Here is a 58408-nt window from a genome sequence, read left to right as displayed (position 1 = left end):
ACTGAAGTGGTTTGAAGATGGCGCTCACATAAAAAAACGATGCAAGGAACCGTAAAATGTGCAAAATTGGACAAGTGTGCTTATATATATATATATATATATATATATATATATATTATATATATATATATATATATATGTAGACTCACTGAGCTTCCAGCAGGATGGATCACACTGGAGACAAGGTGGAGACCATAACACAGACTCCAACCTCTCTCTGGCACTGATCAGTCGCACCACCAGTTAGGCACTTCAGTTTCTCCCAGTGTTGCCGTCAGTCAATCTTATTATCCACTTCTCACACTCTCTCTCTCTCTCTCCCCCTGTGTTCCCCGCGTCATGGAAAATAGACATGTTCTGCAACTATACCCCCTATGTTAGTTCCATTAATGGCAAAACAACGTCTATAGGAAATACCACAAGAAGTCCCAATCAAATCAAATTACAAACAAGAAAGACAATAGCGTTTGAGTCGATGTGCGATGATGTTATAGCTGAGATGAGAAACAGTAATACCTGCCTCCCAGAGAGAGGCAGATCCATGCTCCCCAACAGCAGATACCAAGATGGCTCTGAACAGGGTATAGTAACACGTACACATGTATTTATACATCAGTGTAAAGGCTAGTCTTTTTCTGTTCTTTTTTACTTAAATAAAAAAAAAAACACCAAGTGTTCACTAGATGTTTATTTTTACAAAGAATGCGTTGAACAATCCCCCTTCCTCTTGGACTCACAAATGCGAGGTGTCATATTATTAGGTAGCCTATCAGCAACATCAGCGAATCAATCTTGCTATTTTGACTGTGCGCCATTTGGTGAGTATTCTTTGTGATGGTGGTAATGAATTAAAAAAAAGAAAATCCCCGATCGCCCGAAGAAACAAACGTTCTTCAGCCTCTCTCCCTATAGCAAAGCAGAGTTTTTAAAAGTGGAAGGGCCATGCCCCCTCACTTTTTGAGGAAAGAAACATGTGCACAGCCGAAGAAAGGTGCTTGTAGATCACAGTGTTTAGAAAGGTGCTTGTAGATCACAGTGTTTAGAAAGGTGCATGCAGATCACACAGTGTTTAGAAAGGTGCTACAAGTACCTTTCTAAACACTGTGTGATCTGCATGCACCTTTCTAAACACGATGTGATCTACAAGCACCTTTCTAAACACTCACACACAGTAATAAAACCCTGTGCGAGTCTCTTTCGTCTCTCGGCAGACACCCACACAGTAACGGAACACCCCTCTTACAGATTCATACTCTGATGACATTGCATTTGACAGAGATTTAATACAGTTGAACATGTGGCCGGATCTTTGAAAACCCAATCAATCGCATCTAATGGCATTCGTCAAAAGGTGACAATCTTGCAAAAAGACCAGAGATGTGCGGTCTTCTTTCCTACTATCCCGATAGCTAATGCTGCTGAGCGTAGCTTTCCGTGCCTTTGACGGCTGAAAACATACCATCATCCATGACTGAATAGCGTTTAAACCACTTGCTGGCAGGTCCTAACTTTTCATTTACAGAGTTTGTAAGAGATAATGACAACAAATAACTTGCTTTGCCTTTTAGAACAAAAGAGTTTGCCCATCCCAGTTCTTTTGACACTGCCAGTAACCAACGCTGGAGACGAACACTCATATTTAAAACTGGCGTTAATCAAATATGGATCAGCTAAGACTGAATAAGTTGACATGTCAACTAATAGTGTCAGTTGAGTGTGGTAGCAGTAAAACAGTAAAGGGAATTCATTGAACATGCAAAGAACCCCCCCCCCCCCCCCCCCCCCCCAAAAAAAAAAAAAAAACCCAAAAACCTGGTAACAGCCCCAGGCCTTCATCAAACATAATTCGGACCTGATTCAAATTATTTTTTTAGGTAAACAAGCCACTGTGCCACTACTCCCATATGAAAGTACACATACTCATAAAATACTGATACCAAATGTATTTTACTCTTGCCCCTGGAAGAGGGCCCCAAAATCAAAGACAAGTACCCCACCCCCCTCTAAAATCTCTGGTAAACAAGTCGCTCTGTCACTTATTTGCAAAAATCTTTGTGTGTAAATGAGACATGTGAAACATGGTGCAGATTAGTATGCTGTTTGTTTCGTTAGCAATACAGCAAAAACTTTTGTTCGTACAGATATGGTCAAAAGTTTTGCATCACGCTGAATTTGAATGAACATAATTTAGATCTTTTATTTAACATAATGTAATCAAATAAACTACAAAATGATGTTGCAAAAGTCTATCGGTGTAGTGTTATTTTCAGGTACGTGGTAAAAGTGGTACACAGCACACTGCACTTGCTCATAAGAACATAAGCAAGTTTACAAACGAGAAGAGGCCATTCGGCCCATCTTGCTTGTTTGGGTGTCGGCTTCAACAACATTACTGGGGAGTTGGTTCCAGACCCTCACAATTCTCTGTGTAAAAAGTGCCTCCTATTTTCTGTTCTGAATGCGCCTGTATCGAATCTCCATTTGTGACCCCTGGTCCTTGTTTCTTTTTTTCAGGTCGAAAAAGTCCCTTGAGTCGACATTGTCAATACCTTTTAGAATTTTGAATACTTGAATCAGATTGCCGTGTAGTCTTCTTTGTTCAAGACTGAATAGATTCAATTATTTTTGCCTGTCTTCATATGACATGCCTTTTAAACCCAAAATAATTCTGGTCGCTCTTCTTTGCACTCTTTCTAGAGCAGCAATATCCTTTTTGTATTGTGGTGACCAGAACTGAACACAATATTCTAGATGAGAACTAATGCATTGTACAGTTTTAACATTACTTCCCTTGATTTAAATTCAACAAGCATTTTGTTGGCCTTTTTTTTTAATTCCCCACATTGTCTAAATGAAGAAATTTCTGAATCAATATAAACTCCTGGGTCTTTTTCATACATTCCTTCTTTAATTTCAGTATCTCCCGTATGGTATTTGTAATGCATGTTTTTATTCCCTGTGTGCAGTACCTTACACTTTTCTCTATTAAATGTAATTTGCCATGTGTCTGCCTAGTTCTGAATGCTGTCTACATCATTTTGAATTCCCTTTGCTGCTGCAATGGTGTTTGCACTCCTCCTATTTTTGTGTCATCTGCAAATTTAACAAATTTGCTTACTATACCAGAACCGAAGTCATGAATGTAGATTAGAAATAGCAGAGGACCTAATACTGATCCCTGTGGAACACCACTAGTTACCTCGTTTCATATTGAGGCTTCTCCTCTAATCAGTACTTTCTGTTTTCTATGTTAACCACTCCCTTTATGTCCGACCTGTTGTAATTAATACTGGAGTGATCCATGTATCTGTGTTTATGTACCGTAGTCCCTGCTGTGTGTTATTCCCTCCCCACTGCATTCCACCGTTGCTTATTTACTTTTTGTGTCTTTATAAAATAGGTCTTTTAAATGCTCTATCCTGAATGCTCTATCCTGATACAATAGCATATTCCCATGGGTTGAAACTTTTTTCCAAAAAGTTGAGAATCACTTGTACACATCCATACGCCACTAGAATTTTGAAGTAACATTTAATATATCATTTTGAAATATACGGTAGGTATATTTCAATTTGCAATAAAGATGACTGACAAGTGTCACAAGTAATGTTGAATCAGCTAGGCTGGTCAGTAAAACATTGAATTCCTTTGTATGGAGAATCTCAGTAGCTAAGGCTCATGGTTCATCAACTGATTCAGATTCAGTTGTATTGTGTCTGCCAACTGATGATGTGAGGCAGAACAGTAATTGGATACCAGAAAATATGAATAACAGTTAGTTTTGGCCTTCTTCAGTATACTGGATGGAAGGCGTACCTCTCAAAGTGACCTTGTGTGAGCAGAAAGAAATGTATAGTAATAATGTGTTCAGATCCAGAACTATTGTACATGGTGCAGAAGTAACCCTGACACATAAATTAAAACATAATTCTCTTGTTAATTGTGCATGTAATATGTGCCAAAGCAAGTCATCAGTGACTGGGCTCAGACTTTGTCTGGCATGCAGTCATTTGGCTAAACACTGTAGAATCTTGTTTGAATGCAATGATTCTGTAGGAGTTTCTTTCTCTCATTTAAATGTAAACCCAAAAGATATTAAGAGGATTGAATGCATGAGTTGTGAAAGGGTCACTTAGTAAAATGGGCACATCTGGGAAAATTAGAATGTGAGGAAGGTGTCCCTGCTAAGTGTGTACAAGTGTCTGGTAGGTACAAAGTCAAGGCCATGGCGACTCACACCTGTGATGCGAGACGATGGATTCAAGGGTCCATTGTCGTGTTCACTAAGCCAACCCGAGCTGAACCTGAGACCGAAGTGGAGTCCTGCTGGGAGCGAGCTGAAACCCTGGACATGGACTGGATGATTTAAAAATGAAATATATTAATGCAATAATATGTGTTATAACCCTTTGTAGTGTTTGAATAATCTTTAGTCTGTAAAGTTATGTAAGTGTGTAATCAAAAGTAACGCTTAATGCTGGTTTAATCAGTAATTGTGAAAATTATGTATTCTCTCTATATAAAATCATGCAGTAGAAATTAATATAGTTTGATACAAGTGATCAGTTTTTGGGCAGTTTATTTTATCAAGATAGGCTTGATTCCCAGAATTGAATGCTAAATCACTATAGCACCCTTTTAGACTAAGGAAATGTTGCTGTAGGAAATAAGGGTTTATATAATATGTTTGCTTCAAGTAGTATGAATTGCTGTGATAATAAGTATAGCAGCATAAAATACTATAAACAATTTATGTGTGTAAGACCATATGCTTAACACTGCCTGTTACGATAATATGCATGAAATTCTTTCTCATCAAGATAGGTTCACATTTAAATATATTTTCTGAAAAAAGGAGTAAAAGGAGTTAGGAACAGAAAAGATGAATAAAAAGAAATTTTGATGTGCCTACTATGTTGTTGCTGGTAAGAAAAATATAGTTAATAATCATGTTCTATAGGGAGTAAACTGTTTAGTTTGACTCTGAGTTAAAAAGATGATGCAGCATAAAGAGATGTTGTTTGAAATATAAAATAAAAAGATTAAACAAATCATGAAAAAGTAATTTTAAAAGTAGAGGATAGGTTTTGAGAAGGTAAACTTTCTGTGACCTTTCTTCCCGAACTTTCTGTGGGCCTGTTTTTTAAAAAAAAAAAAAAACATGCCTGGTAAGGGAGGAATATTTGGCACGCAGAGCGGGATCCTTTTATCAAAAAGATTATAGGGTCAAGGTTAGAATGTAACGAAGAAAATGATCTTCTCGCCCTAGAAGAAGGGGAAGTTAATTTAGAAATGGACTTAGTCCGTTATCTTTTAGAAAAATTTGTTGCCTGGAAAGAATGAGCTAGTACAGGTGGGGAACATTGCTCATCGCTGGAAATTAGGAAGATTGGTGTGTCACTAGCAAACTGGTTTTAGCTGGCTTGTGTGCCGCTAAAAAAATAGGAGGTCGTCCACTGTTCAGCTGAGTTCATGCTGTTAAGAAACTCATAGGACAGAGACATTATAGTCTTACACTTAAATAAAAAACAAATAGATTATCCATGAAGAGAAACTCTGTATTAGAAAAACATAAGATGGAGGTTCCCTATAATATCTGCTAAGCACACACCTGTAAGGAGAGAAGGAAGCTAATTTGAAAAAAAGGATGATATGAGGGAATATATACTTGGAAACCAGGTACATATAATCAATATAATTATAACTGATAGTATTGTATATATTTTAAACAACACTCATATATTCAAAATAACATTATTCTCTTTGTGCATATAAAATAGAGGGATAGCAAGGGTCTTGTTAACTATGTTTCACCTAACTTTTCAGATAGAGGAGGGGTCGAGAAATGAGTAAGATCACGGTCAAGTGTTTGGAACAGGTGTTATATTTTGGAAAGTTGTTAGCATATGGCTCTAAATTTTTAGGCTGTTGCGTGCCAAAGAAAGATAAGAAGTGTCTAAACAAATCAATGAATGGATTTGATTAAATCTCTCCATGTATTTCAATGGAGACAAAAACTTATAAAGCCTCAAGTCTTTTACAATGAGGCACCACAATCAAGACTCAGCTTGGCAGAGTGAAGTGGTCCATCATTTGCTGATCTCCAAAGACAATTCCGATTCCTTTGTTCACGCTACTTTTCCTTATAATAGGAGGTACAGTGGCTTGCGAAAGTATTGACCCCCCTTGGCATTTTTCCTATTTTGTTGCCTTACAACCTGGAATTAAAATTGATTTTCTGGGGGTTTGTATCATTTGATTTACACAACATGCCTACCGCTTTGAAGATGCAAAATATTTTTTATTGTGAAACAAACAAGAAATAAGACAAAAAAAAAACAGAAAACTTAAGCGTGCATAACTATTCACCCCCCCCAAAGTCAATACTTTGTAGAGCCACCTTTTGCAGGAATTACAGCTGCAAGTCTCTTGGGGGATGTATCTATAAGCTTGGCACATCTAGCCACTGGGATTTTTGCCCATTCTTCAAGGCAAAACTGCTCCAGCTCCTTCAAGTTGGATGGGTTCCGCTGGTGTACAGCAATCTTTAAGTCATACCACAGATTCTCAATTGGATTGAGGTCTGGGATTTGACTAAGCCATTCCAAGATATTTAAATGTTTCCCCTTAAACCACTCGAGTGTTGCTTTAGCAGTATGCTTAGGGTCATTGTCCTGCTGGAAGGTGAACCTCCATCCCAGTCTCAAATCTCTGGAAGACTGAAACAGGTTTACCTCAAGAATTTCCCTGTATTTAGCGCCATCCATCATTCCTTCAATTCTGACCAGTTTCCCAGTCCCTGCCGATGAAAAACATCCCCACAGCATGATGTTGCCACCACCATGCTTCACTGTGGGGATGGTGTTCTCGGGGTGATGAGAGGTGTTGGGTTTGCGCCAGACATAACGTTTTCCTTGATGGCCAAAAAGCTCAATTTTAGTCTCATCTGACCAGCGTACCTTCTTCCATATGTTTGGGGAGTCTCCCACATGCCTTTTTGCGAACACCAAACATGTTTGCTTATTTTTTTCTTTAAGCAATGGCTTTTTTGTGGCCACTCTTCCGTAAAGCCCAGCTCTGTGGAATGTATGGCTTAAAGTGGTCCTATGGACAGATACTCCAATCTCTGCTGTGGAGCTTTGCAGCTCCTTCAGGGTTATCTTTGGTTTCTTTGTTGCCTCTCTGATTAATGCCCTCCTTGCCTGGTCCATGAGTTTTGGTGGGTGGCCCTCTCTTGCCAGGTTTGTTGTGGTGCCATATTCTTTCCATTTTTTTAATAATGGCTTTAATGGTGCTCCGTGGGATGTTCAAAGTTTCGGATATTTTTTTATAACCCAACCCTGATCTGTACTTCTCCACAACTTTGACCCTGACCTGTTTGGAGAGCTCCTTGGTCTTCATGGTGCTGCTTGCTTGGTGGTGCCCCTTGCTTAGTGGTGTTGCAGACTCTGGGGCCTTTCAGAACAGGTGTATATATACTGAGATCACGTGACACTTAGATTGCACACAGGTGGACTTTATTTAACTAATTATGTGACTTCTGAAGGTAATTGGTTGCACCAGATCTTATTTAGAGGCTTAATAGCAAAGGGGGTGAATACATATGCACGCACCACATTTCCGTTATTTATTTTTTAGAATTTTTTTAAACAAGTTATTTTTTTCATTTCACTTCACCAATTTGGACTATTTTGTGTATGTCCATTACATGAAATCCAAATAAAAATCAATTTTAATTCCAGGTTGTAAGGCAACAAAATAGGAAAAATGCCAAAGGGGGTCAACACTTTCGCAAGCCACTGTAAGCATATTATCGACATTATTATATCTCACATGCATTGGTTGTATTGCTATAAGGTATTGAAACTATGTTTTAGTGTTGAGAGAGTGTTATATTGAATGAACTGAAATATAGAAGTGGGTGCTTGTAGACTGCGTGTATAGCTGGCCCGGTGGTTGCACAAATACATATAAATGTATTAGGTCATTGGCGTGTGTATAGCTGGCCCGGTGGCTGCACTGATACACGGAGATGTATTACGCCAATTGAAGTGTTAATGCTGAATTTGTAACTAACTTAGAACCGTTAATTGTTATTGCATGTTTATGGATTTTGGTGGTATGCGCAAACTACCTTTTCGATATTAAAAGCATTTTAATAAAGCGAAGGAGCACTGCTCTGATTCGTAAAACTTCAAATGAGTCTTGAGTGTTTGTCTTGATTATAGGGGTTATATGGACATACATACAGCTCGTCCAGTGCTCGAACATAAACCACTAGGAGTTTATAACATCTCAGTTATAAGACAGCGTGTGCAGAGTGAATAAAAAGAGTACGTAAAAATCTGTGAACGCAGCAGACGTGACACAAGGTATATCAATTTTGATCTTTTGGGAAACCAAACTCGATGAGATTCTGGATGAGTCTGAATCAGACACCACACTAATTCAAGTTGTGAAAAAAAAGTAATATTGCTAGGCATCGAACTTAAGGAAGCACAGCTTCTCAAGATAGAAAAAAAAGGAAAAAAATACACAGAAGTCCACTGCCTGGGCATCGGGTGTCCTTTTTATGCCACAGCATTTCAAAATGCAAACAAGGTAAAAAAATGTCTGCGCGACTGTCCTGCTGCACTTCCAAAGACAACCACAAGGACACCGATGAATCAAACACCGTGTTGCTTGAAATCGCTTGTTGCAGCTCCACCTACTGTTCAGAATGAACATCTAAAAGTTTTAAGGGACTATTTTTTAGGTCAGAGGCAGAAGGATATTTAATAAAAAATACTTAAAAAAAAATTCAAACATGTTTTTAAGTTTTTTTCTTTTGGTTAGTTGAGCCATTTTATAAGCACAATAAAGCACTCAGGGCGTGGGATACACCTTAATATCCACACGCTTCTGGTGGTTAAAGCCATTTATAACACACCCGGGGAGTGTGGATATTAGAACACATCCAACACCCGCCGTGCCTTATTGTGTACATATTCCTGTACCATGTGACCCGGTGTTTGTTTGTCTGCTCTGTTCCCATTGGTTGTTATCTGTGCATCCTCATTAGTTGTTGTTTGCCTGTCTGCCCATTGGTCCCGGTGTGCAGCCGGGACGTGTCCGAAGCCTGGTAATCTATTTGCACAAGGGGGCGGGCTAAGCCTATATTTTGTATGAAAGACTTTTAAAAGTGGAAAAAAAGACAACTGAATTAAACAAAAAAAAAAGCCATTCACATGCCTGTCAAGCATCACAGAATTACCAGTCAAGTAACAAATCAGTCAGTTTCAAGACAGAAACTGTTTTTTATTTACACTTTAAATAAAGAACAGCACATTGCTTGCTCATAGGCCTGGCTAGCTGCCCCCTCTCCTAGTTGAACAGCTTGCTCATAGCCCTGGCTAGTTGGCCCCTCTGCTCCCTCTCTCGCCGCTCCAGGTCTCTCAGTGCCTGCAGGGCCGGTTTGGAGGCTGGTTCCAGCTCCAGGACCCCTCGCAGGTCAGCCCTGGCCTGCTCGAACTCCCCGAGCATGGTGAGGGCCAGCCCCCTGCGGTACAGGGCCTTGGCGCAGCGCGGCTGGATGCCTAGGGCACGTGTGGCGCTCAGCAGGGCGTTGCGTGGCTGGCCCAGGCGGAGCTGGCAGGCCGCCAGGTTGGCGTGGAGCTCAGAGCGGGCTCGCTGGAACTCCGGGTCCTGCTCGGCCGGCACGACCATCTGGAGGGTGACAGCGAGGCGCATGGCCAGGGAGTAGCTGTGCGCCGCACCCCACACGTCTCCCGCTCTGAACCTCGCACCCCCCCTCTGCTTGTGTTTCACGATGGAACCCAACTTCTCATCGAAGCTCAGCTCCCAGGAGTCCCTCCCCGGGGTGAAGCTGTGCAGCTGCAGGGTGAGGCGCAGCTCCTGGGTCTGCAGGCAGGAGGAGCTCTCCAGCCCGCTGATTTCTGCTTCATCGGACTTGACAAGAGGAGTCAGAGTTGAAATCACCACCTAAAAAATACAATATACAGGGATGGCCATAAGAATCCTGTTGCATAGCAATTTAATCCATTCCTGGTTCTACAATAAAACACACCTGAGCTTGTATACACTGTGGCTGACCAGATTCGTACTAAAACCTAGACTGGGTGAAACTGTTATACTAGAGTCGTATTCCCATCCTTGAAATATACAGTGCCTATAGAAAGTCTATCTTGTTCGGTCATCCAGTTTGGAGGGACGGCCTGATCTAGGCAGGGTCTTGGTGGTGCCATACACCTTCCACTTCTTAATAATCGTCTTGACCGTGCTCCAAGGGATATTCAAGGCCTTTGATATTTTTTTACACCCATCCCCTGATCTGTGCCTTTCAACAACTTTGTCCCGGAGTTCATTTGAAAGCGCCTTGGTGCTCATGGTTGAGTCTTTGCTTTGAAATGCACTACCCAGCAGAGGGAACCTACAGGAACTGCTGTATAGGAACTGCTGTATCCTGAAATCATGTGACTCACTACAATTTAACACAGGTGGAGGCCACTTAACTTGGAGTGTGATTTTGAAGGCGACTGGTTGCACCAGAGCTAATTTAGGTTTGCCATTACAAGGGGGGTGGACACTTACCCAACCAAGATATTTTTATTTTTAATTAACTTTCTACAAATTTCAAGAATATTTTTTTCACTTGGAAGTTGTGGGGTAGGATGTGTAGATAAATGAAAAAAAAAAAAACTATTTTAATGCAATTCCAGACTATAAGGCAACAAAAGGTGAACATTTTGAAAGGGGGTAAAGACTTTCTATAGGCACTGTATATCTCTGATACCTTAGGGGGACTTTCCCATTGACTTCAATACATTTTATAGCTCCTCTTTGTTTTTGCTGTTTAGGCTGCATCCCCCTGACTCACCGCGCAACGCTCCCCTGCCCGCATGCCCTCCAGCACCCCCTCGATGATGTCACACTCCCCCTCCCCCATGGTGATCAGGGTGCAGTGGTTGACAGGATAGGGGATGAGCTGGCTGCAGAGGGGGTCTGTTGCATTGCTCTGGATCAGGATTCGACAGACTGATCCCCCTCTGGGGGTCTCATCCCCACTGCCTCTCTCCAGAAAGCGCCGCCTCACCACACTGCACCGCCCCACCGGCACCAGCTCCCAGGTTGTGAGGTCATCGCTACCAGCACTGCCCTCCATCGATTATGACGTCATCACCCTCGGAACCTGCTAGGGAGATTATTTTAAAAGGCGATTACACTGTTTATTCTTTACTATTTATTTTTTAGAATCATCTTTTTCTTGCATGTAGAAAATGACATACAAGGCGTATGTATATAATATGTATTTCAGAAGTTAGTATTGATTATCATGTGAGTCTTGTGACTAGACCCCCACTCCGACAGGCAGTGTCATTTCCAGTAGAGGTGTGTGGCTTGCACTACGCTAAACACAGTAAGGTGTTTTACCATAGAAACCACTTCCGGAGGGTGTATTACAAAATGGTATTTTTGCTGTGACACTGCCTTTGCACATCAGTGGCGGCAAATCCCCCCCCCCCCCCCCCCCAAAAAAAATATATTAACAACCATTATTAACATGCGTCAAAACAACCAGCACTAGTAGTGTGTCTGTATGAGACAAAATGAGTTCAAATGTATTCAAATTATGTTCAATATAATATTACAAATAGTTACGCGTAAATACATGAATACACACATGGATGCATATCTATGTTTTAATTAATACTCTAATATATATATATATATATATATATACACACACATATATATATATATATATATATATATATATATATATATATACACACACACACATATATAACCATGTTTTATTTGTTTTAGTAAAGGTTATACTAGGCCCATATTTGACTCCTGTGCACCCCGAGACCACTTTCAAACAAAATGTCTCGTTTTCAATCACCCACAATTTATGATTTTTCGGCACTTAACAAATCTGTCTCTGAAGATTTACAACCATCCTCCACCAATGGGTGCACCAACCACGCAAGCAGCACAAATAATCTGACAGCACCTAAATCAAATAAAAGAAAGACAAGCCTACTCCACTGAAACACCTTTATCTTAAAAAAAGTTATATCTACCCAGTTTAAATTCACTGTTCCTGAACTAATCAAAAATCATTATATTTCAGATTCTTTAATATTGACTTCATTTACGTTATTGTTATTCATTAAATTCACTTGCAATTTGATGTCTTTTTTTATTACAGATACTAATATCCACGTATTATAAACAATTAAATAAAAATAGGATGGGTTTCAGTGAGTTACAGGAGAATAATTCCATCCTGGGTTTCTGTGACAGTTTAGAAATGACTCGACCTAGCGCTCTTGTAGTTTATGATGTCACAGAAACCCTTGATGGAATTATTCTCCTGTAACTCACTGAAGCCCATCTATTACCCTCTATATCTATATATCTATCATCCTCTATCTATACAGCTATATATAAATGCACACACTGAGCATCATAAGAAACGTATTACTTATATTTAGATAAAATTCACTAGATGTGACTGAAAAATGACAAACTATTTTAGAGCAGGTCCAGTGACTTTTTACTGTGCGGATTAACAGTTGACATCATGAAGATGCTGCAGAATGATCTCTCCATCTTGGGCGGGTGTCATTGACGGAGGGTGTCTGGTTATACGTCTTGCCAGGTTTGAAATTACTGGCTGTGAGCACCCAAGACGGCAGACAGACGTGGCTTTTTTTTTTGGGGGGGGGGGGGGGGGTTCTGTGATTTTCTTTCTGTGATTTTCTTTATTCAAGCTTGCAATTCAACAGCCTAAATCACTCCAGATCCAGTGTCCAATCAACTGTCTCACTAATTAGGTGATTAAGTGGATATGCTTCAATCATAGTCTCTCAAGAGTGTGGTGGTCAAGGATGAATGATCGAGTGATTAAAAAGAAACCAAAAACAATATCAGTATCCATCACTTATATACCTTATAGTTAAAATAGTGAGAAATTTCTTTTGATGCTCAAGATTTAACATAAATGTCTTTTAACATAAAGGAGGGCTTGTTAACGATACAAGCTACAGCGGCGCGTTAGTAAGCTCTCCCAGAACACTCCTGTACTGAGCCGTTTCTATCACTATCATTAGATTTATTACAGTTTAGTTTTTTTATTTGTTTTATTTAATTACCGTTTGTAGTTTCAGACTCACCGTTCCGCCGTGCATCACAAGAGCAAAGCCACTTCCTGTAGTGCCGTCCACTGCCCGCTTCTATTGTCGGTCTCTCCGCGGCGCCACACTGACACCCTGCGGAGACAGCCGGGATAGCACTCAGAGATTCTCCAGTCTTTACGCCGCTTCCCTGTTCCACTCATCGCATGAATGCCGTGGTTAAAGTGAGGTGTATACCGGTAAGAGACAGCTGACATTATGACAGAATACGCGTTTTCGACAGGACGATATGATTCCTTTGTGATGTACAATCAGCTGTGTGTGTTTTTTTTTTAAATGTCTTTGACGTGTTCTTTGATTATCACAAGGGTATTCTATTATTGTGTGCGTTATAGCTCCTCAGTTATTAACTGTATGACTTGCTAATTCGCTCTACAAGGATCAGCTAATTCAGTACTGTAAGAAATAACGCAATCACTCTGCATGTACTCCTTCACAAAATTACTTTGTTTTATATAAAAAAGTTAAGTATTATGTTTACCATGAATGACGTTGTGTACAGGAATAGCGGTTAAAATGACTATTTTAGTTTGACTTGTTATTTTGTAGCTCAAAAAATTCCGTTTTTGATGCCTGTGGATTTCTAGCTTTACCTAATATATACAGCATTGATATTATGTAACATTTCAACGATGGCCACGCAAAATCAATCCGTCTTTATTTTACATAGCGCCTTTTATAGTGGACCACCATCACAAAGCACTTTACTTTATCACAAAGTACTTTAGATGCAGTAACAATAAAATCCATAATACTTTAAATACAGAGAAATGCGTAATACATCATATACAGTAAAAAAAAAAAAAAAAAAGCATAGTACAATACAGTGAAACATGGACATTACATGATATAGTAACAACAGCACAGCAGCTAATAACAGATATCATCTTAAAGAGCATGGAAAACAAGAGAACAGATGGGTCTTGAGAGTTTATTTAAAGTAGGCGATGGTGGAGCGTCACGTACCAAAGCTGGGAGAGAGTTCCAAAGAGTCGGAGCCATGAAGCTAAGCAAATGTTTTCCAAGTGTGGTGCACTTTTGCTTGCGGGCAGGGACATAGCGGGTCAGCAGGTTGAGGAGGTACTCGGGACCTATGTGATGAAGGGCATTGTAGCTGAGTAGGAGTGTTTTGAAAATAATCCTAAACTTTAGAGGTAGCCAGTGCAGCCTGGCAAGACGGGGGGGTGATGTGATCACGTTTTTTTACATCTGGTAAAGATCCTGGCAGCAGCATTCTGAACTAGCTGCAGTCAGTTTACAGTGCGTGTCGACAGACCACCATATAGAGAGCTGCAGTAACCGAGTCGAGAGGAGACAAATGCATGACAAAGTATCTCCGCTTCCGGGAAGGAAAGGTAGGGACGGACTTCGGAGATGTTTTGGAGAAGGAAGATTTGACCACGGAGGAGATGTGGGCATCATAGGAGAGGTTGCTGTCAAGAAGTACACCAAGGCTTCATACTGTGGGGGAAGGCAGCAGCAGACAGTCTACGAGGTTCAGGGCAGCTATGTTGAGATTCTTAAGTTGAGTTTTAGATCCTACTAGATTTAGATTTGCTAGCGTGCAGCTGAAGAAAATTGGCAGACAGTTTTAAATCGTCAATATGCTGTGACCCAGAAGTAAACGTTAATCTTCACGCGTTGAAATTGCACTAACCTCAACGTCACCGTGTACAATACCTTTTATGATGCTTTTTGAAAACGACTGGAAATTCACAGGCGCTGCAGCCTAACTTTTTTGAGCTAAAACCTAATGCACTACTGTAGGGTGCCTGGGGGAATGTATTTCCGTTGTAAACCGACTTCCGTTTTGTTGTGGGCTTTTTGTATTTTTTATTTTTTTTTTAATATATATATCTTTTGTATTTGTATTTCTGTTTTTCAATTTGTATTTTTGTTTTGCACTTTAGGACCACTGCACACGTGCTTTCACTATGCATTTATGAAATGAAATAGACAACTCTTTTGAAAATGTACACCTATAGTGAATATTTACTATAGTGGCTATAGTAAATATTCACCACCATGGATTTTTTCAGTTTGTTTTGTTACACAACCTACTCAACACTTTGAAGAGGGAAGATAATTTTTATTGTGAAACAACAGTTAGTGAAAAATAAAAAAAATACTGAAATGTCTTGCATATATAAGTGTTCACCCCCTCAGTCAATACTGAACCACCTTTGGCAGCAATTACAGCTGTGAGTCTTTTGGGGTAAGTCTCTACCAGGTTTGCACGTCTGGATCGTGCAATATTCGTCCATTCTTCTTGGCAAAATTGTTCAAGCTCTGTCAAGTTGGATGGGGATCATTGGTGGACAGCAATCTTCAAGTCTTGCCACAGATTCTCAATCGGATTCAAGTCCGGGCTTTGACTGGGCCACTCTAGGAGATTCACTTTCTTGTTTTTAAGCCACTCCAGTGTCACTTTGGTTGTGTTCTTGGGGTCATTGTCCTGCTGAAAGGTGAATCTCTGTCCCAGTCTTATGTCTTTTGCAGACTGAAGCAGGTTTTCCTCAAGGATTTGCTTGTATTCTGCTCCATCCATTTTGCCCTCTACCCTGCCAAGCTTCCCAGGTCCTGCCAATGAAAAGCATCCCCATAGCATGATGCTGCCACCACTATGCTTCACAGTAGGGATGGTGTTACCTGGGTGATGTGCTGTGTTGGGTTTGAGCCAAACATAACGCTTTGCATTTAGGCTAAATAGTTCAATTTTTGTTTCACCAGACCACAGAATCTTTTGCCACATCTTTTCAGAGTCTCCCACATGCCTTTTTGCAAATTCGAAGCAGGATTTTACATGAGCTTTTTTCAGAACTGGCTTCCTTCTCGCCACTCTTCCATACAGATTTGTGGAGTACCTGAGCTATTGTTGACACATGGACAGTTTCTCCCATCTCAGCCATGGAACACTGTAGGTCTTTCAGAGTTGTCATTGGCCTCTTGGTGGCTTCTCTGACCAATGCCCTTCTTACCTGGCTGCTCAGTTTGGGAGGACGGCCTGCTCTAAGCAGATTCTGGGTGGTGCTGTAACCTTTCACTTCTTACGACTTGACTGTGCTCCAAGGGATATTCAATGCCTTGAAATCTTTTTATACCCCTCCCCTGATCTGTGCCTTTCCACAACTTAATCCCTGAGTTGTTTGGAAAGCTCCTTGGTCTTCATGGTAGTAACTTTGCTTTGAATGCACTACCCAACTGTGGGACCTTACAGAGACAGGTGTATTTAATCTGAAATCATGTGAACCACTTTTATTGCACACAGATGGACTCCATTTAACTTACTGTGTGAATTCTGAAGGCAATTGGTTGCACCTGAGCTTATTTAGAAGTGTCACAGCAAAGCGGGTGAATACTTATCTAATGAAGACTTTTCAGATTTTTATTTTTAATTGATTTGTTTTTTACCCCCCCCCCCTCCAATTTTCACACATTGAAAGTGTCGAGTAGGTTGTGTAAATCAAAGAAAAAAAATCCAATTTAGATGCATCAATAAACTGAAAACGTCCAAGGGGGGGAATACTTACTGTAGGCACTGTATATGATTATTAAAAAAAAAAAACAATCAATACATGAATTAAGAAAAAACACGCTGAATACATATACAGTTATTTTAAATGACAAGGGAATCGAATTAGATAAGTCAGTTACACTGTGTCTTGAGACAGGCCCCTCCCTGCAGAGGTACCACAGTGACTCGTTGCCATGGCGACCGTATTCTCAAGATCAGGCCCCTTGACTCTGGTCTTATCAGGTTTCTTTTGTTTACCATCAATGATTTTATATGCGGTGCATTTATAGCTAAAATGTTTTCCCTTTATTGTTAATGGAGACCAGCAAAATGTATACTAGTTAACTATAACTTTTATATCCGTAAATATGTACAAGACAATACCCACCATTGGGGGGTGGGGGGTGGGGGGTGGTAGAGATTTCCCCTGATGCCATCTCACGCTGGCTTAGCCATCATTTCTTCTCAGCCTTTATCCGTTGAGATAGTCAATCACATGTGTTTTCATTGGCTGATTAATCCTATGATGTAATGTTACTTCTACAAATTCAGCTCTCCTTTGACAGTATCACTTTCTACAAAAAAATCTCAATTTCCACAGTTTTCTGGCAACATGCAGACTAGTTTCCCTATGGCTTTAGGTAAACTCTAAATGAAATATCGTTCCTACATATAACATTCAAAACACTTAGGCGCTGTGTTGCATTTATGGATGTACTGAAAATACATAAACTTATTTTTATCATAAGATGAGCAGATAATGACAATAAACACAAATACAATTGTAGAAAAGTATTTCCTACCATCTTGGTTTCGTTGTGGTAAAAAAAGGAAATTAAAGGAAGGGGATAACGGCAATTGAACCGTATTCAAGCGAGTTACAGTACATCGTTTTATTAAACCTGAAAGAAACTTAGTTACAAGAGGTTATCTAAACCTTTCTAAACTACTGGCCTGAAAATGATCAAGTTCTGCACTTTATTTTTTGCTGAGTGTGCAAGGCCTTACTTTGTTTTGTTTCTTGCAGTTCATGGTTATACAATTTTAGATTTATGGGCTGCATTTTACAGTTGATCGTTCTGTTTAAGGCGGTCGATTAAATCGCAGTTTACTTCTGCTGTTAACGCATACATTTTTTTTGGAGATTCATTTTTTTAATGCATGTTCATCGCATTGCTGTGTTATGAGCCTTTCGGCACACCATACTTCAATCCTGGCCGCGGACTCATTGGATTGATTGTCTGAGTGCAGTTATTGTTTAAACAAAAACTTAGTTACTGAACTGCGTAATGGAGCAAAGCACTAAAAATGAATGGGAGGCTGTGACAGAGAAAGAATCTCCCTCCTGACCTGTGAGGGCGCTGTGTAAAGGGACTGGATGGTCTGACAATTCATTCCCAGGGGAAAGGTGGAAGTCGGCCATCTAGAAAGGGGGCGGGGCTACAGTACACCAAGTCATCACCCCAGAAGGGAAGCGATATGGCAACCATGAATTGGTTAAGCTGGACCCAGAAAGGAGGACTGTGAAGTGAGTGTTTTGTTTGTTTGTAGAGTCTAATTGTACTGTTCTTGTTAGATGGCTAACACGATCCGGAGCTGTCGCCTAAGGCCATCGCTAATCCCGGACAACACTTCACAACTGTGCAAGAACAAATTGTATTACACCAGGAGCACTTTAGCAGTCACTCTGTACTTGTGATTGTGTGTTCTATATTCTTTTGAGAATGTAACCCGTTGGTTTAGATCAGTTCAATACACATTGCTGTGTATTGACTGGAATTATTTTTGGGGTTGCCAGACTGGGATTATAAATAAACGTATTGTTTTAACCTGTGAACTTGGTTGTCTGTCTTCTGGTTTGTAATCACATTGCCACTACACCTGCACACTGTAAACCACTTTGCCACAGAGGTTTATTTATTTTTTTAAATTTACAGTATAATCGTAAATCTCGAAAAACTACTCGCTTCTAAATCTTTTGTAGTCATTTTTGTATAACTTTAGTATAAGTACATGTTAATTTGGATTCATATGTTTTTTTCTGACTTTATGTGAATGAAAAGACACACATTCGCCTGTTTTCTCATTGGAAATAGTGATATTTTGAAACTTACCTGTCCTGATCACAAAAGCAATGTTTGTGGGGAATAATAGCCATTTTCTATACTTTTGAGGCATAAGCAATTAGGAAATAACACTTACTACCCAGGAACAAAAAAAAAATTAAAAATAAATTGTTACACAGCGTAATGTAACAGTGTGCATGGATTTAATTTTTCTGAAAACGTAGAGCATTTGAGCATAGGCAGTAGTAAGTAGGATGGGAACAGACAGAACTCAGTTCAGTCTGCAGTAAGACTAGGATGGGAACAGACAGGACTTGGTTCTGTCTGCAGTAAGACTGAGGCATGAATTATCAAGGATTTAAAATTTTTATGTTGTATTCCATTGATTATTATCCTGTACATCTCTCTTGTTCTAGTTCCCCAGCGTGTGCAAACTGTCCACTCCTTGCAACAGCTCATCCTTTTGTTTTTTTTAATCAAATATTTTATTTGGGGAACAAACAACGACAGAACAATACAGAAATTCCCCACATATTTACATGTTTATCCCCCCCCCCTCCCCGTGGCAACCTGTAAATACTGTAAATACAGTATAATTGTAAATTATCGAAATTATTAAATCTCGAAAAACTACTCACTTCTAAATCATTTGTAGTCATTTTTATATTACTTTAGTATAAATACATGTTAATTTGGATTCATATGTTTTTTTCTGACTTTATGTGAACGTAAAGACACATATTTGCCCATTTTCTCATTGGAAATAGTGATATTTTGAAATATCACTGTCCTGGTAACAAAAGCAAAGTTTGTGGGGAATAATAGCCATTTTCTATAGTTTTGAGGCATAAGCAATTAGGAAATAACACTTACTAACCAGGAACAAAAAAAATTGTTACACAGTGTTATTAGTAGTTTGGTGCTGTGCGAGTACATCCACCATGTCAACTCGGATTACAGATGTTCACATAAATAATATAACTGCACTTTAGGACGGTACATATATGAAGCCAATCATTTTGTGTGTTTCTCAAATTATACATACACCTTAAAACACCATCTTCAATTAAAATAAGTGTGCGTTTTCTATATTAACAGGTTTAGATATCCCACGTAGACTAGATTACAACGTCAAAAACATTATTCTCTACATGAAGAAAAGTGTTTGTACCCACTTTCCCACTCAATTTATTGAAACTGTTCAAAGTCATCGAACAGTTTACCATGAAGATAATATAACTCTTAAAGTGAGCTTATACAAACACTTATTAAACACTTATTTGCTCACCCCACAGTATATGACATGTCCACGAACAACATTTTTTTAAAGGAAATACACATTTGGCAAGCAGTGATTTTAACTATGCATAGACATAAATTATACCGACAAAGTAATGTTTTTAAAATATATGTTAAAAATAAACTAAAATACAGCGAGCAATTTCCTGATGATAAAATGTATTTATAATACTAATGAAACGTAAATATACACGTAAATGTAAACTTTAAAAAAATACTGTTTGCAATACACTTCGATAATAAGATGACAACATATTTAAACAAAAAATACTGTTGCAATGCAAAACTTGTTTTCGTTTTACAAAACAAAAAATAAATAAATACAAATGCGTCGTGTAATTTTCGATGAACATGGAGAACCTTGCCTTTAAGTTCTAAGATTCGCGCATGCGTAGAAAGACTCAAAAAGGCAAATGCTACCTTACTTCCAGTGACACCGGAACATTTTTCCGGAGCGTTCCGGCTCGAGTACACCACTTGTTTGGTACGATGGTGCTCTCCTTTCTTGTAACAGTAAACGGTTCTGTATGTTGCCATTTGTATTGTAGGGGAGGGGGCTAGTGGTAAATTGTGTAAGGTTCAAACTGAAATCTTATTCAGGGATATATTTCCATTCGGTAATAAAAATACTATAAACTAAAAGTCTCAAAACTATAGATTGTTAGTAGCTGCCAGTCTGATTTTCATTCAACAGTTTCCTTGACAGTTTTTGTAGATTTGGTATTCGGTTCGGTATTCGGCCAAATCTTTTGAGATGGATTCAGTATTCGGCCAAATCCCAAAAACTTGGATTCGATGCATCCCTAGCTGGGAGAAGGAGAGGGAGGGGTCAAGGGTGACACTAAGGTCCTTTGTGGATGAGGAAGGAGAGAAGGTGGTGGATTCAAGCTGAATAGAGGGAGAGAGATCAAAAGACAAAAAACAACATAAAGCATTATTAAAATAAAAAGCATTATTCACAGTAACTGTTCAGGTAATTTCCCCAAGCCTGTCTCCATCGCTAGGAATATGCTTTTCAATTAGTGCTGGGACAAATATCTGAATATTTTGCGCATATTTTGTTTTTATTCTTTAATTCAGATACAAAAATAAAGATGTTCGTATTCACTAGAAATGACAAAAATACCTTGCACTTGTTTACCGCCTCACCAGAAATTGTGCGACAGTTTAAAAAATAGCAAATGAAAAAGAGCTTGGTGATAAGTGAGATTACTAGATTTAAAAAAAAAAAAAAAAAACCCAGAAAGGATCAACACAGCAGCTCTTGAGCCTCTATTAAGTTTTAGGACAGCAAAAAGTAAACAACCCAGGTTATGTTGCACACATGCATATAAGAAAAAAAAACAAAGAAAAAAACAAAGAACAATCTGTTTCTCTCCCTTCCTTCTATTTCTGTCTACAAATTATTCTCTTACCAGATATCTTCATCTTGATAAAGAAGCCGACCACTGCAATGGCAAGAGCAATCAGAATCCCAACCACAATCACAATCACAATCGAGATCCCTTCACCAGGAACGACTCCATCTTCACAAGACAAAACGCACAAAGAGGGACAGGGTCAGTCAGTCACACACACTCCCTTTTACAAGTTTATTTTTGCACAATACTTTTTCCATGGTTATACTATGCATTTACCACAGTTTATCATGCTTTGCTATGCTTATTAATATACTTTACCATACCTCGCTATTCTTTACCATGTTTTAACTGTGCTTCATTACACTTTGCTGTTACTATAGGAAACTTTTACAAGGGATGTTACACCAACTGCAATAAATTTACACTGTACTGTCCAAACACGTATTGACTGGGTACATTTACACATTCTGGGATTCCAAGTCTCAAAGAATAACTAGTTTATATTTTTTTGTATACCATTTAAACTGTTGAAAATATTTTACTGGGTGTTTAAGTAATCAGAAATATCTGTGAGGATCTTGCATTTATCTTTTTGTTTCCAGGTTTCATCTTTTGTAGCATCTTGATACAATGTAAATCACTGCAATTGGATGCTGTCTGCAGAAATTAACTACATCAGTAAAATATAAATTGATACAAACGTGTAACAGTTTAAAACCGCACTAAGAAGCCATGTCCTCGGGTGAGTGACTGATAAAAGCACAGAAGCTAAACGGCTGATCAGTGACACTGCATTCTGAACTTCGCTGCCTGACTTACAGTTTTTGATAAAAATGATCAGTTCCATCTATTTAAAATGCATTGAACTCTAAATGCTGTCTCTTACCCCAGTCGGTAAAGAGCGGTTCTGGTAAGCTGCCGTGCAGCACTTCACAGGAGTATCCCTTTCTCTCCTCTGGGTCGATCTCCAAACTCGATCTCAGCTGGAAGGTGTTGTCGTTGTTAGGCAGGGCCCAAGCGGAATTCCTCTCCTCACCAAGCCTCTGCCTGTCCTTGTTCCAGTGAATGTGGATTGTCTTGGGATAGAAGCCCGTAGCCATGCAGGTGAGAGTTAGTTTTTTTTTGTCTTTGACTGGCTTCGCAAAAACTGTTACTGCAGGCCTGTCTGTTCACCACGAAATAAAACCAGAACAATGCACAGGTTAGATTAACAATGCAGGTTAGATTAACAATGCCCAGGTTACATTAACAATGCCCAAATTAGATTAATAATGCACAGATTATATGAACAATGCACAAGTTAGATTAGCAATGCAGTTTAGATTAACAATGCACAAGTTAGATTAACTGTGCCCAGGTTAGATGAACAATGCCCAGGTTAGATGAACAATGCACAGGTTAGACTAACAATGTAGGTTAGATGAACAATGTGCAATTCAGATTAACAATGCACAGGTTAGACTGGAAATGCAGTTTAGATTAACAATGCACAGGTTAGATTGGCACTGCAGTTTAGATTAGCAATGCTTAGGTTACATTAGCAATGCAAGTTACATTAACAATGCCCACATTAGATGAACAATGCACAATTTAGATTAACAATGCACAGGTTAGATTGGAAATGCAGTTTAGATTAACAATGCAGTTTAGATTAGCAATGCAGGTTAGATTAACAATACAGAGGTTTGACTGCAACCACATTGGTGTACTGCCCAGTGTCCTTTGTAATAAGCACAAAATCTAGAGGGCTGGTGTTGCCAAGGGTCAATGTTAATGCACATTTTCCCTTTTCTCTGGAGGTGGGTTCAATAGCGTGCAAATTAACATTGTTGGATTTTCACTTTTATTTCATTCTCTTCAGACTTCTGTTGCACATGAGGCCATGCTGTTATCAAGCAGGTAAGCACCCTCCATGTGTAAGCGCTGGCACCTATTGGGGTAATTATACAGTAAAGATAACTCACTATAGGACTAGCCTTTCCCCTTTCTTCGGGAAGCCTGGGATCGCCTCTGTAGTGTTATGCGTGACTGTGAGGTCTCTTACCAGAGCGATAGATAACCCTTTCTCCGTAGCCCAGGAACTTCTTAAGCCAGGATATGCACTCGTTCTCCAGGTAGCCCTTGGTGTATTGGTTCAGAATTTTCTCGTTGTCCCATTTTTGTTTGGTCGCGACGGCTGGCTGCATGGGGGCCACCCACTGCAGGTCATTCTTGTCAAAGGACAGGAAGTCCTTCCCATCGTAGCTGTACTGGTCGTACCCCTGCACCTCTTTATTGTTGTCCTCATCCAGCGTACAGCCGTGCATCCACTGCAGAACGTGTGGGCCTGAAATCAGAGACAACAGCTTTGTTTCAGCATTAACGCCCAATGCAGCCAATGTGCACTGAATACCATGAATGTCCCTGTCAGGAGTCCTGGCAGGGGAAATTCACAGGAAATACGTACAAGGCTTATGGCATCTTCAGAGTTCGTTCACTGTCTGTGCAAGTTGTCTATCCACAATAGAATATCTTTGCTATACATCACTACAAACCTTGTTTTTGTTTTTGAGATCAGTTTATATTTGTTGCTCACAATGTATATTTCTGTTCAGTTTTTTTGAGGTTGTGAAAGCATTGGTCACACACGTGCACCTAAAACTAAATTGATGGTCACACCAACAACTTTTCTGGTTGTACATGCGACCAAATTGGGCTAAAAAAAAGAAAAAGGATCCTCTGTGTCACTCACTTTGTGTTTCGTTTAACCTTCTCTCCAAAATCCTGACGTTGACTTTGAACCACTGCTCCTTGCTCTTGCGAGACTTCGTTCCTTTATTCCAGTAATCCGGTTCCATGTTTTCCTTCATCCAGGTCTGCTTGGGCTCTTTCACCTGACTGATGCTGTCGTAGTAATCAATCTGCATGTCATCCAGCAGACCCATGGCTATGAATTCAGGAAACCCATCCTGGGGTTTGGACATGGCCGTGTAGATATATCTCAGTGTGTGGGTTTCTGAGAAAAAGAAACATAAGGCAGTGAAATAGGGAGACAGAAGGGTTACGTTTTTACAGGGATGAGGCACAGTGTTTATAATACTAGTCATGTGAAAGTGTTTTGCCTAGTTCATGCATAGTGTTCAGTTCAGTATGTTGCTGACAGATATGAACGCCCTGTATTTAATCAGTACTGTTCTTGGTAAGTCTACCATTCTCTATCGTATCCATGAGACCCAGAAAGCAGAGCGCTCCTCTTGCTGGTTTCTGATCTCTTCCTCTTCTATTACTTTATTGTTTATTAGGGGTGTAACGATTAAAAGTACATCAATGAATCATGATGCTTTCTTTACACAATATATTGTATTGCAATAGAGGTATGCATCGTCACCAAAAGGCTTCTTAATGAAAAAATAAAGTGTGTTTTATAGTTTTACATTCTCTCACTATCTCATATTTTGTCTTTTAACAAATGGTCCATCATTAAATGATCACTAGATCTTATTTTGCATCATACAGTAGCCCATCAGGACTATGTGCGATGCACAGCGTATCATAACCTGCATCTCACGATATGTATTGTATGGTGACATCAGTGTAGTGTTACACCCCTATTTTTCATTTCTCTATCTAGTACAACTGGACATTTTTTAATAAAAAAAGCTAAAGTATGATCTTCAGAAGAGAAAGAAGAGCATACTGAAGAAGCAGTGAGTCATAAACAGAAACCATTGTGAAATTAGTGTGCTGGGAAAATGCAGCTCATTAAGAAAAAAAAATATACAATTGCATATAAATCTGACCAACAGACGAAAAACTTCTTGATCTGAACTGATAACATGGTTAAAACATCATAATTTGCAGTATGTATTCTAGGCAAAAAAGATGAAGTTGAAGTCATCTGAGGGAACTAGAATCTTGAAAGCACTTCCAGAGCACTTCAAACAAAGTATGTTTGTAACCAGTAAGCTACTTTTTTCTTCTTTTTTTGTAGTAATACAAAACGCACAATCAGTGTAAGAGTATACTTTTCTGTATATTCGATTCCAGTACTGTTGGTGACGTCACAGCTGCAACATTAAATGCAGTAATAAAAACAATCTTAACAGTCAGTGACTTCACTGTCACATTAAGTAATTGCACAATAAATAAACCATGATGTGCGTTTTTATGTAACTGATTATAAAAAGTTACAAACTAACATGACAAAAGCACCTTGTTGACCTGATTTAAACATAAGAAAATAAGAAAGGTTACAAACGAGAGGAGGCCATTCGGCCCATCTTGCTCGTTTGGTTGTTAGTAGCTTATTGATCCCAGAATCTCATCAAGCAGCTTCTTGAAGGATCCCAGGGTGTCAGCTTCAACAACATTACTGGGGAATTGATTCCAGACCCTCACGATTCTCTGTGTAAAAAAGTGCCTCCTATTTTCTGTTTTGAATGCCCCTTTATCTAATCTCCACTTGTGACCCCTGGTCCTGGTTTCATTTTTCAGGTCAAAAAAGTCCCTTGGGTTGACATTGTCAATACCTTTTAGAATTTTGAATGCTTGAATTAGGTCACCACGTAGTCTTCTTTGTTCAAGACTGAACAGATTCAATTCTTTAAGCCTGTCTGGATATGACATGCCTTTTAAACCCGGAATAATTCTGGTTGCTCTTCTTTGCACTCTTTCTAGAGCAGCAATATCCTTTTTGTAGCGAGGTGACCAGAACTGAACACACTATTCTAGATGAGGTCTTACTAATGCATTGTACAGTTTTTACATTACTTCCCTTGATTTAAATTCAACACTTTTCACAGTATATATACATGTGAAATGGATTTTGTGATTATTGACTCTTATTTTAAAACCAGTTGCAAATTAAGGATCCCTTAAATACTGTGTTAAAGTTTGTGAAGTTTTCATGAGTATAATTCATGAGTATGCATTTAGTGGCTTTAATATTAGTATAGTTTTGTAATAAAGTGTATTTTCTCATTTCTTGTTACTGTTCATCACTGCAGGATTTCTGCAAAAGTGTGTCCGCCATTCTGCCCACTAGTTTGTGAATGAGCTGATGCATGGCCTGTACACCACTGAGTATCTGTGGATCGGGTATCACAGTGTGGCACGGAGGCAAATGCTAAACCAAGCATTCCCAAAAGAAAGGATTGTTTGCGTTCATGTAAGTAACTTTGTTTGACAATTTCAGTATGTAATGTTGTACAGTGAGATAACAGAATTGAAGTTAGCAATAGGACTAATGTTAGGAGAGCTTATAAACAGTTATGTCAGCAGTTTCTATTTATTTTCTTTGCATTTCATTAACATTCTCCTTTTTAGTCCATAACATTTCTTTTTTTATCATATGCATACATTAATAAAGGTGGTGCAGAGGTATAATATTGAAAGTTAATCAAACTGTCCACCCTGAATAGTGAATTTAAAAAAAAATACAATACAATACAATGCATATATGTTAAATATAATATAGTTCTGTTTTAATATTTTGCCTCATGTCTTCAGGTAACAATTGCGAAAAATGAATGTCAATGTAACTGTGTTATAGTCTGTATTTCTGAACATGCAGAAGACAGAAAAACAAAATCTCTTCTGTAGAATCAGCAGTGCGTTTTTGAAATCCCTACTCAGCAGTACATTGTCTTGTGGAGTATAGAAGTATTTCTGCTTAATGTTGTTCATGTCCTTGAGCCACATAGTGTGTGTGCTTCTTGGTTTCTGTAGTAATTCTGAGGAATAGCGCAAGGTATTGAACAACAACCCTTTATAGAACACAGAATACAATCATTCATTTTAAGAAATAAACAGCCACAGAACCAGTATCTTCTGCAGCAGGACCAGCGTTACAAAGATATTATAAAGCAGTACTGGAAAAGTACTGCAGTACCGCGTGTTATTATGTAGAAATGTTGTTGATATAATTATAATACTTACCGGGGCTAGCCGTCTCAAAATTACACAAAAACGACACAATAATGAACCACATGATGGATATATTATGTCCAGCCGAAAACCGCGTCGAAGTAATTTATTTCATTGCCTTATTTTACCACTTTCCGTTTCTCTGGCCCTCACAACGGGGCTTCACAAAGCCCTGTAAACGTACGGTGACATTTCTGTGAAGTACCACGGAAGCAGCTTGAAGTTGCTATAAAATAGAACTTCCTCTCTCTAGCTGAATGTCAGTACTTTTCCATTCCTTATAAGGGCCGCCTGACATTTAGAATGAAAGAAGATGGATCTTCCCAAACAACTACCGAGAATAATACATTATTATTATATTATACCTAAATCTCTTAAACCTGAGCATGGAAAGCTTAATCATAGCAGTAATAACATCAAAGTGGCCTATCACATTATACAATAACAACACATCATATAACAAATATCATAACTACTTATAATTAACTTATTATCGCTTTGGCCAGCATGTCTTGTTCCTCCTGGCACCATGACAATCTCTGTCTTGTCACGTAGGCTCTTTTACAGTCTACTTCAAAGCATAGCTGCATATGAACATCTCCAGTCCACCTTTGACCCTCTTCACTTAGGAATAACAAGATGTTTAATGAATGAAAGAGGAAGAGAAGCGTCCAGACTATAGAAGTGTATTTCTTAATTTTAAACATTATAGAGAATAAGCTTCAAACTTCTTATTACATTGATATAATCCCTTTTTAAGTCACACAGGTTAAACAAACATATGAACAAACAGCTCAGAGGTTAGTACATAAATTGCATGGGATGCAATTTTCCCACCACGCCATACAAATACGCCATATTGTAAAAAACAACAGAACCATTGGGAATTGTTTATCTCTTTATTTCACCTTAATTTTAGTCAGTGACGTGAAGTGCCACACACTGGTTTCCTATTTCTGTAAAATGACGCTTCTTTGTTTTAATAGTGTTGAACAATAATAATAATAATCACATTCACACACTAACTGAAGATTTTATTAAAACTGAAAATCAATAAAAAAAGTATATTAAACAAATTCTCAGTATTTACAAATAAATATGCATATGTATTAATTTTTTTTAATGATTTACATGTTAAAATAGATCACATATAAACATTCACTGTTTGAATGTCATTTTTGTGTGTGTGTGGCATACCCAGACTGTTTGTTTGTTTCCTCTATGTTTTCGTCTCCACAGAAGGAGCAAAAGCAGACAGTATTTTCTTTTCATAGCTAGCTAGTTTGCTTCGCTCCTGAAGTCCTGTTTTGACACACCTGTCAATCACGGGATTGACACAAAGTGGTTGAGCTCGGGTCTGTAGCTCGGGCCTCTCTGATTGGTTGAGGGGCAGGTCTTGGCCGGAGAATTGAATCAGAGACAGTGAAAGTCTACGGAGGTTAGTGATCTCTGCAGGTTAGCGGAGGTGGTGAGGCAGGTGAGAAACTGCATGAAGCAGCACTTGGTAGTTTTATTAGTTCTTTGTTTGTTTTGATTTTCCCATTTCATTATGAGGTATAATTTCAACACGCACAGTACCTCGGAGGGCCATCATTGTTGAGGATTACTGTAACCCTGTTGCTGTCATCACTGTGGAGTATAAATACATCATGTGCGCGTCTCGAAGACATTCGCGTATCCTCAGTGATCCACCCACACACCCGCACAGGACTTTAAACACTTTTCATTCTAAAATGTTTGTTAAACTTTACGGGTGGCCAAAGTTACCAGGCATTTTATGGTAACTTTATCACCCACTTGTTGAGATTGAAGAGTTCTAATGAATTTTATTTGTGCGCTGTATGCTGAGGGTATGATGAAAACACAAAGCGACCAACCCAGGTAAAGAGGCACACATTTCCTTTAACAGATATTTAAAGAAACTTGCTAAGGTTTTCATTTTTAAAATATATTTTATTAGAAGGAAACAAAATGTTACATTTCGATATAATTTTTTGATTAGAAACTTAAATTCAATGCTGCTTGTCTTGTGTTATTACAGCTGTACTTCTCACATTAAATCTGATCTTCAAACATAATTAAAAACACAGCCTTATATTCACTGATCTAAACAAACAGTCACCTTTCTTTGCAATGTTAATGCAGACCCAACCCTGGCATTTCAAATACTTGTATTAATCAAAATACATCATTAACAGTAATTGCAGCGATGAAGGCACCAGATATGCAGTTTGATTTGGTGCCATCTTTTACCATGGCATACAGTAGTTGACCAAATGAAGGAATATGATGAAGCCAATATTATACGCAAAACGACATAAAATGGCAAAACTGTTTATCCAGAAACTAAACTCTCATTAATTAAAACAAAAATCTCTCTATCTGAATTATTTCTGTTAGATTGATCAACTGAGGTGTATGAAAGCAGTAAGACACTCCAGGCTGTTCAACACAGTTCAATGTCCGAATGCCTAGAGGTGTTGTTGTTACAACCATATCTGAACACCCTGGAGTGTCTTACTGTGCTATTAAAATGGCATCCCCTTCACTCCTCCCAGAGTGGACTGGTCCAGTGAATCAGACAGTGGTTCTGAAAGTTCTGAGCTGTGCTGCCATGGTGACACATCAGCACAGGGTGGAATAGTTGCTAGCCAATGAGACTGCTTCCTCTATTCTTGCCATTTTATAAACCTCATTTAAACCCATTTATAATTAGAAACTGAATACTTGCCAGAGATGAAGGTAATTTATCTAGGTAAGCTCAAGATTGAGCAAAGACCAGTAAAGATTCCCTGGATTCATCATGCCAACAGCAGACTGGGTCTTGGTTTTATCCAAGCAACAGCAATATGGATACAAAATATGACTACATAGTGAATATATTACAGCACTCTTCCTCCACAATCAAGAAAACTGTTCAGTATATATTTTTACGTTTTGGTCAACTACAGAAACATCAACTCATAACAATTATATACAGCGCTCCTCTTAACAACTGTGTCTTAAATGGTACACAAGAACCTTTTTATTTTATTGTGTTACATGTTCCCATGTGTTGCTACAACTGTTTACATAAGGTGTGTGTACTGTTTTAATTTCTTTTTTACATTTTGACCACTTTAAAACTTTTACATTGCATTCTCTGCCTCAAGATGGCTTCACATGTACCCGCATGGCCGTTGCAGAACTACATTTCCCATCATCCTCCTACTCACTGGTAAATCCATCTCAGTTACGTATGTGAGCAGGAAATCTAGTTCTGACAGGTCCATGCAGGTACATGTGAAGCCATCTTGAGGCAGGGAATGCAATTTAAAAGTCTAAACAGGTGCACAAAATGTAAAAAAAAAAAGTTAAAAAATTAAAACAAACACACAACTTAAACGGTTGTTGCAACACAATACAATAAAAAGGTCCTTATGTACCCTTTAAGACCAGATTTTAAAATGGGAAATGAATACAAAATCAACCAAAGGGACATAGAAATTAAACAGCTGACCCATATTTAAAATAAAGATTAAAACCACACACCTGATCTAAACATAATAATCATTAAAACATATTTAAAAAACAAACTCATACTGAATAAACCCAAGCACCCTGACAAGTCATTATTCTGCAAAAAAAAAAAAAAATCATGCACTTCTTGAATTTGTTTAAATGCTACCAGAACTTTTAATTAACGATATATATATATATATATATATATATATTATATAAATAATATATTATATAGATATATATATATATAGAGAGAGAGAGAGAGAGAGAGAGAGAGAGAGAGAGAGAGAGAGAGAGAGAGAGAGAGAGAGAGAGAGACAGACAGACAGACATGGATTATTATATAAAAGGATCGCGCAAAATCAAAAAAAGTTGGCAACTATAAAATCAGTGGGGTTTGGTGCCACCTTATTCCTGAATCTTGCAGTGCTTCAGGTCTGGCGGGCCAGATTACAAGGGGTGAGGTGTTTGTTTAATCTAAAGTGTGAAATTCAGACGGGATATGAGGGAGGAAGTTGGGCTCTAATTCGAATTCCTGCCACTGCAGAACTCTCAGCATTGGAATTGAAATTCGTGTTCCTGATCCTGCATAGACCGCACCATTGGCACCATGTTATTTTATTCTGGGATTGTTATTTTCACAGCAACACCTGAAATAACAAAAACACTGCATTACGACAGGAGCGAGCCGAGATAGAACACGTGAAGGACACACCAATGAAATCATTAATATTTAACATGTAGCCGACTTCGAGTAAGTAGTGGGGTTCCAAAAAATATAGTGGCACGCCCCCACGTGTTGTATAGCTGTTTAAATAACCTACCTGTTGTTGTTATTATAAGTGTAAAAAGTTGTCAGGATGTTAACGATGAAAATAACAATGACAGGTAGGTTATTTAAACAGTTGTAGCACCACCTGGGGATATAAGACACTCTATCTTTCGGAACCCTGCTACTTACTCTTTAATGGTATAGCAAGTAATATGGTCAGACTCTCTGAAGCAGTGTTTGACCAGGAACAAATTACAATCCAATGATTAATGATCCCTATATTAAAGATTAAAATATAAAAAAATGACCTTTTTTAAATAAATAGTTGCAAAAAAACCTAGCACTTTTAATTGGACATACCAGAATCATCAGAGTTAGACTTGCTGGAGTTAACAGACTCGGTGCTACTGTGGCCAGATGAGTCACTGTCGTTTTTCTGCAGATTTTTGTTTTCTGGAAAGAAAAAACAAAACAAAAACATAATTCACATACTAAACAGTACAACAATTCTTAAAACACTTCCCAAGTAAATCTTTATCTTTACTTGGCAAGTCAGTGTTTGCTGTTGCTACAAGAGAAACAGTGATTAAACAGTGAGACACCTGAAGGGACGAGAGCAATGGACTGCTATGCAGCTATGGCCAAAAGCTTAGCAAAAGCTAGAATTTTAGGACTGAGAAAAAAAAAAAAAAATGATATGAGCATAATTGAGATCTTTTATTTAACTACTTTTAATCAAAGAAACTACAAAATGATATCACAAAAGTCTACCGGAAGCCATAATAGTAGTAGAGTATTTCATGTCAGATTTTGAAGTATCACATTTTTCTTTTTTCTTCAGTTTTTTGTCAAGTATAATAAAATAAATAAAATATGCTTTTAATACATAGTTAGTATTACATCAAATGAAGACTAAGAGAGCATTTCAAAAGGAGTTTATTTTGGACAACAAGTAAACACGTCTCCCTCCCTGGTGCATGTATGCAGAAACGGTAACGTAGGAGGTGCACTTAGCTGCTACAGCCTTCATCAACATTCGTTTGGAGAACTAAGAATTACCATAATCTAATGCATTCGGATATTATAGAAACGAAAAGACTTTTTAAAAATGTATTCTATATTATTTTTCTCTGTACAGCTGTTCCCAGCACATACTTTACTTTAAATAGATTTTATTTCACATGCCCCAGAAAACGGTTATATTTTACAAATTCGGTCATATTCAAAAAAAGAAAAAAAAATAAAAATCAGGAAATTAAACATTTCATAACAGCAAACTTAGTTCAGATGTCATTCATTATTCTTTCCATTCCTTCAACAGAGAATTAGTAATCGATATCGGGGAGGGTACTAATCACAGCCCAATAAATATGTGATTTAAAAAAAAAATAATAATAATTTAGTCGCCAATTTGTTTACCCAGTTTGAAATGCCCAATTGTTTATATATCCTGGTTCACCGCTGCAACCCCCCCCCCCCGTAAACGGAGGCTGAAACACGCGTCCTCCGAAACGTGTTCCTGCCAAGCCGTCACTTTTCACACTGCGGATCCACAGCGAGGCCACCAGACCTACAGAGCCTGAGGACAACGCGGCTCTGATGGCCACAGCGGTCGCTGGTGCGCAGTTATCCGTGGATTCCCCTGCCGACCTATGCCCTCCCTGCCCGGGCGGCGGTCGGCCAATTCTGCGGCGCCCCCTAGGTACCCCTGATCACGGTCGGCTGTGACACAGCCTGGATTCAAACCAGTGATCTCCAGGCTATAGGGCGCATCCTGCACTCCACGCAGAGCGCCTTTACTGGATGCGCCACTTGGAAGCCTAAATCTGTAATTTTAATAAATTTACTGATCAATCATATCAATCCATAGCCATAAGAGACTGACCGATTGGTTTAATAGTGACTGGCACAAAAGCTGCCAAATAATAACCAAGTTCAATAGGTCACCCATTAGATCATTTTGAGAATATATTTGAATGATTAGTTTCTGTAACGACACTGCATTCCAGCGGAACGCTAGTGGACTGTGTCACAGTGGATGGCATTTACTATCTGTGAACTTTAATTGTTGAATTACTCTTTAATGGTATAGCAAGTAATATGGTCAGACTCTCTGAAGCAGTGTTTGACCAGGAACAAATTACAATCCAATGATTAATGATCCCTATATTAAAGATTAAAATATAAAAAAAATGACCTTTTTTAAATAAATAGTTGCAAAAAAACCTAGCACTTTTAATTGGACATACCAGAATCATCAGAGTTAGACTTGCTGGAGTTAACAGACTCGGTGCTACTGTGGCCAGATGAGTCACTGTCGTTTTTCTGCAGATTTTTGTTTTCTGGAAAGAAAAAACAAAACAAAAACATAATTCACATACTAAACAGTACAACAATTCTTAAAACACTTCCCAAGTAAATCTTTATCTTTACTTGGCAAGTCAGTGTTTGCTGCTGCTACAAGAGAAACAGTGATTAAACAGTGAGACACCTGAAGGGACGAGAGCAATGGACTGCTATGCAGCTATGGCCAAAAGCTTAGCAAAAGCTAGAATTTTAGGATTGAGAAAAAAAAAAAAAAATGATATGAGCATAATTGAGATCTTTTATTTAACTACTTTTAATCAAAGAAACTACAAAATGATATCACAAAAGTCTACCGGAAGCCATAATAGTAGTAGAGTATTTCATGTCAGATTTTGAAGTATCACATTTTTCTTTTTTCTTCAGTTTTTTGTCAAGTATAATAAAATAAATAAAATATGCTTTTAATACATAGTTAGTATTACATCAAATGAAGACTAAGAGAGCATTTCAAAAGGAGTTTATTTTGGACAACAAGTAAACACGTCTCCCTCCCTGGTGCATGTATGCAGAAACGGTAACGTAGGAGGTGCACTTAGCTGCTACAGCCTTCATCAACATTCGTTTGGAGAACTAAGAATTACCATAATCTAATGCATTCGGATATTATAGAAACGAAAAGACTTTTTAAAAATGTATTCTATATTATTTTTCTCTGTACAGCTGTTCCCAGCACATACTTTACTTTAAATTGATTTTATTTCACATGCCCCAGAAAACGATTATATTTTACAAATTCGGTCATATTCAAAAAAAGAAAAAAAAATAAAAATCAGGAAATTAAACATTTCATAACAGCAAACTTAGTTCAGATGTCATTCATTATTCTTTCCATTCCTTCAACAGAGAATTAGTAATCGATATCGGGGAGGGTACTAATCATAGCCCAATAAATATGTGATTTAAAAAAAAAATAATAATAATTTAGTCGCCAATTTGTTTACCCAGTTTGAAATGCCCAATTGTTTATATATCCTGGTTCACCGCTGCAACCCCCCCCCCCCCTAAACGGAGGCTGAAACACGCGTCCTCCGAAACGTGTTCCTGCCAAGCCGTCACTTTTCACACTGCGGATCCACAGCGAGGCCACCAGACCTACAGAGCCTGAGGACAACGCTGATCTGATGGCCACAGCGGTCGCTGGTGCGCAGTTATCCGTGGATTCCCCTGCCGACCTATGCCCTCCCTGCCCGGGCGGCGGTCGGCCAATTCTGCGGCGCCCCCTAGGTACCCCTGATCACGGTCGGCTGTGACACAGCCTGGATTCAAACCAGTGATCTCCAGGCTATAGGACGCACTCTGCACTCCACGCAGAACGCCTTTACTGGATGCGCCACTTGGAAGCCTAAATCTGTAATTTTAATAAATTTACTGATCAATCATATCAATCCATAGCCATAAGAGACTGACCGATTGGTTTAATAGTGACTGGCACAAAAGCTGCCAAATAATAACCAAGTTCAATAGGTCACCCATTAGATCATTTTGAGAATATATTTGAATGATTAGTTTCTGTAACGACACTGCATTCCAGCGGAACGCTAGTGGACTGTGTCACAGTGGATGGCATTTACTATCTGTGAACTTTAATTGTTGAATTACTCTTTAATGGTATAGCAAGTAATATGGTCAGACTCTCTGAAGCAGTGTTTGACCAGGAACAAATTACAATCCAATGATTAATGATCCCTATATTAAAGATTAAAATATAAAAAAATGACCTTTTTTAAATAAATAGTTGCAAAAAAACCTAGCACTTTTAATTGGACATACCAGAATCATCAGAGTTAGACTTGCTGGAGTTAACAGACTCGGTGCTACTGTGGCCAGATGAGTCACTGTCGTTTTTCTGCAGATTTTTGTTTTCTGGAAAGAAAAAACAAAACAAAAACATAATTCACATACTAAACAGTACAACAATTCTTAAAACACTTCCCAAGTAAATCTTTATCTTTACTTGGCAAGTCAGTGTTTGCTGCTGCTACAAGAGAAACAGTGATTAAACAGTGAGACACCTGAAGGGACGAGAGCAATGGACTGCTATGCAGCTATGGCCAAAAGCTTAGCAAAAGCTAGAATTTTAGGATTGAGAAAAAAAAAAAAAAATGATATGAGCATAATTTAAATCTTTTATTTAACATCATGTAATCAAAGAAACTACAAAATGATATCACAAAAGTCTACCGGAAGCCATAATAGTAGTAGAGTATTTCATGTCAGATTTTGAAGTATCACATTTTTCTTTTTTCTTCAGTTTTTTGTCAAGTATAATAAAATAAATAAAATATGCTTTTAATACATAGTTAGTATTACATCAAATGAAGACTAAGAGAGCATTTCAAAAGGAGTTTATTTTGGACAACAAGTAAACACGTCTCCCTCCCTGGTGCATGTATGCAGAAACGGTAACGTAGGAGGTGCACTTAGCTGCTACAGCCTTCATCAACATTCGTTTGGAGAACTAAGAATTACCATAATCTAATGCATTCGGATATTATAGAAACGAAAAGACTTTTTAAAAATGTATTCTATATTATTTTTCTCTGTACAGCTGTTCCCAGCACATACTTTACTTTAAATAGATTTTATTTCACATGCCCCAGAAAACGGTTATATTTTACAAATTCGGTCATATTCAAAAAAAGAAAAAAAAATAAAAATCAGGAAATTAAACATTTCATAACAGCAAACTTAGTTCAGATGTCATTCATTATTCTTTCCATTCCTTCAACAGAGAATTAGTAATCGATATCGGGGAGGGTACTAATCATAGCCCAATAAATATGTGATTTAAAAAAAATAAAAAAAATTTAGTCGCCAATTTGTTTACCCAGTTTGAAATGCCCAATTGTTTATATATCCTGGTTCACCGCTGCAACCCCCCCCCCCCGTAAACGGAGGCTGAAACACGCGTCCTCCGAAACGTGTTCCTGCCAATCCGTCATTTTTCACACTGCGGATCCACAGCGAGGCCACCAGACCTACAGAGCCTGAGGACAACGCTGATCTGATGGCCACAGCGGTCGCTGGTGCGCAGTTATCCGTGGATTCCCCTGCCGACCTATGCCCTCCCTGCCCGGGCGGCGGTCAGCCAATTCTGCAGCGCCCCCTAGGTACCCCTGATCACGGTCGGCTGTGACACAGCCTGGATTCAAACCAGTGATCTCCAGGCTATAGGACGCATCCTGCACTCCATGCAGAACGCCTTTACTGGATGCGCCACTTGGGAGCCTAAATCTGTAATTTTAATAAATTTACTGATCAATCATATCAATCCATAGCCATAAGAGACTGACCGATTGGTTTAATAGTGACTGGCACAAAAGCTGCCAAATAATAACCAAGTTCAATAGGTCACCCATTAGATCATTTTGAGAATATATTTGAATGATTAGTTTCTGTAACGACACTGCATTCCAGCGGAACGCTAGGGGACTGTGTCACAGTGGATGGCATTACTGTCTGAACTTTAATTGCTGAATTAATATAACACTGTATTTTTGTTATCTGTTATCATTTAATCATAGTGGTTAAGTTTACCTTACCACCCTGTTTATGTTAAGTTGAAGTCACATTTCTAAACACTGGGAACTGTACATTATTTTTTGTTGTACAAATTAAATGCATTATTTTGTATGTGTGACTAGTCATGTATTTAACATGTAATTTGTTTGTGTGTTCAATTATATTTGTTAAAATGTGTTAACAGGAAAATTAACAGGAATTTGTATGACCTCTTCTCAGTTGAGTGGAAATTATCTCTAATTTGTAATAGTCTATTAATAAATATTAAAACCATATTAATTATTTTCATAAAAATAAATATAATCATGTTTTCATCTGCAGTATTTCTCACCCATGCTAATTATCCTAATCACAGTAACAGTTAGCACAGCTAAACCTTTACAGTGGCTCTCAAAAGTATTCACCCTTCTTGGACTTTTCCACATTTTATTGTGTTACAACATGGAATCAAAATTGATTTCATTAGGAGTTGCTCAAGCTCTGTCAAGTTGGATGGGGATCATTGGTGAACAGCAATTTTCAACTCTTTCCACATATTCTCAATTGTTGAGGTCTGGGCTTTGACTGGGCCACTCCAGGCCATTGACGTTTTTTGTTTTTAAGCCACTCCAGTGTGGCTTTGGCTGTATGTTTGTGGTCATTGTCCTGCTGGAAGATGAGTCTTCTCCCAAGTCCCAGGTCTCTTGCAGACTTCAGCAGGTTTTCCTCCAGGATTTCTCTATACTTTGCTGCATCCATTTTGCCCTCTATATTTATAAGTTTTCCAGGCCCTGACGCAGAAAAGCATCCCCATAGTATGATGCTGCCACCACCATGCTTCACTGTAGGGATGGTGTTCTCAGGATGATGTGCGGTGTTAGGCTTGCGCCAAACATAGCGCTTAGCATTGAGGCCAAAACGCTCTATTTTGGTCTCATCAGACCATAGCATCTTCTTCCACTTGGTCTCAGAGTCTCCACATGCCTTCTGGTAAACTGTAGCCGAGATTTGATGTTAGTTTTTTTCAACAATGGCTTTCTTTTTGCCACTCTCCCATAAAGGCCAGTTTCCTGGGCTATTGCTGCCGTATGCACAGTATCTCCCAGCTCAGCCGTGGAAGACTGTAACTCCTTTAGAGTTGCCACAGGCCTCTTGTGGCCTCCTTGTCTAGTGCCCTTCTCACCCAGATACTACGTTTTTGAGGACGGCCTTTACTAGACAGATTCACAGTTGTGCCATATTCTCTCAGTTTCTTAATAATGGACTCTACTGTGCTCCTGGGGATATTAAATGCCTTGGAAATGTTCTTATATCCTACCGTCTTTATGATGTAGTTTTTGTTAGGAAATGTACTAACCAACTGTGGGACCTCCCAGAGACAGGTGTATTTAACCTGAAATCATGTGAAACACCTTAATTGCACACAGGTGGACTCCATTCAATGAATTATGTGATTTCTAAAGACAATTGGTTGCACCAGAGCTTATTTAGGTGTGTCATAGCAAGGGGGGTGAATACTTATGCAATCAATTATTTTCAGTTTTATAGTTGTAATTAATAGAACAATTTGTAGATTTTATTTTTCACTTTGACATTATGGACTTTTCTTGTGTTGATCAGTGGCAAAAACTAATTAAATCCATTTTGATTCCATGTTGTAACACAATAAAATGTGGAAAAGTCCAAGGGGGGGTGGGGGTAAATACTTTTGAGAGAAACGGTGCCATAGAAAAATGCATTGCAAACTTAATGCTGCATGCTGAAGCAGTGTGTTAAGGTACAACATATTAAACATGGTAAATGCACAGGATTACTACTGAAAAACTGCAAATTTACCATGGTAACTGAAAGCTTACAGTTACAGTATTATGACATGTTTAAATCAAAAAGCAAGCGTTTGTCAAGGAGTGATGTAACTGAAAGCAACAAGACTGTGATACTTACCACTGGCAAGCAAAGGCTGGGCTGTGAAGACAAAACAGGAGTTTTTAAACATTAAAGCAAAATGTTGGTTCACAACAATTTCATTTCTTATTTCATTCAAGAATCAATGCAAATATCTTCTCAGTCAATGTAATGCCTCAATTAGGACCTATTTAAGTATGAATCTATTTCCAATAAAATAAAAATGGTGAAATCTATAATATTCTCCCAAATCCACCATTTTCCCCCCAATAAGACAGAAGTGGTGAAATACTTGTACCTGCAGACTGAGGAACTTTGCTTATTGGTGCTACAAGAGAAACAGAGTGACAGGCTGTTATTGCACTGAATAGACTGTTTATTCATAAAACAATTAGCCCAGCACGTGAATATGAGCAGTAAATCATGTGTATCCATTTCATAGCAGTCACAGGGGGACAGGGACGGAATTCAAACAAGATGTATTTAACAAATAAAGGCAAACGGCAAACTACAACAGACAGTCAAAAAAGAGGTATGTGCAGTTGGGTTGTGGATTATGTAATTTGAGATACATTTTTACAGACAGGCTCAAAGTTATGGTTCAGTATACTGTATCAGTGCACAGCTACATCCACACTGTTCCAATAGCAGCATAAAGGAAACTACTGCGTGGCTCTTCCATTATAAAAGTTTACCATAGTATTTTTTGCACAGTATACTTGTAGCTTTGCCATGCCCATCCCATGGTTATAGTATGCATGTACCATAAAGGCCCTGTGAAAATTGCAGAAATCTTCTTTAAAATCCACATCAGTGTAACAGGTAAAAAATCATATTTTGCAGAAGGTGCACAGAACTATTTTATAAATTATGTGTACAAATGTTTTTCTTTTTAAAACATCAAATATAGAGATAAATGCACTGACATCATCAAAATCAACATCAAAGTTATTCAAGCACTTTACTATAATAGCTTGTGAAACTGTGTTGTAATTAACAGCCTGTAGGTAAAGTGTATCTGCAAGGACAGCTTTCACTTCTAGTACGTCAGAATCATGATCACCATTTAGGTCTTGAAAAACAAATACAGTGTGTAACCCATACTGTTGGGCATCAGTATGGGTGACCACTGACAAGGAACCAGAATGTTTTACCAATTCCAGTGCTGCATGGTTTTCAGTGGACCTTTGAAACACTGAAGTCACTGTTTTTTGTTTCTTTACAAGTAAAGCAGTCGCAGTACTGCGCTGGATTTCCACCTTTTTCTTTCTGTGAATACTTGACTCTAAATGCCTATCAACCGTCGATTCTCGATTGTGATCTACAGTAACATTGCAGGACGTACAGACGCACTGACCTCCATCGCTATGTAAAACTCCTGCTGGATGCTGCTTTACATGACATGCTGCAGACACATTTTTAGCCTTTTCAGAGACTTCCATTTTCTTGTTTACAGTGTGTAGTATTTTAATTTCCCGCCTAGACTGCATATAGTCACATGACATAATCACTGCCCAGCAAAGCGAATAGTACGCGCTGGCACACAGCAGAGATGTATAGTTTCGTTAATGTGATTTTTTCTTTTGTGTGTGTGTGTGTGTGTGTGAAATACAAATAATATATTATGAAAATGTATTTTAATTTCTTAAAAATATTGCAAAAAATTGCGGTATTGGGCTAATTTTACGATTTTACACAGGGCCTCAACCATTTGCCATGTTTATTAACCATTTCAGCTACAGGATGTACGCAGGTGCGTCCAAAAGACAGAGCACTTGCAGTACCATGCTGGATCTGTGTACGTCAAGGTTTGCGACAGGGGGGCGGGGGGGTTGTCTAGTGACAATAGCATTCGTCACAAACAACCCTTGCATCTGTGAGTCCATTGACAATGGAAGATACAGCAACAAACCATTGCGTCTAATTGTGTATATATAGTACTTACTTTCATTTCGGTACAGTTTATTTGCAGTATTATTTGTTTACTTGTATTTTATATTGGTATAACTTGTTATTATTGCAAACAAAATATGTTAACATATAACAATTATTCAGAAACCTGAAGTACAGAGTTTGATGTGTGACCAGGGTGTTTTGAAAACGGAAACTTTGGTCTAGTTCACCAACAGAATAAGCAAGATTGCTTGTAAAGACTAAATATGTTTGTTTTTTTTTTTTTTTTAAACATTAACTGTTGTTCCAACTGATTAATCAAAAGTGTAAGTTGCACAATTTTTTTCTGAAAAAGAAAAACACACATTAATAGAAAAATTAGAAGTAAAATTCCAAGTCACTTTTTAAAAAGTTTTGTAACTTTTTTTTCTTTAAGAAATAATTGTGCTTGGAAAAGTCCAAGGGGGTGAACACTTTTGAGAGCCACTGTGCCATAGAAAAATGCATTGCAAACTTAATGCTGCATGCTGAAGCAGTGTGTTAAGGTACAACATATTAAACATGGTAAATGCACAGGATTACTACTGAAAAACTGCAAATTTACCATGGTAACTGAAAGCTTACAGTTACAGTATTATGACATGTTTAAAGCAAAAAGCAAGCGTTTGTCAAGGAGTGATGTAACTGAAAGCAACACGACTGTGATACTTACCACTGACAAGCAAAGGCTGGGCTGTGAAGACAAAACAGGAGTTTTTAAACATTAAAGCAAAATGTTGGTTCACAACAATTTCATTTCTTATTTCATTCAAGAATCAATGCAAATATCTTCTCAGTCAATGTAATGCCTCAATTAGGACCTATTTAAGTATGAATCTATTTCCAATAAAATAAAAATGGTGAAATCTATAATATTCTCCCAAATCCACCATTTTCCCCCCAATAAGACAGAAGTGGTGAAATACTTGTACCTGCAGACTGAGGAACTTTGCTTATTGGTGCTACAAGAGAAACAGAGTGACAGGCTGTTATTGCACTGAATAGACTGTTTATTCATAAAACAATTAGCCCAGCACGTGAATATGAGCAGTAAATCATGTGTATCCATTTCATAGCAGTCACAGGGGGACAGGGACGGAATTCAAACAAGATGTATTTAACAAATAAAGGCAAACGGCAAACTACAACAGACAGTCAAAAAAGAGGTATGTGCAGTTGGGTTGTGGATTATGTAATTTGAGATACATTTTTACAGACAGGCTCAAAGTTATGGTTCAGTATACTGTATCAGTGCACAGCTACATCCACACTGTTCCAATAGCAGCATAAAGGAAACTACTGCGTGGCTCTTCCATTATAAAAGTTTACCATAGTATTTTTTGCACAGTATACTTGTAGCTTTGCCATGCCCATCCCATGGTTATAGTATGCATGTACCATAAAGGCCCTGTGAAAATTGCAGAAATCTTCTTTAAAATCCACATCAGTGTAACAGGTAAAAAATCATATTTTGCAGAAGGTGCACAGAACTATTTTATAAATTATGTGTACAAATGTTTTTCTTTTTATAAACATCAAATATAGAGATAAATGCACTGACATCATCAAAATCAACATCAAAGTTATTCAAGCACTTTACTATAATAGCTTGTGAAACTGTGTTGTAATTAACAGCCTGTAGGTAAAGTGTATCTGCAAGGACAGCTTTCACTTCTAGTACGTCAGAATCATGTTCACCATTTAGGTCTTGAAAAACAAATACAGTGTGTAACCCATAGTGTTGGGCATCAGTATGGGTGACCACTGACAAGGAACCAGAATGTTTTACCAATTCCAGTGCTGCATGGTTTTCAGTGGACCTTTGAAACACTGAAGTCACTGTTTTTTGTTTCTTTACAAGTAAAGCAGTCGCAGTACTGCGCTGGATTTCCACCTTTTTCTTTCTGTGAATACTTGACTCTAAATGCCTGTCAACCGCCGATTCTCGATTGTGATCTACAGTAACATTGCAGGACGTACAGACGCACTGACCTCCATCGCTATGTAAAACTCCTGCTGGATGCTGCTTTACATGACATGCTGCAGACACATTTCTAGCCTTTTCAGAGACTTCCATTTTCTTCTTTACAGTGTGTAGTATTTTAATTTCCCGCCTAGACTGCTTACTGCCCAGCAGTTTCATTAATGTGATTTTGTGTGTGTGTGTGTGTGTGTGTGAAATACAAATAACAATTATGAAATCATGTATTTTTACTTGTGAAGAATGTTGCAAAAAATTGCGGTATTGGGCTAATTTTACGATTTTACACAGGGCCTCAACCATTTGCCATGTTTATTAACCATTTCAGCTATAGGATGTACACAGGTGCGTCCAAAAGACAGAGCACTTGCAGTACCATGCTGGATCTGTGTACGTCAAGGTTTGCGGCGGGGGGCGGGGGTTGTCTGGTGACAACAGCATTCGTTACAAACAACAAGCCTGGCAGTGACACTGACCCCCCAGCGCTGGAAACTGAACAACAAGCCTGGCAGTGACACTGACCCCCAGCGCTGGAAACTGAACAACAAGCCTGGCAGTGACACTGACCCCCAGCGCTGGAAACTGAACAACAAGCCTGGCAGTGACACTGACCCCCAGCGCTGGAAACTGAACAACAAGCCTGGCAGTGACACTGACCCCCAGCGCTGGAAACTGAACAACAAGCCTGGCAGTGACACTGACCCCCAGCGCTGGAAACTGAACAACAAGCCTGGCAGTGACACTGACCCCCAGCGCTGAAAACTGAACAACAAGCCTGGCAGTGACACTGACCCCCAGCGCTGGAAACTGAACAACAAGCCTGGCAGTGACACTGATCCCCAGCGCTGAAAACTGAACAACAAGCCTGGCAGTGACACTGATCCCCAGCGCTGGAAACTGAACAACAAGCCTGGCAGTGACACTGATCCCCAGCGCTGAAAACTGAACAACAAGCCTGGCAGTGACACTGATCCCCAGCGCTGGAAACTGAACAACAAGCCTGGCAGTGACACTGATCCCCAGCGCTGAAAACTGAACAACAAGCCTGGCAGTGACACTGATCCCCAGCGCTGGAAACTGAACAACAAGCCTGGCAGTGACACTGATCCCCAGCGCTGGAAACTGAACAACAAGCCTGGCAGTGACACTGATCCGCAGCGCTGGAAACTGAACAACAAGCCTGGCAGTGACACTGATCCCCAGCGCTGGAAACTGAACAACAAGCCTGGCAGTGACACTGACCCCCAGCGCTGGAAACTGAACAACAAGCCTGGCAGTGACACTGACCCCCAGCGCTGAAAACTGAACAACAAGCCTGGCAGTGACACTGATCCCCAGTGCTGGAAACTGAAACAACAAGCCTGGCAGTGACACTGATCCCCAGCGCTGGAAACTGAACAACAAGCCTGGCAGTGACACTGATCCCCAGCGCTGAAAACTGAACAACAAGCCTGGCAGTGACACTGATCCCCAGCGCTGGAAACTGAACAACAAGCCTGGCAGTGACACTGATCCCCAGCGCTGGAAACTGAACAACAAGCCTGGCAGTGACACTGATCCCCAGCGCTCTACGTTTTCATGAGATCAAGTTTTCAGAAAACAAACGTATTTGGAAAACTGAATCAGAAAATTGTTTACTTGTATTTTATATTGATATAACTTGCTTGTTATTATTGCAAACAAAATATGTCAAAATATAAGACTGATTCAGACACTGGAAGTAAAGAGTTTGATGTGTGATCAGGGTGTTTTGAAAACAATAACTTTGAAAGAAGGTTTTATTTTGAAAATACGAATATGATGATGATGATGATGATGATGATGATGATGATGATGATGATGATGATGAAGACCTGGAGCTGAAACCATCATTTGATTTTGCAGCGGAGTATACAGCAAATAGAGCACCACACTCCGCCGTTCATCTCTGCATGCCTTCAACAGAGCACCACACTCCGCCGTTCATCTCTGCATACCTTCAACAGAGCACCACACTCCGCCGTTCATCTCTGCATGCCTTCAACAGAGCACCACACTCCGCCGTTCATCTCTGCATGCCTTCAACAGAGCACCACACTCCGCCGTTCATCTCTGCATGCCTTCAACAGAGCACCACACTCCGCCGTTCATCTCTGCATGCCTTCAACAGAGCACCACACTCCGCCGTTCATCTCTGCATGCCTTCAACAGAGCACCACACTCCGCCGTTCATCTCTGCATGCCTTCAACAGAGCACCACACTCCGCCGTTCATCTCTGCATGCCTTCAACAGAGCACCACACTCCGCCGTTCATCTCTGCATGCCTTCAACAGAGCACCACACTCCGCCGTTCATCTCTGCATGCCTTCAACAGAGCACCACACTCCGCCGTTCATCTCTGCATGCCTTCAACAGAGCACCACACTCCGCCGTTCATCTCTGCATGCCTTCAACAGAGCACCACACTCCGCCGTTCATCTCTGCATGCCTTCAACAGAGCACCACACTCCGCCGTTCATCTCTGCATGCCTTCAACAGAGCACCACACTCCGCCGTTCATCTCTGCATGCCTTCAACAGAGCACCACACCCCGCCGTTCATCTCTGCATGCCTTCAACAGAGCACCACACCCCGCCGTTCATCTCTGCATGCCTTCAACAGAGCACCACACTCCGCCGTTCATCTCTGCATGCCTTCAACAGAGCACCACACCCCACCATTCATCTCTGAATGCTTTCAATAGAGCAATCACCCCACCATTCATCTCTGAATGCTTTCAATAGAGCATCACCCCATCATTCATCTCTGAATGCTTTCAATAGAGCAATACACCCCACCATTCATCTCTGCATGCTTTCAATAGAGCAATACACCCCACCATTCATCTCTGAATGCTTTCAATAGAGCAATCACCCCACCATTCATCTCTGAATGCTTTCAATAGAGCAATACACCCCACCATTCATCTCTGCATGCTTTCAATAGAGCAATCACCCCATCATTCATCTCTGAATGCTTTCAATAGAGCAATCACCCCACCATTCATCTCTGAATGCTTTCAATAGAGCAATCACCCCACCATTCATCTCTGAATGCTTTCAATAGAGCATAACCCCATCATTCATCTCTGAATGCTTTCAATAGAGCAATCACCCCACCATTCATCTCTGAATGCTTTCAATAGAGCAATCACCCCACCATTCATCTCTGCATGCTTTCATTTCATCTCTGCATGCTTTCAATAGAGCAATCACCCCACCATTCATCTCTGAATGCTTTCAGCATCACTTGTCCAAAAATAAATATTTTGTTACTATTCATAAAAAATACATATCAAGTGTGTGTCTTGCTTATTGTACTGTTTTACTGACACACAGGGGCGTAACAGGTTCATGGAGTTATATATATTATTGATTTATGTTTTCTTTTCTTTCTAATAATTTTTTTTAGCAATTTCAGGGGTAAAAATAGCAATTAAGTATTTCAAAATCTGATACCTTTATTTTTAAATCTAGAGTTGAAAGGGTTACTATGCTTTACCATGCCTCACTATTCATTCACTGTGCTTTTACACTTTGCTAAGCTTTACTATAGTAAATGTTGAATGCAAACTACATAGGAATGTTTTATTCTGTTTACATGAATTACCTGTAAAATAGGAAATTCAATCAAATATAAACAAGTAGCTATGGTGATGTCACCAATAAATTATGCAAATGAGTACCATACAAGGTTCGAAACCTTCCTTCGGTCATGTGTTCCGAACCTCCTATTGTCCAGCAGTTTCACCCATTCCAGGTTTTAATACAAGCTTGATTATACTCAGTGTATAGGTAACAAGTTCAGGTGTGTTAATTAAACTTCTAGTGAAACCAGGAATGAATCAAACTGCCATACCATGGTAGACTTATTAAAATCTAAAATCCTAATAGTTATTATTTTGTTATTACTTTATTATTTATAATATTTTTTTACTGTGTAGTCTTTGATAAACAGACTAAGAAAGACTAAGAACCATCTGTTTCTCTCCCTTCCTTCTATTTCTGTCTACAAATTATTCTCTTACCAGATCTCTTCTTGTAGATAACGAAGCCGACCACTGCACTGGCAAGAGCAATCAGAATCCCAGCCACAATCCCAATCCCAATCCCAATCCCAATCCCCCAATCCCAATCAAGATCCCTTCACCAGGAACGACTCCATCTTCACAAGACAAAACGCACAAAGAGGGACAGGGTCAGTCAGTCACACACTCCCTTATACAAGTTTAATTTTGCACAATACTTTTCCCATGGTTATACTATGCATTTACCACAGTTTATCATGCTTTGTATGCTTATTAATATACTTTACCATACCTCGCTATTCTTTACCATGTTTTAACTGTGCTTTATTGCACTTTGCTGTTGCTATAGGAAACTTTTACAAGGGCTGTTACACCAACAAAACAGTAAAATATAAATCAATACAAACATGTTTAAAAAAACAGTTTAAAACCGCACTAAGAAGCCATGTCCTCTGGTGAGTGACTGATAAAAGCACAGAAGCTAAACGGCTGATCAGTGACACTGCATTCTGAACTTCGCTGCCTGACTTACAGTTTTTGATAAAATGATCAGTTCCATCTATTTAAAATGCATTGAACTCTAAATGCTGTCTCTTACCCCAGTCGGTAAAGAGCGGTTCTGGTAAGCTGCCGTGCAGCACTTCACAGGAGTATCCCTTTCTCTCCTCTGGGTCGATCTCCAAACTCGATCTCAGCTGGAAGGTGTTGTCGTTGTTAGGCAGGGCCCAAGTGGAATTCATCTCGTCACCAAGCCTCTGCCTGTCCTTGTTCCAGTGAATGTGGATTGTCTTGGGATAGAAGCCCGTAGCCATGCAGGTGAGAGTTAGATTTTTTTTGTCTTTGACTGGCTTCGCAAAAACTGTTACTGCAGGCCTGTCTGTTCACCAAGAAATAAAACCAGAACAATGCATAGGTTAGATTAACAATGCAGTTTAGATTAACAATGCCCAGGTTACATTAACAATGTCCACATTAGATTAGAGATGCCCAGGTTAGATGAACAATGCAAGTTAGATTAGCAATGCACAAGTTAGATTAACAATGCAGGTTAGACTAACAATTCACAGGTTAGATAAACAATGTGCAATTTAGATTAATAATGCACAGGTTAGACTGGCAATGCAGTTTAGATTAACAATGCCCAGGTTATATTAACAATGCCCAGGTTACATTAACAATGCCCACATTACACGAACAATGCACAGGTTACATTAACAATGCCCACATTATCTGAACAATGCACAGGTTAGATGAACAATGCACAGGTTTCATTAGCAATGCACGTTAGATTAACAACACACAGGTTAGACTGCAACCACACAGGCGTATTTGCCCAGAGTCCTTTGTAATAAGCTCAAAATCTGGAGTGCTGGTGTTGCCGAGGGTCAATGTTAATACACATTTTCACTTTTCTCTGGAGGTGGGGTCAATCTGGGAGGCTTGGTGGCGCTAGTGGGTTAGTGTTAATGGACTAGACTAGCCTTTCACCTTCTCTGGAAGCCTGGGTTCCTGGGGGGCTAGGGGGTGTTAGAGGGTTACCGTGTATCACTATAAAAGGCTCTCTACATACAAGCTCCCATTGTTGCTGACGAATGATAATGGGAAAGATGGTGTTATCAAAATTGAATTACAATAGCATGCAAATTAACATTGTTGGATTTTCACTTTTATTTCATTCTCTTCAGACTCCTGTTGCACATGAGGCCATGCTGTTATCAAGCAGGTAAGCACCCTCCATGTGTAAGCGCTGGCACCTATTGGGGTAATTATACAGTAAAGATAACTCACTATAGGACTAGCCTTTCCCCTTTCTTCGGGAAGCCTGGGATCGCCTCTGTAGTGTTATGCGTGACTGTGAGGTCTCTTACCAGAGCGATAGATAACCCTTTCTCCGTAGCCCAGGAACTTCTTAAGCCAGGATATGCACTCGTTCTCCAGGTAGCCCTTGGTGTATTGGTTCAGAATTTTCTCATTGTCCCATTTTTGTTTGGTCGCGACGGCTGGCTGCATGGGGGCCACCCACTGCAGGTCATTCTTGTCAAAGGACAGGAAGTCCTTCCCATCGTAGCTGTACTGGTCGTACCCCTGCACCTCTTTATTGTTGTCCTCGTCCAGCGTACAGCCGTGCATCCACTGCAGAACGTGTGGGCCTGAAATCAGAGACAACAGCTTTGTTTCAGCATTAACGCCCAATGCAGCCAATGTGCACTGAATACCATGAATGTCCCTGTCAGGAGTCCTGGCAGGGGAAATTCACAGGAAATACGTACAAGGCTTATGGCATCTTCAGAGTTCGTTCACTGTCTGTGCAAGTTGTCTATCCACAATAGAATATCTTTGCTATACATCACTACAAACCTTGTTTTTGTTTTTGAGATCAGTTTATATTTGTTGCTCACAATGTATATTTCTGTTCAGTTTTTTTGAGGTTGTGAAAGCATTGGTCACACACGTGCACCTAAAACTAAATTGATGGTCACACCAACAACTTTTCTGGTTGTACATGCGACCAAATTGGGCTAAAAAAAAGAAAAAGGATCCTCTGTGTCACTCACTTTGTGTTTCGTTTAACCTTCTCTCCAAAATCCTGACGTTGACTTTGAACCACTGCTCCTTGCTCTTGCGAGACTTCGTTCCTTTATTCCAGTAATCCGGTTCCATGTTTTCCTTCATCCAGGTCTGCTTGGACTCTTTCACCTGACTGATGCTGTCGTAGTAATCAATCTGCATGTCATCCAGCAGACCCATGGCTATGAATTCAGGAAACCCATCCTGGGGTTTGGACATGGCCGTGTAGATATACCTCAGAGTGTGGGTTTCTGAGAAAAAGAAACATAAGACATTGAAATAGGGAGACAGAAGGGTTACGTTTTTACAGGGATGAGGCACAGTGTTTACAATACTAGTCATGTGAAAGTGTTTTGCCTAGTTCATGCATAGTGTTCAGTTCAGTACGTTGCTGACAGATATGAACACCCTGTGTTTAATCAGTACTGTTCTTGGTAAGTCTACCATTCTCTATCATATCCATGAGACCCAGAAAGCAGAGCGCTCCTCTTGCTGGTTTCTGATCTCTTCCTCTTCTAGCACTTCATTGTTTATTAGGGGTGTAACGATTAAAAGTGCATCAATGAATCGTGATGCTTTCTTTACACAACTTTCTTTCTTTTGCAATAGAGGTATGCATCGTCACCAAATGGCTTCTTAATGAAGAAATAACTGTTTTATAGTTTTACATTCTCTCCCCATCATTTATTTTTTGTCTTTTAACAATTGGTCCATCATTACATGATCACTAGATCTTATTTTGCATCATACAGTAGCCCATCAGGACTACTACGTGCGATGCACAGCGTATCGTAACCTGCATATGTATTGTATGATGACAGTGGCAGTGTAGCGTTACACCCCTATTATTTATGCACATCATTCATTTCTCTATCTAGTAAAATTTGCAAAGGATCTGACTCTTTTGTACAGTGGTACTGGCGCTATGCTTTAGTGTGAGAGGTCCCGGGTTCGTGTCCGCCCTCCGCCTGTGTGTGGACTGCCTCGCCCCGGGTGATGCACCTGCCTGCGATAACTGAGATCGCTATAGTGTTTTCAGAAGCAGCCCCAGTTTTTGAAAAGAGATGTGTTTTTAGTTGGTACAGTGATGATCCAGGTTAAAAGTCAAATAGAGAAGTTATAATAAAAAAATAAGCTGGACAAACATTACAGTTACCACTCATAATTGCATTAACATGCCTTAAACACTAGTCACAGGTATACAGTAATAATGTAATAAAAGAAACTAAAAAATATGATTCACCGCATTTGCCAAAGATACGCCGTTTGATGGATAGTTCTTGTTTTTATGTTTTTTTTCTAGAGTTGTTTTTCGTTTGAATGCTTAAAAAGCAGCAGCTGTGCGAGTGCAATGAGAGCTGTAGCTGTATATTTTATAATGGTTTTTTTTATATGTTGTTTTACTATATCTTTGTAAATAAGTGTAGAATTGTTTTATTTTCCGCATGTTTTGTTCTTTATATTAATGAAAGTCAAGGATGAGAAATTTGGTAGAATGTTGTTTTTTTTAGTGTGTCAATTAAGTACACCATACCCAGAATAACTATGGAAATGCGTTTTCTGAATGATTAGTAAGTAGGGGTGACGTTACTCTGTGTGTGTGTGTGTCTATATATATATATATAGATCTGAAACCCGAGATGGAATTGTTTTCCAGTAACTCACTGAAGAGGCCCATCTATTATTTTTTCTATTATACACGGATACCCTTGTGATGCTAATATTAAAGACGAAGTTCAACAAAACAGTTTGGGTTGTTTTATTTAATAGTGTTTTTAGTGCTGTATATACGTTCTATGTCGTTATCCGTTCAGTTTCTCTGAGATACTAATGATCTCGATTTTGTTGATCATTGACGAAAATTTCTGTACTGTGGGTGTTGAGTGACTGAAAACCAGCCATTTTGTGTTTGAATTGAAAGTGATGGTTTCGAGGAGTCGAATAGGTCAAAGTTCAAGTATATTTTCCTCTAGAGGAACGATCACTTTATGACGTCACTATGCTAACTGTAATATGTATTTAATTAATTAACCTTGTGACTGTTTCATTACAGCTGTTTACTATTTTACCATGTGGTGAAGTTGGAGTACAATAACTACAGGTTCCATAACTAATATTACATTGTAAAGAAAATCCCTTTAGTTTACCCCAGGCTAGCTAAGGTAACAATTTATTAAAAAATTATACTGTTAAAAAATACCTCCTAAACGTAGAGAATAATAATAAAAAAACGTTTTCTTTCCTTTTATCGTATAGTTTGTGATCTCACAAAATTTTGTTTTAACTTCTGTTTCAAATACATTTTTTAAAGCACTTTAAGGCAGTGTGGTAAAACTGATCATACGATGCTTGTCTGTGGGGTGACTTCTGGCAAAAACCGCTGGGGGGAAAGTGGTTAATGCAGAATACACTGAACTACTGTGCTTATTACATTGGCTGTTCTCTTTTTGAACGTTATCTCTTCATATAAAAGGTATCCAAAGGTCGTCTTCTGGCTTTATCTCGCTGTTTACTCTTGTGCTGCTGGATGTTTTATAACAATCTTAACTGTGCGATTATGATTAAACATTTTTAAAACGAATAATCATATAAAGCAGAATGTTTATAAAAACAATATAACCACAAACATTTAATTAAAAAATAACTGCTGTAAAAACCAGTGACTGGGGCAAATTACTGATAACGAATATGTAAAAAAAATAAAAATGAAATACTGTGTTTCAGGACTCGTTATGGCAACAGTTTTACAAAAATGAAACAAAGCAAATACAGACATACCTAAATAAATAATAAACCAGATATTGCATACCGACACATGTTAAATTAATCAATACAACTTCTAATTCTCGTCTGTGAGAACTTTGCAACAAACAACAAGACCCAAGAGATTATCGTTGGGTGTAATAAAGACAAACCGTATAATACAAGGATATGAGATTATTCAGTTAATAATTATAAACATAAAACAGTAGGACATTATGCATTACTGTACAATACGCATATTAATAAACATTAAAGGACATATTAGTTTAAATACTTTAGGATTTTTCTTAAGTTACAATAATTTACTTTCACTTTCTAGTATGACTTCCTACTACGCAACAGATGTTGATATAATCACAATACTTACCGGAGCTGACCGTCTCAAAAACACACAAAAATGACACAAAAATGATCCACAACATGATGAACATACCATAACCAGCAGAAAACAGTGTCAAATTAACTGTGAATGCCTTATTTTACCACTTTCTGTCTCCCTGGTGCTCATATCACAGCTTCACCTGGTGTGATGGCAAACTTCACCCCCCCCCCGCCATCATGTGACATGTCGGCGTTCTGTTGCTATGTGCGTCACTACTTTTGCTCCCCTGGGAGTTCACTGACGCTGTCGTACAATTGTCTACACAGCGAAACGAAACTGAATCAAACAATTAATTTTTTTACACTAGAAATCTGTAATACTGTGGGGTTTTTGTCCCTCAAAAAAGTACATTTACCAATTGATATGGATAATTTGAGAGCAGTACATCTCAAGTACATTTGTTTTGAAAGGTAAAAAAAAAATTGAAAAAACAGAAAAATAATATAAACACATGACGGCTCCGTTCAACAGACAGTGCAGGCCCGGCGAGTGCAGGCCGCCTTGGTGATTTATTTAGGCTACCACTGTGGTATTGTCCATCCGGACCAGCATATGTTTGTGCGCTAATTGCTCGCGAAAATGTAATACCGCCAGGCTCACTGCTTGCAGCTCTTGCGCATTTATGTGCGCTTGCTGCCAATATCCCTTCCACTGACCTCTTATTCCTCTCCCTTTCCAGACCACTCCCCAGCCCAGACTGGAGGCATCTGTAGTGACCACTTCCCTTCTGTGCGGGGATCCGAGGGGAGATCCGAGGCGCAGATTGCCGGGACGGAGTCACCATTCCAGTGTCTTCCGGCATTGTCTGGACGCTTGCACCAGCCGGTACCAATCTCGGACGGGGTGCACCTTGAGCGTATTCACCCAAGCTTGAAGCGTGCGCATTCTCAGCAGCCCTAGTGGAAGGACTCTCGAGGCAGCTGCCGTCAGCCCCAACAACCTTTGATACAGTTTGACCTGTAGGAGAACGACCTCTCTGAATAGGGAGAGTGTGGTCTCCAACGACTGAATCCTGTCTTCCGACAGTGAGGCAAGCATGCTCACAGAGTTCAGTTTCATCCCCAGGAACACTGTGGAATGAGACAGTATGAAGTTGCTCTTCTGTTGATGTATTGAGAGCCCCAACTTCGCCACATGATCTATGACCTGTTTTGTGTGCGCCTCTCCACGTGCTTTTGACTGCACGCAAATCAACCAATCGTCCAGATAGTTTAGGATCCAAATACCCCTCAGCCGGAGCCAGTGCTGCATCCATGCACTTTGAAAATGTGCGGGGCGCCAGCGAGAGGCCAAATGGCAGCACGTAGAATTCGTACACGCTGCCTTGAAAGGCGAAGCACAGACATTTTCTATGCGCAGGACAGATCGGGACGTGAAATAGGCAGGTCGATCGATGTGAACCAGTCGCCCGGTTGGAAGGGCTGGAGGATATGCTGTGGTGTCAACATGATGAACTTCCTCTGTTTGAGGAACAAGTTGAGGACCCTGAGGTCCATAATTGGTCTGAAACCGCCGTCCCTTTTGGGCACCAGGAAGTACCTGGAGTAAAAGCTGCTGAGGGCATCGCTTGGACTTACCAAGCGTACAGCATTCTTCCTTTGAAGATTGGCAATCTCCTGTTGAAGGAGTATCGCCCTCACTGGTTCGACGGTGGTGAGGAGCACACCCTTGAAGGGTGGCGGACCTATGCGGAATTGTAGAGCGTATTCGTGTCTCATAGTCGACAGCACCCAGGAGTCCTAGGTGCAGCCTTGCCATGGATCGTTGCTGTTGGTCAGTCCAGTTGTGGGGGGGGGGGGGGGGTGGCAGCCTGGGCCCCTCAGGGATGGTATCCCTTGGGCTTGGGAGGGGGCGAGTCTTTCTTAGAGGCAGCCTGCCCTGGGATTTTTGCTGAGCCCTCACAGTCTCTGCCAGCTCAGCGAAGCGTCGCTCGGCCGAGCTTGGGCGCCTCCGAGGCGAGAGCAATGGAGAACGTCTACTCCTGCGTGGTGAAGGGGACCGGTGCCTGTGTGGCGACTTCCTGTCCCCTGGGGAAGTAAAGCAGTACCTGTGTGGCAACCGTCTGTCCCCTGGTGAGTGTCCCCTTGAGTGGTACCGCCTTGGCGGTGACCATCTTGCATCCCCTGAGAGGTGCCTGTGCCTCTGTACTGGTGGTGGAGAAGGGGAGGGTAACCCGGTTGTGCGGGAGAGTTCCCTGGTCACTGTAGTAGGGGGGGTCCTGGAAGACCTCTGCAGAGGCCCTTGGACCACCGATCTCATTCTCCCGTGGCTTGAGGAGAGATTCTGCTGGGGATAGGGCTGCTCTCCATCGCTTTGTTCTCCCTGAGAACTTCCGACAGGGACAGCAGTCCAGCTCACCTGCCAGTGCCTTGGCCACGTGTTCTGACCCGAGGCACCTGGCGCAGGATCTGTGTTCATCCTGCCTGGGCAGCTTGGCTTGAGCACCGGTCACACTGGTGGTAGGTAGACCGCTGATCCAGTTGACTGCCCCGACATGTTTGCAGTTGCTGTTGTTCCAAACTGCTATGTTCAATAAGCAGCCTGCAGACGCGTTTTTTTTTTTTTTTTTAAACCAATCACCAGTGCCGCAAGGGCGGAGCCAAGTCGATCGGCGCCGAGGTCGATGCCAACATGTAGCGCGGTCGGTACCGGGCTGTAGATGGCCTCGAAGCTACTCCCAGGTGCTGAATTAATCGGTGTTGGGATCTGCGTCGAGAGAACGCGCAGCCGGTGCCGGGTGGACCTGTTCCAAGGCCAGTGCCGATGGTAGGCAAGGTCAGGGCTGAGCTGTAGGCGGCGCCGAAGATGTTTACGCCAACTCTGTGTCAACCGGGGCAGGGTGGGCGCTGTTCTCTCGACGGGAAACCATGGTCTGTGCCGAGGTAAGCAGCCGATTCAATCGACGTGGTCGCCGAGGGCAAGCGCAGCCGTTCTAGGATAGCCTGAGGCTTGAGAGGGGCGCTAGGCCCAAGCTGTTTTTTTTTTGTTTTGTTTTTTTTCGGTTCGCTGACCGATTACATCGGCGCAGGACGACGCCGTGAGCACGCGGGGTCTCCTACAGCACCACAACAGCTCTCACATGGTGTATCTGCAACACGAAGCCTCGTGTAGTGAGAGTAATGGCCGCTCGCTAATCCCTGAAGAGGGGTCGAAACCAACTCTAGCCAGAAAACTGACAGGGGACTATAGCGAGAGCAGTGTTACTAGCGTTCAAAAGCGTGATAGCGTGGAGCACCAAATAAACCAGCCAAATTTGGACGGTCAGAGAGGCTCTTTCTCATTTGGTAATGGTTGTCATTCGAATTGAAAGGGAATTTACCAGTTTAACAAAAACGCTCCAGTCTTGGAGCAAAGCAAGTGAAAATGGGGATGTTCCTACACTACAACTTGCCAAAGGTGACAAAGTGACAGCTTTTTTGGTTGTTTGGTTTTATTTTTGTTGGGTTTTTTCCAATTTTGTTTTACATGTTTTAATCAAAAAGCAGACCAAAAATGCTTGTTCACACAGCAGTATGTGGGAGTTTCTTTAAATTTCATTTATTGGAATGGGAATCGACAGGAATGGCTTTGGGAATCGATTCTTGGAATCGAACCCATAGATTCTCAAATTAAGAATCGATCCTGGAATTGACTCCAAAAACTTTGGAATCGAACACTCTTAGCTCCAGACTTCAGCTCTCCTAACTTTCCCGTTTCTTTCCCACCATGTACATTGTTGACTGTTGACATGCCAAGTTCTTTGTGTATTCAAAACAGATAAACAAAGTTTAACTGTAATTCTGAATGAATGAAGGCATTTTGCGTTAGTTAATGACAAAAAAAAAACCTATTCATATTATAAAAAGAATAATTAGGCTAATTTAAACAATAACCATATTGATAAAGCACTATATATTATATATATATATATATATATATATATATATATATATATATATATATATATATATAAAAACAAACTAATAACAACCACAAACATGAAACTTGAAAATAACTGCTGTCGAAATCAGTGACTGGGGCAAATTGCTCAAAACGAAAGCAAAAACATACGTATGAAACAAAATAAGAAACCACAAATTATAAACGATACATGTTAAATTAATGAATACAACTTCTAATTGTCACCCGTCAAAACTCTGCAACAAACGAGCTCTCTGCTGAGGGCTTATCAACGCTCAATCTCACCTAGACTTTGCTAAAAAGAATCTAAACGCCGCTGTAGTTTTAGGCAGATAAACTAACAAAGAAAATGTCCGCCGGGTTATGGGTTTGGCATAGCTAAATTATCATCCACAATTAAACGAAAAAAAAAAAAAAAAAAAAACACACAAAAAACCCAGGTACAACTACATATACTGCCATAGTGCCATGTAACCTTATTCGTAGAATACCAGTTTAAATTAAATGTAGAAATATTATCAGGAACACATTTCCAAACGTGAAATTTACATTTCAAAACAAAAGTGCGCAATTGAAGATTATCATTATCCATACAGTAAAATACAAGGCTATGATATTAAACACTTCACAATTATAAATATATCAACCGTAGGATATTATGCATCATTGTACAATAAACCTATTAAGAACCATTCGACTGTGTACTAATTTCAACATTTTATGATTTTCTTCAGTTATAATAATTTACTTTCACTTTCTATTATGACTTCCTATTAGATATAATTATAATACTTACCAGAGCTGACCGTCTCAAAAACAACGACAAACGACGCAAAAATGACCCACCACATGATGGATATATTATCCTGCCGAAAGCAGCGTCAAATTAACTGTAAATGCCTTATTTTACCACTTTCCGTCTACCTAGCGCTTCACCCTGCCCTGCTACTGCTTCTGTATACTTTCCAAAATGAGAACTTTACACCAATCATTATCCGAGCATCCCGCGCGTCACTGGTATCCAGGCAAGTCATTCCAAACAGGTTGAGCTGTTCTGTCATTAGCCAGGGATACTCAGAAGTGCACTATACTAATGAAGGTAACAGAAAATAATGACCTACATTTATTTGTTAACGGTATTATCAAAGAGGCAAGTACAGATGGGAAGAATGGTAATAATTCCTTTATTGTAAGGGGGGCAATGGTCCCCGGACTCATTTTCACAGATTACCTTAGGTAAAATGGTCTCCGGGAGGCACAGTCCCACCCTCCAGAATAATTATCATAGGGGCACTCAAAAAAAAAAAAAAAGAAAGTTCTCGAGCCGGACATACTTCTCCAGTCTGGCAATGGTCCTTTACTAGTATATTCAAATAACTACAGTATGTGCAAATGCTTCCCTGTTTAATGGCATACCTGAGTTTTATTTTGCTCCTTCGCAATA

General features: G+C 39.6%; 2 protein-coding genes and 1 pseudogene across 5 annotated transcripts; all 3 read right to left on the bottom strand.

Moving 5' to 3' along the window:
* Positions 1 to 9277: 9277 nt before the first annotated feature.
* Positions 9278 to 13282, bottom strand: fkbpl (FKBP prolyl isomerase like). Of its 4 annotated transcripts, none has more exons than XM_041226556.1 (3): positions 13182 to 13282; positions 10877 to 11188; positions 9278 to 9981 (listed from the first exon to the last, which is right to left on the bottom strand). In XM_041226556.1, exons 2-3 carry the CDS (start codon positions 11159 to 11161, stop codon positions 9364 to 9366), a joined length of 903 nt encoding a protein of 300 aa, XP_041082490.1. In that variant the 5' UTR covers positions 11162 to 11188; positions 13182 to 13282; the 3' UTR covers positions 9278 to 9363. The 4 variants fall into 4 exon arrangements, with proteins under 4 accessions (XP_041082490.1, XP_041082492.1, XP_041082491.1 ...); XM_041226558.1 differs by having other exon boundaries at positions 10877 to 11191; positions 13182 to 13278; XM_041226557.1 differs by having other exon boundaries at positions 10877 to 11191; positions 13161 to 13243.
* Positions 13283 to 20847: 7565 nt separating this feature from the next.
* LOC121299057 (class I histocompatibility antigen, F10 alpha chain-like) lies at positions 20848 to 27565 on the bottom strand. The gene is made up of 6 exons (XM_041226554.1): positions 27359 to 27565; positions 24174 to 24437; positions 23487 to 23768; positions 22329 to 22607; positions 21497 to 21607; positions 20848 to 20969 (listed from the first exon to the last, which is right to left on the bottom strand). Exons 1-6 carry the CDS (start codon positions 27408 to 27410, stop codon positions 20965 to 20967), a joined length of 993 nt encoding a protein of 330 aa, XP_041082488.1. The 5' UTR covers positions 27411 to 27565; the 3' UTR covers positions 20848 to 20964.
* A 3548-nt stretch (positions 27566 to 31113) lies between these two features.
* Positions 31114 to 53209, bottom strand: LOC121299063 (annotated as a pseudogene).
* Positions 53210 to 58408: the final 5199 nt, after the last annotated feature.

Source organism: Polyodon spathula, chromosome 24 (genome assembly GCF_017654505.1).
Source record: "Polyodon spathula isolate WHYD16114869_AA chromosome 24, ASM1765450v1, whole genome shotgun sequence".
NCBI lineage: Eukaryota > Metazoa > Chordata > Actinopteri > Acipenseriformes > Polyodontidae > Polyodon > Polyodon spathula.
Note: the sequence above shows the minus strand (reverse complement) of the source record. Positions and strands in the feature narration are given on the sequence as shown.

Excerpts from the sequence above, each read along its gene's own strand:
- fkbpl (XM_041226556.1), bottom strand. The coding sequence starts at position 11,161 with ATGGAGGGCAGTGCTGGTAGCGATGACCTCACAACCTGGGAGCTGGTG. Across the intron at positions 9,982-10,876 it reads GGGCAGGGGAGCGTTGCGCG|GTGGTGATTTCAACTCTGAC; the intron begins GTGAGTCAGGGG and ends TGTATTTTTTAG.
- LOC121299057 (XM_041226554.1), bottom strand. The coding sequence starts at position 27,410 with ATGTGGTTCATTATTGTGTCGTTTTTGTGTAATTTTGAGACGGCTAGC. Across the intron at positions 23,769-24,173 it reads AAGGTTAAACGAAACACAAA|GCCCACACGTTCTGCAGTGG; the intron begins GTGAGTGACACA and ends CTCTGATTTCAG. Across the intron at positions 21,608-22,328 it reads ACCGCTCTTTACCGACTGGG|ATGGAGTCGTTCCTGGTGAA; the intron begins GTAAGAGACAGC and ends TGTCTTGTGAAG.